Source organism: Bubalus bubalis, chromosome X (assembly GCF_019923935.1).
Source record: "Bubalus bubalis isolate 160015118507 breed Murrah chromosome X, NDDB_SH_1, whole genome shotgun sequence".
Classification (NCBI taxonomy): domain Eukaryota; kingdom Metazoa; phylum Chordata; class Mammalia; order Artiodactyla; family Bovidae; genus Bubalus; species Bubalus bubalis.
In genome coordinates this window covers 77982277-78054365 of record NC_059181.1, presented here as the reverse complement: position 1 = coordinate 78054365, position 72089 = coordinate 77982277, and the positions used below count along the sequence as shown (strand labels likewise).

Sequence of the window (72089 nt, the reverse complement as noted above, 5' to 3'; positions counted from 1 at the left end):
TACTGTGATGCCATCCAAATTACTCCCCCTCATTCATTCCCTTGTCTTCCTGCCTTCAACCTTTCCCAGCATCTGGGTCTTTTCCAATGAGTCAGTTCTTCACATCAGGTAGCCAATACATGGGATCTTTGGAGTCAGCATCAGTACTTCCAATGAATATTCAGGATGGATTTCCTTTAGGATGGACTGGTTTCATCTCCTTGCAGTCCATGGGACTCTCAAGAGTCTTCTCCAACACCACAATTCCAAAGCATCAATTCCTCGGTGCTCAGCTTTCTTTTCCATCCAACGCTCACATCCATACATGACTACTGGAAAAACCATAGCTTTGATGAGATGGAACTTTGTCGACAAAGTAATGACTCTGCTTTTTCATCTGCTTTCCTGCATTGTCATAGATTTTTTTTCCCAAGGAGCAAGTGTCTTTTAATTTCTTGGCTGCAGTCACTGTTGGCACTCCTTTTGAAGCCAAAGAAAATAACGTCTTTCTCTGTTTCCAATGTTTCTCCATCTATTTGTTCCAAAATGATGGGACTGCATGCCACAATCTTTGTTTTTTGAATGTTGAGCTTTAAGCCAGCTTTTTCACTCTCCTATTTCACTTTCATCAAGAGGCTCTTTAGCTCCTCTTCACTTGCTGCCATAAGGGTGGTGGCATCTGCATATCTGCAGTTATTGATATTTCTCCTGGCAATCTTGATTCTACCTTGTGCTTCATTGAGCCTGGCATTTCACACTATGTACTCTGCATATAGGTTAACTGAGCAGGGTGACCAAATACAGCTTGTCGGACTCCTTTCACAATTTGGAACCAGTCTGTTGTTCCATGTCCAGTTCTAACTGTTGCTTCTTGACAAGCATGCAGATTTCTCAGGAAGCAGGTAAGGTGATCGGGTATCCCCATCTCTTTAAGAATGTTCCACAATTTGTTGTGAGTCACACAGTCAAAGGCTTTGATGTATTCAATAAAGTAGATATAAATGTTTTTCTGGAACTCTCTTGCTGTTTCAATGATCTAATAGATGTGGTCAACTTGATCTCTTATTCATTTGCCTTTGCTAAATCCAGATTGAACATCTGGAAGTTCTCAGGTCACATAGTGATGAAGCCTAACTTGAAGAATTTTGAGCATTCCTTTGCTAGCGTGTAAGATGAGTGCCATTGTTTGGTAGTTTGAACATTCTTTGGCATTGCTTTTCCTTTGGATTGCAGTGAAATCTGACCTTTTCAGCCCTGTGGTCACTGCTGAGTTGTCCATATTTGCTGGCATATTGAGTGCAGCACTTTCAAGCAACATCTTTTAGAATTTGAAATAGCTCAACTGGAAGTCATCTTCTTCACTAGCTTTGTTTGTAATGATGCTTCCTAAAGCCCACTTGACTTTGCATTCCGGGATGTCTGGCTCTAGGTGAGTGATCACACGGTTGTGATTACCTGGATCATTAAGATCATTTTTGTATAGTTCTTCTGTGTATCCTCGGACCTATTCTTAATGTCTTCTGCTTATGTTAGGTCCGTACCATTTGTATTCTTTATTGTGCCTGTCTTTGCATGAAAATTTCCCTTGGTATCACTAATTTTCTTGAAGAGAGCTCAAGTCTTTCCCATTCTACTGTTTTCCTCTATTTCTTTGCCTTGACCGCTGAGGAGGCTTTCTTACCTCTCCTTGTTATTCTTTGGAAGTCTGCATTCAGATGGATATATCTTTGCTTTCCTTCTTTGCCTTTCACTTCTATTCTTTGCTCACTTATTTGTAAGGCCTCCTCAGGCAACCATTTTGCCTTTTTGGGTTTCTTTCACTTGGAGATGGTCTTGATCACTGCCTCCTGTGCTATGTGATGGATCTCCATCCATAGTTCTTCAGGCACTCTGTCTATCAGATTTAATCCCTTGAATCTGTCATTTCCTCTGTAAAACCATAAGGGATTTGATGTAGGTCATACCTGAATCATCTCATGGTTTTCCCTACTTTCTTCAGTTCAAGTCTGAATTTGGCAATTCGGAGTTCATGATCTGAGCCACAGTCAGTTCCCAGTCTTCTTTTGGCTGACTCTATAGTGCTTCTTCATTCTCGGCTGCAAGGAACATAATCAATCTGATTTCGGTATTGACCATCTGGTGATGTCCACGTGTTGAGTCGTCTCTGGTGTTGTCAGAAGAGGTTGTTTGCTATGACCAGTTCATTCTCTTGGCAAAACTCTGTCAGCCTGTGCCCTTTTTATTTTGCACTCCAAGGCCAAACTTGCTTGTTATGGCAGGTATCTCTTGACATCCTGCTTTTACATTCCAGTCCCCTAAGATGAAAAGCACATCTTTTTGGTGTTAGTTCTATAAGTTCTTGTAGCACATCAAAGAATCATTCAACTTCAGCTTCTTCGGTGTTAGTCATTGGGGCATAGACTTGGATTACTGTGATACTGAATGGTTTCCCTTGGAAATGAAGACCGATCTTTTTGTCATTTTTGAGATTGCACACATCCCATCAGAGGCAAGTAGCCTAACTGGTCTGTGCTTCCATTTCTGAGCTTTGTGATCTGAGGCAAGTTTCCAGACTTCTCAATGCTTCCACATCTGAGCAGTGAAATCATAGGCACTTTGCCTGACTTCTCTGTGCTTCTACATCTGAGCTGGGTGATCTTAGGCAAGTTTCCTGACTTCTCTGTGCCTCCACTTATGAGCTATGAGCTCATGAGCTCATAAGCTCTGAGCCTCCACTTATGAACTTACCTGAGATAAGTAAGGTAAGTTGCCTGACCTCTCTCTGCTTCCATATCTGAGCTGTATGATCCTATGCAAGTTGCCTAACCTCTCTGTGGTTCCCTGTTTGAGCTGTGTGATCTCATTCAAGTTTCCTGAACTCTATGAGCTTCCACTTCTGAGCTGTTGGATCTCAGGGAAGTTGCCAGAACTCTCTGTGCTTCCACTATACTCCTGTGTTATCTTAGGCAAGTTTCCTAAATTCTTGTGCTCCCATATCTGAGCTGTGTGATCTTAGACGTGTTGCCTAACCTCTGCGTGATTCCACTTCTCAGCTGTTTGATCTCCCATAAGTTGACTAACCTCTCTGTGGTTCCACTTCTGAGGTGTATGATCTTAGGCAAGTTGCCTGATATCTCCTTGCTTCTACTTCTGAACTGTGTGTTCTCATGCCTGTTGCCTTACTTCCCTGTGCTTCCACTTCTCAACTTTCTGATCTACATAAGTTTCTTGACCTCTCTGTGCTTCCCCTTGTGTGCTGTGTCATCTTAGGCATGTTGCCTGACTTCTCTGTGGTTCCATTTCTGAGCTTTGTGATCTTAGGAAAATTTCCTGACATCTCTGTGCTTCCACATCTAACCTATGTGATCATAGGCAAGTTGTCGGACCTCTCTGTGCATCTCTTTCTGAGCTGCCTCATATTAGGCAACTTTCCTGACCTCTCTGTGCTTCCACATTGAGCTGTGTGCTCTTAGGCAAGTTGCATGACTTCTCTGTGCTTACACATTTGAGCTGTGTGATCTTAGGTAAGTTGCCTGACCTCTCTGTTGTTCCACATCTGAGCTGTGTGATCTTAGGCAAGTTATCTGACCTGTGCTTCCACTTAAGAACTGTTTGACCTTAGGCAAGTTGTGTGACCTCTTTGTGCTTCCACTTTTCAGCTGTGTGACCTTAGGCAACTTTTCTGACCTCTCTGTGCTTCCACTTCTGGGTGGTTTCATCTTAGGGAAGTGGCCTGAACTGTCTCATGGCTTCACTGTCCATTCTCCATTCCCAGAGCTTGCTGAAACTCCTGTACTTTGAGCCAGTGATGCTATCCAACCTACTCATCCTCTGTCATCATCTTGGCCTCCTGCAATCAAACTTTCCCAGCATTTGGGTCTTTTCCAGTGAGTCAGTTTTTTGCATCGGGTGGCCAATGTATTGGAGCTTCAGCTCCAGCATCGGTCTTTCCAGTTTATGTTCAGGACTTCTTTCCTTTAGGATGGACTGGTTTCATCTCCTTGAACTCCAAGTGGCTGTCAAGAGTCTTCCCCAAACCCCAATTCAAAAACGTCATTTCTTCTGTGCTCAGCTTTCTGTACTATCCAACCTTACATCCATACATGACTACTGGAAAAACCATACCTATGACTAGATGGACCTTTGTCAGCAAATTAATGTCTCTGCTTATTCATATGCTGTCTAGATAGGTCAGAGCTTTTCTTCCAGGGAGAAGTGTCTTTCAATTTCCTGGCTGCAGTCACCATCTGCAGTCATTTTGGAGCCCAAGAAAATAAATTCTGATACTCTTTTCATTGTTCCTCTATCTATTTGCCATGAAGTGATGGGACCAGATGCCATGATCTTCGTTTTCTCAATGTTGAGTTTTAAGCCAGCTTTTTCACTCTCCTCTTTCACTTTCATCAAGAAGCTCTTTAGTTCCTCTTTGCTCCCTGCCATAAGGGTGCTGTCATCTGCATATCTGAGGTTATTGGTATGTCTCCCAGCCATCTCGATTCCACCTTGTGCTTCATCCAGCCTGGTATTTCACAAGCTGTACTCTGCATATCAGTTAAATTAGCAGGGTGACCATATACAGCCCTGTCGAACTCCTTTCCCAGTTTAGAACCAGTCTGCTGTTCCATGTCCAGTTCTAGCTATTGCTTCTTGACCCACACACAAATTTCTCAGGGGACAGGTAAGGTGATCTGGTATCCCCATCTCTTTAAGAATGTTCCACAGTTTCTTGTGATCCATACAGTCAAAGGCTTTGGTCTAGTCAATGAAGCAGAACTAGATGTTTTTCTGGTACCCTCTTGCTTTTTCTATGATACAATGGATGTGGTCAGTTTGATCTCTGATTTTGATTTGATCTGGGTCATTAAGATCATTTTTGTATAATTCTTCTGTGTATTTTTACCACCTCTTCTTAATACTTTCTGCTTCTTTTAGGTCCATACCATTTTCGTCCTTTATTATGTCCTTATCTTTCATTTATTTTCCTTAGGTTTGAGAGATTAAAGATTTCATGGGAGGAGATTCACACTATATGGAAAAAACAAACAAACAAACAAACTCAAGTAGTAGTGGCTTGCCACTGAGATGCCTTGTGCATTGGTGGCAGGAAGATTTTCAGTGCTCTAATGAGTAAGTCCACAAGTCTATTTCAGGCTCACTTTGTAGTAGGCCAATCCATGGTAACAACTTAAAGTAAGCTGTGTATTTATATGCCTTCATGTGAAAGAGCAAGCTGAATTAATTTTCTTCCATTTCAAATTACGACTAATATTTATATTGATAAAGATAGTGTACTGTAAAGTACAATAATCATTTGCCTCATTCTCAACATTGTTTAGTTTATATTGCTATTTTTGTCTTCAAAGTTTAGTTTCCTTTTTTAATGTTCTATTTTATATTGGAGTACAATTGGTTAACAATGTTGTGATAGCTTATGTCTACAGCAAATTGATTCAGGTATACATATATCTATTCTTTTTCAAATTCTTTCCCCATTTATGTTCTTACAGAGTATTCAGCAGAGTTCCCTGTGCTATAGAGTAGGTCCCTGTTGGTTATGCATTTTAAATACAGCAGTGTGAACATGTTGATCCCAAACATATTTAACTGAAACATGTCTTTCATCATAAGTCACTTTAAATTAGTGTTGGAAGTAAACAGAATATACATTTTACTAATGATTACATATTAATTAGAAAAATATCCATTAGGCACAGCACCAGACATTCAAAAACAAGTTTCTTAGGATTTCTTTTCTCTTGAAAGTCAACAGTTTAGGAAAATATTGAGTAAAATAGTCTCCCCGCCCCACCCCACCCCCGCCCCGCCCAAGAGAACTAGCAAATTCTCTTTACTGACAGGAAAACAAGAATGTTTATTACTGAACTACAGCAAGACTCTAAATGAAACTAGTCGAGACCGATCATTAGATATTCTATAAATCGATGTTCGATCGAGGTGCTTGCTAATTTATCTTCTCTGTTTATAGACTATATGGAAGAGCATTTGGACTTTCATAATTACAAAATACACTGAGAGAAAAAATAATTGTTACCAATAGCAAACAGTTTAGTTACTGTCATTTTTAAAAGGTAATTTCTTCAATAACTATGCCAACATATTTTATGATTGTTCTCCAGTTCTATCCTTATATATGGATTCATTAGAATCTCAATCGAGAAGAGCCACAGGTTATTTAAAACTTGAATAATGAGTATGTAATGTAGTTTTTTCAAAACTATATGAAGAAGATATATAATAAAGTCAAGATTCTGATAAAATACATATTTGCTTGTAATAAAACTTCAGGGTAAATGTACCACTACAACTGCAACTGGTACTAATACAGATTGGGATAACATCTAGTAAGTATATAAGATAATCTAAACAAACTGGAAAAAAAAGGCAGGGGACAGTTCATGTTGAACTTAAACTTTTGTGTGGAGGCACTCAACATTAGTGGACAAAGCAATACTCAGGAAAAGAAAATGTGCTCAGTGACATTCAACTAAAGATAAATATTTTCCAATATACATGATTTCAAGTTATGAGTCCTTAATGAAAAATTACTAGAGGATTAATTAAGCAAAGTAATCACTGATGGTATAAACAGCAGCAGAAGTTTTGCTGAGCAGATCTACTTAAACCTCAGATTAAAGATAAAACTCCTGAAGAATGGATGGTAATAAAACACAATGGAAATGCTGCAATGGAAATAGGGAAAAAAGATAACTTTTAGAGTAGACTGGTGAAATTAAAACAATGAGATACCACTACACACTTATTGGAATAATAAAATACAAAAATCTGACAAATAAATTATTGGCAAAGATGAGAAACAACAGGAACTCTCATTCGTTGTTTGTGGGATTGTGAAATGGTAGAATCACTCTGGAAGCAATTTCTTACAGAGCTAAACATTTTTATACCACATGATCTATCAATTACACTCCTAGACTGTTCAGCAAATGATTTGATAGTTAATGCTGACACAAAAACATGCACATGAATTTTATAACAGCTTAATTCATACTATCTCTCTCTCTTTCACACACAACACACACACACGCACACACACACACACACACACAGAAATTGGAAGCAACCCAAGTGCCCTTTAATAGACAACTGGATAAACAAATCATGGTTCATCAACATAAGAGAATATTATTCAAGAATAAAAATAAATGAGCTATCAAATCACAAAAAGATGTGGATGAAACCTGAATGAATGTTATTAAGTAAAATAAGCTAGTCTGGAAAAGGTTATACACTGCATGCTGCCAATGTTGTACAGCTGCATGCTGTACAACATTATGGAAAAGGTAAAACTGTAGAGCAAATAAAAATTACCAGCGGCTTTTTTGTTTTGCTTCAGAATAGTTTTATTAGTTTGGATAAGGTATGCCAATGATCAACAATCCCTCTCCTACTTTGACACACAAATCCACTCAGTCGGAATCTTCGTGGTCCCAGAGCTCATATACCGTAATGTTATTGGGTACATCTGTAGGAACCTCGACCTTGAGAGGGTTGAGGATACCACCAGTTGCCATGGTGAGTTTCAGATTCCACACTCTGGACACAAATTTCACAAGGTCCATCTCCAGCAAGATTAAGGTATCGAACATATAGTCTTTGTAGGGGAAGACTTTTTCTTTCCCAGAAAGCCCAAAGAACTGACCTGACATGCAAGTGGCATCTGCTCATCACTCTCGCCACTCTCTCCTGCCAACTTCACTGTCAGGTACATCAGCACTATGAAGAAAAGCCAGAAAATGTGATCTCAAGCCAGTCTTGGGCATGCTCTGGTAGATTCTGCCAAATTAGAAAGTTTCCTCTGCAGAGCATCTTCCCCTGGAGTTCTTCGGCTTTCTCTCTCAGAGAAGTAAACATTAAGGTGTAGATACAGGTAACACAACTATGAAGAAGCATAGGAACCATTTGACATACCACGTCGTGAGCTGAGATTAAATGGCCCCTGGTGCTGTGGTCTGCCCTGGCTCCTGGAGACTGAGGACCAGCCAGGGCTGGGCCCTTGGTGATGTCACAGTCGGCCCCGCCCCAGCCAGAACCCATGTGGCCATTGTGATGACTTCAGGGCAGAGGGTAAGGAGGCTTTCAGGGGCAACCAGGAGTAAGGCTTAAAGGGAAATGGGGACATTTCCAGCGGGCAATCAAAAAGGAGATGGGAAGTGACAAAATGCCGTCTCCTTGCTAGTGTATTCTTTCTGAACCTGATGTTCTACTGGAAGGGTGGTGCTGTCTTCTATTTTCATTACTCCAGACTGCTGGAGTAATTTGAACAGCAACACTGCTGTTTCTGGATTTGTTGAATCCAGACACTGGGCTAAGTAGAGCAGACCCTTGGGCATGTGCCCCTGTGCAACAGAGAGCCAAATGGGAAATAAAGATATTAAACAAGAGGCCACAAACTAGGAGCCACTGATGTGTTTTCTGTGGCCAACATAGTTCCTAAAAGCGACTGTGCTCAGTCACTAACTTGTCTGGCTCTATGAGACCCCATGCACTGTAGCCCACCAGGCTCCTCGGTCCCTGGAATTTTCCAGACAAGAATCCATGTGTGGGCTGCCCCTTCCTTCTCTCCAAGCATAGAGGATGTTTAAGGGAAGTGGAACTATCCTGTATAATGTTATGGCAAATACATGGCACTATATATTTGTCAAAACCCATAGAACATTGCAACACAAAGAATGAATCAGTGTATGCATATTTTCAAAAAAGCATTTTGATATCAAGAATGGTATGCAGCATTTGACTAACAATCTAATTATATTACAAATATATGAAGCCACCTTACTAAGATCCCCTGACTTAAGTAACTTTGGAAATGAATGTAGTTTGCAAGACTGAAACAAAAAATAAAAGCAGTGTAATCTACTTGATAGTGTTTTTTCTTGTAGGGTTACAGGTTATCAATCCTGATAGTCTTACACATGCATACTTGCATTTAACAGTTAAATAGATGGCACAATACATATATTTCTTTGTCTTGTTAGCTGAAACGGTCTAAGAAAAATTATACTCTCAAAATCTGAAAGAAACAATGATGTAGAAATAAGCACAGATCTTGGTTCCCAATACTCTTTTCCAATAAAAGGAGCCAGGCTTCTTAGATAACTTACTGCTTGTAGGGCTCAGAGAGGAAATTGAGAAGAGGAGTCTGGCAGATTTCATTGTATCAGAAAAGGAAGTACTAAAAAATAAAATAAGAAAGCCCTAGAGCAATGTAAGTAAGTGTTAGTCTCTCAGTTGTGCCCAACTCTTTGGGACCCCATGGACTACAGCCCACGAGGCTCCTCTGTCCATGAGATTTTCCAAGGAAGGATACTGGAGTGGGTTGCCATTTCCTTCTCCAGGGGATCTTCCCAACCCAGGGATGGAACCAGGGTCTCCTGCACTGAAGGCAGATTCTTTACCAACTGAGCTACAAGGGAAGCTCAAGATATTAGAGTAATGGGGTTATGTTAAAGAAGATAGGAATGAGCTTCCAATGGCCAAAGCTATAACAACTTGAGCAACATAATAAATTAAGTAAGTCTTCTTTTGGTACTATACTCCAAAGTATAAAATGAATATTTAAGGGTCTGTACCAATATAAATAAATGATTGAATACATGTGAGACAATAGACCAATTTCCCATGCAGAAGAACTTCAGATAATTGACATAGGTAATTCGGCTCTCAGGGAGGTGGAGTGTAATTCCCTATTCCTTAAGAGTGAGTTAACATAGTGAGTTCCTTGGAAAAAAGATAATAGTATGGAAAGGGAGAAAAAGAGTAACTTGGGAGTGGAATAACCTAAGAAATACTACTTCAGCCAGGTGGTCAAGATCAGCATCATCAGGGAAAAGGCATGTTGATCATATCACATGATGAAAAGGACACTCCTCCTCTGCTGTCTTCCTCTCCCAAAATCCATGAAGTGAAAATGAAAGTCACTCAGTCGTGTCTGATTCTGTGACCCCATGGACTATACTGTCCAAGGAATTCTCTAGCCCATAATACTGGAGTCGGTAGCCTTTCCCTTCTCTAGGGGATATTCCAACCCAGGGATCGAACCCAGGTCTCCTGCACTGCAGGCAGATTCTTTACCAGCTGAGCCACAAGGAAACAATCCCCACCCCCACCCCCGCCAAGAATCCATAGTCCCAGGCTAATAGAAAAATCATCAGACAAACCAAGTTGAGAACATTTTACAAAATACCTGACTAGTGTTCCTCAAAACTATCAAGGTCATAAAAAATAAGAGAAGTCTGAGAAATTTTCACATCTAAGATAAACCTGAAAGACATGGCCTACTACATGCAATGTTAGGTCTTGGATGCATTCCTGGAACAGAAAGTAAAAACTAAGGAAATCTTAGAAGGAAAACTCTTAGAAATAAAATAGGCACTCTAGTTTATCACAATATGCATCATATTTGGGAACTTTTGATATACGGAAAGCAACTTTGCTTTGTTGTAAATCTAAAGTCATTCTAAGGTTTTTTAATGTTTATTTTTAAAACGTAGAGCAACAGAAGCTAGATTAACATTATTTGCTGATGACATAATTGTATATGTGGAGACTCCAATAGAAAAGTACTCTATACAGTCAGCCTTTCCTATCCATGAGTTTCGCGTCCAAGGATTCAAACAATTGTGGATTAATGTGTGTGTGTGTGTGTGTGTGTGTACTCCAGAAAATTTAAGAAATCAGAATTCAAACTTACCACATGCTGCCAACTATTTACATATATTTTACATTGCATTAAGTATTATAAGTAATCTGGAGATGATTTAAAGTGTATGGGAGGATGTGTGCAGTTTATATGCAAATCCTAAAATGCTATGCTTCTTTTTTAAGGGACTTGAAAATCTGTGGATTTGGGTATCTGATGGTTGGCAGTGGTGTCCTAGAACCAATCTCCCATAGATATTGAGGGACAGCTGTATTTTATGGGAAGTGAGCTAGATGACTAGATAAAACTAATAAAACAGCATTGTATACACTAACAAGCAATTACATTTATAAAGGAAGACACCACTTATAATAGCTAGAAACAGATAAATATTAAGAACATATTTAAGAACAAATATGCAATAGCTATTTGAAGAAAATTCTGAAATCCTACTGAAAAACGCAATGCAATGCATGACAAAATAGAAAGATATCACTTTGGGGAGTATGAAAAGATTTTATACAGATATCAATTGTCCCCAAATTATTCTATAATTACAATAAGATCTCAACAAAAATAATGCAATTGGTGTTGGGAATAAGCTAATTCTAAAAGAGAACCCCATGAACAGTATGAAAAGGCAAAAAGATAGGACACTGACAGATGAATTCCCCAGGTCGGTAGGTGCCTAATATGCTACTGGAGATCAGTGGAGAAATAACTCCAGAAAGAATGAAGAGATGGAGCCAAAGCAAAAACAACATCCAGTTGTGGATGGGACTGGTGATAGAAGCAAGGTTCAATGCTGTAAAGAGCAACATTGCAGAAAGCTGAGTGCTGAAGAATTAATGCTTTTGAACTGTGGTGCTGGAGAAGACTCTTGAGAGTCCCTTGGACGCAAGGAGATCCAACCAATCCATCCTAAAGGAGATCAGTCCTGGGTGTTCATTGGAAAGATTGATGTTGAAGCTGAAGCTCCAATACTTCGGCCACCTGATGCAAAGAGCTGACTCATTTGAAAAGACCCTGATGCTGGGAAGGATTGAGGGCAGGAGGAGAAGGGGACGACAGAGGATGAGATGGTTGGATGGCATCAATGACTCAATGGACATGAGTTCGAGTAAACTCCAGGAGCTGACGATGGACAAGGAGGCCTGGCGTGCTGCAGTCCATGGGGTTGCAAGGATTCGGACACGACTGAGTGACTGAAATGAAATGAACTGAAAGTTGACCCTTGAGCAACAGGAGTATTAACTCTGCAGGTCCACTTATACAAAGATTATTTTTCAATAGTAAATACTACAACACTACACCATCTGCAGCTGTTTTAATCTGCAGAGGTGAATTTGCCGGTGTGGAAGAACCGCATAGATAGAGGGCTGACTGTAAGTTATACACGAAAAACTGCAGAAAAGGGTAGTGCCCTCATCCCGTCATTGTTGAATAGTCAAATGCATTTTCTCCTTTCTCTTTTGATTCTTTCTTTGACCCTTTGATTATTTTGGAGTGTGTTGGTTAACTTCCACATATCTGTCTGTTTCTCAAGATGTTTTGTTTTCTAATTGCATTATATTCAGAGGATGTACTTGATATGGTTTGAATGCTTTAATATTTATTTAAGTTTGTCTTATGTCCTAGCATATAGGGTACCCTGGAGGATGTTCCCTGCACTCTTAAAAAGAATGAATATCCTTTATGGGATAAATTACTCTGTAAATGTGTTTTAGGTTCAGCTGGTTTATATTATCATTCAAGTTCTCTATTTCATAGTTGATTTTCTGCCTCGTCTTTCTACCTCTTATTGAAAGTGGATTAGTAAAGTCTAGCAATTATTGTTGAATTGTCTCTTTCTCTCTTCATTTCTGTCAGTATTTTTTTTCCTCCATGCAATTTTCAGTTGTCTTATCAGGTCCATTGTTATGTCTTCCTAATAGAGTACCCTGTTTATCATTATAAATGTCCTTCTTTAACCCTAGCAACAGTTTTTAATAAAAATCATTTTTGGTTGATAGTACAGTATAGCCAATTCTCTTTTTGGTTGATGTTGCCATGATATATATTTTTCAGTCATTTCACTTAAAATCTCTATCTTGGACTCTAAATTGTGTCTGCCATAGATAGCAAATATTTGGATCTTTGTTATTTATCTGGTCCCAAAATGTTTGCTTTTTGATTAGATTGTTCAGTTCATCTATTTTACCATTATTAATATTATCAAATATATGACTACTGTTTTATTTTTGCTTTTTCTAAAATTCATATTTTTGTCCTATTTATCTTTATTGCCTTCACTTGTAAATGAATGATTTCAGGGTAGCATTTGGTTCACTCTAAAGATATATTTTAAATATTATTTTCTTATTAACTACAGTAAGACATGCCATATCTGTATTAACTTATTAGCTCTACTTCATCTTTATACTCAATGACAGTAAGCATAATCATCAATATCCTGGGTAACAGTGAACTAAACTGGAAAGGAATGGGTGAATTTAGTTCAGATGACCATGATATTGACAACTGTAGGCAAGAATACCATAGAAGAAATGAAATAACCCTCATAATCAAGAAAAGATTCCCAATATGTGCTATTTGGGTGCAATCTCCAAAATGACAGTATGTCTCAGGTCGTTTCAAAGGCATGCCATTCAACATCACAGTCATTCAAGTCCATGCCCCTACATACAGATGCTGAAAATTCCTGAAGATGATAAGTCCTATAAAGACCTAGAAAACCTCCTAGAACTAACACTAAAAACAGATGTTTTCATCATCAGTGGGGATTGGTATGCCAAAGTAGGAAGTCAAGAGATACCTGGAGTAACAGGCAAGTTTTGCCTTGGAGAACATAATGAAGCAGGTCAAAGGCTAAAGGAATTTAGCCAAGACAATGCACGTGTCATAGCAAATACCCTTTCTCAACAACACAAAGGGGGAGTTTACTCATGGGCATCACTATATGGTCCATACAAAAGTCAAATTGATTGCATATTTGTAGCCAAATATGGAGAAGCAATATGCATTCAGAAAAAAAAACAAGACCTGGAGTTGACTGCGGCTCTGTTCATCAGCTTCTCATAGCAAAATTCAGGCTTAAACTAAAGAAAGCTGGGAAAACCACCAGGACAGCCAGGTACCTCTGAAATCCAATCCCCTATGAATATATAGTGAAGGTAACAAATAGTTTCAAGGGATTAGATCTAGTTAACAGTGTGCCTGAAGAACTATGGACAGAGTTCCATAATACTGTGTATGAGGCAGTGAACAAAGTCATCCCAAAGAAAAAGTAAAGCAAGAAGGCAAAGGTGTCATCTCAGGCAGCTTTCAAATAGTTGAAGAAAGAAAAGAAGCAAAAACCAAGGGAGAAAGGGAAAGGTACATCCAACTAAATGCAGAGTTCCAAAGAAGGACACAGAGACACAAGAAGGCCTTCATCATGAACAGTGCATAAAACAAGAGGAAATTAACAGAAAGAACAGAGATCTTTTCATGAAAACTGGAAATATCAAGGGAACATTTAGCCCATAGATGGGCCCATTAAAGGACAGCAATGGTATAGACCTAGTAGACGCTGAAGAGATCAAGAAGAGATAGAAAGAATACATGGAAGAACTGTATGTAAAAGATCCTAACAAACCGGATTTTTATGATGGTGTGGTCAGTCACTCTTGAGAGTCCCTTGGAGACCAAGGAGATCCAACCAGACCATCCTAAAGAAATAAGTCCTGAATATGCATTGGAAGGACTGATGTTGAACCTTCTGAAACTTCAACATTTTGGCCATATGATGCGAAGAGCTGACTCACTGGAAAACACTCTGACCTTGGGAAAGATTGAAGGTGGGAGGAGAAGGGGAGGACAGGGAGGCCTGGCAGCAGTCCATGGGGTCGCAAGGAGTCAGACACGACTGAGTGACTGAACTGAACTGAACTCTGGGGTGTGGGTCATAGAGGATCTTGCTATTATATATGTCAGAGAGTGTTTTGCCTATGTTTTCCTCTTAAGAGTTTTATAGTTTCTGGACTTACATTTAAATCTTTAATCCATGTTGAGAATATTTTTGTGTATGGTATTAGAAAATGTTTCTGTTTCATTCTTTTACACATATTTGACCAGTTTTCCCAGCAACAAGTGTTGAAGAGACTGCCTTCTCTACTGTATATATGTGCCTCCATGTCAAAGATAACGTGTACATAGGTGCATGGATTTATCTCTGCACTTTCTATTTTATTCCATTGATCTACATTTCTGTATTTATGCCAGTACCATACTGTCTTGATGACTAGCTTTGTAGTATGATTTGAAGTCAAGAAGGTTGATTCCTCCAGTTCCATCATTCTTTCTCAAGATACCTTTCAGTATTTGGGTCTTTTGTGTTTCCATACAAACCATGAAATTATTTGTTCTAGTTCTGTTAAAAATACCATTGGTAGTTTGATCAGGGTTGTGTTGAATCCATAGATTGCTTTGGGTAGCAGAGTCATTTTCACTATATTGATTCCTCAAATCCAAGAACATGGTACATTTCTCCATCTGTATGTGTCATCTTTGATTTCTTTAATCAGTTTTTTATAATTTTATTTCTGTATACAAGTCTTTTGTTTGTTTAGGTAACAAACATTTAGGTACTCCTAAATGTTTCATTATTTTCATTGCAATAGTGAATGGGATTCTTTCCTTAATTTATCTTTCTGATTTTTCATTGTTGGCACATAAGAAAGCAAGGGATTTCTGTGTATTAATTTTATATTACAGGTGGATTCTTAACCACAAGACCACCAGGGAAGTCCTGTCCTGGTTGTGTTTGGGTGTGCAGCTCTCTGAGTTCTGACACACAGAGAGAATCCAGTGACCACCAGCATGGACCCTGGCCATGTCCGTCACCCTGAAAATGCCCAGATACTCCCCCTTTCTGGTTTCCCCTTCCACACCCAAATCCCCTGCAAAAGGATTTGCCCTCTTTCACTACACTTTTTCCTTTGCAGCCTTAAAATTCTTTATGTATTCTGAATATAAGATCTTTCTCAGATCTGTGATTCATAAACTTCTTTCCCGTAATAGCCAATAGCTTCTCTTTTCATTACAGGAGACATGAGTGGTGAATTTTACTTTTACTGCCCACACTCAGAGCCCAGTGCTGTGTACACCGAAAGTGCCCATGAGATTCTTCACAAGTGAAAATGAATTTTCCTCTCTGTCATTCTCTGCTCTCAGCTGGTTCCCAGAGCTCTATTTCTGCAGAAATCCAAGAGGCTTCTGCAGACAGAGGCGCTTGAGAACAGGTGAATTTATTGGAGTCTGAACTTGTGATTTCATCAGAGAGCTTTAGAGCTCAACCTGTCTTGTAAGACTTGCCTCCCAGCTCCGAGGGAGAAGATCAGTCAGGCCAGGCTTTTCTTCTTGAAACTCAGAGGCCTGAATTTAGTCACTGTGGGTATATTTAGCAGGGGAAACATGGAATTTCAAGGCTGTTCATCCTTTACCAGATATCAGATCACATTCTATATATTTCTTTCTGTCACTTTATTTAATCCTCCTTCACAGATCCATCATTTTGGAAGACTTTGACCCTAACTGATGAGGTGAGAAAGCAGAGGACAGGGAAGTAAGGGGGATTGCTCACAGTCATAAGTTGTCAGAGGAAAAGTGACCCAAAACTCTTAGCATCATCCATTCAGAGCCCACACTCTTTATTTCTTCGGTAAGGTTGCCATGTGTGCATGCATGTGAACTCACTTCAGTCATGTCCAACTCTTTGTGACCACAAAAATGTAGCCTGCCATGCTCCTCTGTCTATGGGATAATCCAGGCAAGAATACTGCAGTGGGTGGCCATGCCCTGCTCCAAGGGACCTTCCTGACCCAGGAATTGAAACCACACCACCTGCAAATCCTGCATTGCAGGAGGATTCTTTACCACTAAGCCACTGGGGAAAGAGCCCTGTGGGTACTGCTGAGTTTTCCAAATTTGCTGACATGATGAGTGCAGCATTTTAACAGCATCATCTTTTAGGGCTTGAAATAGCTCAGCTTGAATTCCATCACCTCCACTAACTTTGTAGTGACGCTTTCTAAGGCCCACTTGACTTCATACTCCAGGATGTCTGGCTCTAGGTAAGTGATCACACCATCGTGTTCATCTAGGTCATGATGGTCTTTTTTGTGTAACTCTTCTGTGTATTTTTGCCACTTCTTAATATCCTTTGCTTCTCTTGCTGCTGCTGCTGCTGCTAAGTCGCTTCAGTCGTGTCCGACTCTGTGCAACACCATAGATGGCAGCCCACCAGGCTCCCCTGTCCCTGGGATTCTCCAGGCAAGAACACGGGAGTGGGTTGCCATTTCCTTCTCCAATGCGCGAAAGTGAAAATCGAAAGTGAAGTCGCTCAGTCCTCTCTGACTCTTAGCGACCCCATGGACTGCAGCCTACCAGGCTCCTCCATCCACGGGATTTTCCAGGCAAGAGTACTGGAGTAGGGTGCCATTAGGTTCATACAATTTCTGTCCTTTATTGTGCTGATCTTTGCATTAAGCGTTCCCTTGGTATCTGTAGTTTTCTTGAAGAGATCTTTAGTCTTTCCCATTATTTTGTTTCCTCTGTTTCTTTGCACTGATACCTGAGGAAGGCTCTCTTATCTCTCCTTGCTATTCTGTGGAGCTCTGAATTCAAATGGGTATATCTTTCCTTTTCTCCTTTGCCTTTAGCTTCTCTTTTATGTTGAGATAGTTTCCTTATATGCCCACTTTCTGGAGAGTTTTTATAAATAGGTGTTGAATTTTTTTCAAAAGCTTTTCTGTGTCTATTAAGATGATCATATGGTTTTTACTCTTTAATTAGTTAATACGGTATAACTTATTGATTTATTTTAGTATGTTGAAGCATCCTTGCATCCCTGGGATAAACCCCACCTGATCATTATGTATGATCCTTTTAACATGCTGCTGGATTTTGTTTGCAAGCATATTGTTGAGGATTTTTGGGTCCATGTTCATCAGTGAGATCCATCTGTAATTTTCTTTTGTGTATGGTATCTTTGTCTGGTTTTGGTATTAGTGTGATGCCTCCTGGAGAGTTTCTCCCTCTGCAGTTTTTTGGAAAATTTTGCAAGTGATAGCTCTTCTCTAGATGATAAATTCATCTTTGAAGCCATTTGGTCCTGAAATGTTGTTTGTTGGGAGCTTTTAATTTATGGTTCCGGCTCAGATGGTAAAGAATCTGCCTGAAATGGAAGAGACCTGTGTTCAGTCCCTGAATTGGGACAATCACATGGAGAAGGAAATGATTACCCACTGCATTATTCTTGCCTGGAGAATTCCAAGGACAGTGGAGCCTGGCAGCTATGGTCCATGGGGTCACAAACAGTAGGACACGCCTGTGTGACTAACACTTTCACTTTCATTACTTGTGAAATTGGTCTGTTTATATGTTCAAATTCTTCTTGGTTCAATCTTAGGAAGTTTTACCTTTCTAGGAATATGTACATTTCTTCCAGGTTGTCCATTTTATGGGCATACAGTTGCTTGTAGTATTCTTTTATGATCCCTTGTATTTCTGCAGTGTTGGTTGCAATTTCCCCTTTTTCGTTTCTAATTTTATTAATTTGCGTCCTCTTCCTTTTTTTCCCTTGCATGGTCTTGATAAGATTTATCCAACTTTTTTATCTTCTTAAACAACCAACTTTTACTTTTATTGATCTTTGCTATTGTTTATTTCATTTCTGTTTCACTTATTTCTGATCTGATCCTTATTATTTCTTTCTTTCTACTGGCATTGGGTTTTCTTTGTTCTCCTTTCTCTAGTTGCGTTAGGTGTAAGGTTAGATTGTTTATTTGATATTTTTCTTGTTTCTTGAGGTGAGATTAAATTGCTCTAAGTTTTCCTCTTAGGCTAATTATGTTCCTTTTTCCATAATTTTGCTTTTTTTACTTCTAATTTTAATGATGTTGATAGTAGGCTTTCCTCATTTCAAGCTCTCAAAGAAGAAAGAATCCTTTTAGCTCAGATACTTAAAATGAGTTTATTGATATTTAATAAATGTATAAATTGACAAGTTTTGCTGTGGATAATAGCAAAGTTGCTAAATTCAAATTCAGATATGGCATGTAAGTAGTAAGTGGATTTTGTTCTAGCAGGAAAAATAACACGTCTTTGTTTTTTATTTGTTCTTTCATTTTTAGAATTAAAATGCTCTTCTTTAAGAGTGATTGAAAATGGTTATTTTCATCCTGTAAAACAAACCTATGAAGAAGGAGATGTAGTTCAGTTTTTCTGTCATTAAAATTATTATCTATGTGGCTCTGACTTAATTCAGTGCTATAACTTTGGTTGGTACCCAGAATCTCCTGTCTGTGAAGGTAACTTTTAAATTTTAATTCACAAATAAAATATTATGTCTGAATCAGCTTTAATTTCTATAAAAAAATGTCTCTGATGATATGTAAGCATTCTTCTAATTCCTATTTTTTTAAATAAATATTGTCTTTTAAATTACTGCTATTTTCAGCAATCTTTAATATATTTACTCTGAGTACATAATTAATATGCTTAATTTTTATGTTAGTCTGTAGAGTGGATATAGCTTTTCAATATATATATATTGTTAAAATCTGTAATAAATTGTAAATCTTTTATTGTAAAAACAAACAAACAAACAAACAAAAAACAAACAAACAAACTGCTTTTCTGCCTCCCATAGGCTTGAGGTTAATGTGTTTTTGTTGTCATTTCTTTCTATGTATTTTTAATTTTTCTCTTTAATTTCTCTAGTGATCTGTTGGTTTTTTAGCAGTGCACTGTTTATCCTCCATGTTCTTGTGTCTTTTTACAGTTTTTTTTTTCCCCTGTAACTAATTTCAAATCTCCTAATGTTGTGATTGGAAAGGATGCCTGATAAAATTTCAATTTTCTTAAATTTTCTAAGGCATGATTTGTGACCAAACATATGGTCTGTCCTAGAGGATGCTCCATGTGCACTTGAGAAGAAAGTGTACTCTTCTTCTTTCAGATGAAATGTCTCTTAATCAATTCAGTCCATCTGGTCTATTGTGTCACTTAAAGGTAGAGTTTCCTTATTAATTTTCTGTGTGGATGATCTCCCCTTTGGTGCAAATGGAGTGTTAAAGTCCTCCAGTGTTATTTTGTTAGTAGCAACTTCCCCTTTCATGGTTGATAGCATTTGGCTTATGCATTCAGGTCCTTCTGTACTGGGTGCATAAATATTTGTAACTGTTTTATATCTTTCTTGGATTGATTCCTTGATCATAATATAGTGTCCTTCTTTCTCTCTTGTTGCTGTTCTTCAGCCGCTCAGTCCCGTCCGACACTTTGTGGCCCCATGGACTGCAACATGCCAGGCTTCCCTGTCCTTCACTATCTCCCAGAGCTTGCTCGAGCTCCTGTCCATTGAATCAATGATGCATTCCAACTATCTCATCTTCTGTCATCCCCTCCTCCTCCTGCCTTCAATCTTTCCCAGCATCAGGCTCTTTTCCAATGAGTCATCTCTCTGCATCAGGAGGCCCAAGTATTGGAGCTTCAGCTTCAGCAACAGTCCTTCCAATGAACATTCAGGGTAGATTTCCTTTAGGATTGACAGGTTTGATCTCCTTGCAGTCCAAGGGACTCTCAAGAGTCTTCACCAACACCGCAGTTTGGAAGCATCAATTCTTCGGTGCTAAGCCTTCTTTATGGCCCAACTCTCACATCCATACTTGACTACTGGAGAAACCATCACTTTCATTACACAGACGAGCTTTTGCATGACTGTAAAATTTTAGATTTATCCATCGAAGCTGAATGAGATCCTTGCTGGGTAGAGCAGTCTTGCTTGTAGGGTTTTCCCTTTCATCACTGTAAATATATCCTGCCACTCCTTTCTGCCCTGCACAATTTCTGCTCAAAAATCAGCTGATAGCTTTATGGAATTCCCTTGTATGTTATTTTTGCTTTTCCCTTGCTGCTTTCAATATTCGTTTTTTTTGTGTGTGTTTGATTTTTCCTCATTTGATTAATATGGATCTTAGTATGTTTCTCCTAGGGTTTACCCTTTATGGGACTCTGCACTTCTTGAACTTAGGTGGCTATTTCCTTTCCCATGTTGGGGAAGTTTTTGACTATAATCTCTGTGAACATTTTGTCAATCTCTTTCTTTTTGTCTTCTTCTTCTAGGGCTCCTGTAATTTGATTGTTAGTGGGGTTATTTTTGTCCCAGAATTCTATAAGACTGTATTTAATTCTTTTCAGTCTTTTTTTTTTTTAATTCTATTCAGCAGTGATTTCCACCATTCTCTCTTGCAACTCACTTATTCATTCTCCTGCCTCAGTTAGTTCGGGATTGTTTTATTCTGGTGTATTCCTTCATTTCAGTTATTCTGTTTTCATCTCTGTTTGTTTGTTCTTTAGTTCTTCTAGATCTCTGTTAAGCATTTCTTGTATTTTCTCAATCCATGCCTCCATTCTATTTCCAATATTTTGAATCATCTTTACTATCCTTACTCTAAAGTGTTTTTCCTGTAGGTTGCCTATTTCCTCATTTATTTGGTCTCATAGTTATTTTAACATGATCCTTTGCCTGTAACATATTTTTTCTCATGTCATTTGTTTTGATCCATGGGACTATGTTCCTGTCTTACAGGTTGTTTGGCCTGAGGCGTCCAGAATTGGAGTTTGCAGGCTGTTTCATAGAGTCAGATCTAAGTGCTGAGATAGGGCCCTTCAGGAGACCTCACTCCAATTAATATTCTTTGGGGCCTGATTTTATCTGTTAGTCCCGTAGTTTGCACTCTGTGCTACCACCACAGAAGCTCAGGCCTGATCTCTGGCCCATGAATCAAGATCCTGCAAGCTGCATGGCACAGCAAAAAATAAAGAAAAACAAGAAAGAGGAGCAGGACAATAAGAAAAAATTAAAATAAATTTATAAAACTAACAGATATACTAGAAAAAAATAAGTTTATAAATGAAATAATCACTGGAGGTAGAATAAAACCATAGTAGCAAAAGAGCAAAAAAAAAAAAAAGCCTTTGTGCTGTGGGGGAGGGGCTTAGGTGGATGGAACTTAGCCAGGGCAGGATCAGGCATGGGTGGAGCCTTCAGGCCCCACAGTGCCTCCAGTGTCAGAGTGCAGAAGACCAGGCCCTGGGTCTCAGCAGTCTCCCAGAGGTGGAGTGGGGATGGGGTGAGGGGAAAACCAAATGCATTCCCCTGAACTCTGGAGGGTCCTTTCCATCCCAAACTGATACTGTGGAAGTAAGAGTGTCTCTCCAGGTCTGGGAAACATTTATTCCTCTAGCTGCCCCTCAGGGAAACCGACTGCAGCCAGACTCCACTTCTCCTCACTCTTGCTACCCCCACCCCCAACATCCTACCTCATTTCTCAGGGATTCCTCTGTTCCACCTGGGTGTCAAAGCTCCCCACCAGCCTCCAGTAAGTGCCCTAGCTGTCTCACTTTTTTGATAACATCATTTGAAGGCTAAAAGGTTTCATTTTGATGATTCCAAATTGCCTATGGTTGTTTCTTTTGTTTCTTGTGCTTTTGGTCATATAAGGGAAATCATTGCCTAATCGAAGATTAACATTTACATCTATATTTCCTTCTGAGTGTTTTATAGTTTTAGCTCTTATATTTAGGTTTTGGATCAGTTTTTCATTAATTGTTATATATAGTGTGACATATAGGTCTAAATTCATTCTTTTGCATGTGAACATCCAGTTATCCCAAGACCATTTCTTGAAACATTATTCTTTGCCATTGAATGGCCTCTGCACCCCTCACAATAATCAACTGACCACAGCGATATGGGTTTGTTTCTTGACTCTATTTTATTCCATTATCTGTCTGTGTACTATCCTTATGTCAGTACCATAATGTCTTAATCATTGTAGTTTTGAAATGGGAAGTGTTAGTACTTGTTCTTTTTCAAAACTGTTTTGGCTATTCCTGAATGCTTTTATTTCTTACAATTCTAGGATCAGTTTGTTGACTTCTGGGGGAAATAGCAGCTCAAATTTTGATAGGGGTATATTAAGCGAGTACTGCCATCTTAACAGTAATAGTAAGACTTCCAATCCATAAATGTGAGATTCCTTTTTATCTTATCTTACCTTTATTTATCTAGACCGTCTTTACTTTCATTCAACAATATTTTGTAGTTTTTAGTGTAGAAGTCTTGAATGTGTGTCGAAATATATGTGATTTTGGTATATGACTTTGAGAGGGTAACAGGCATGAAGGTTAGGGGCTCTCAAACGGAGGAAATAGGCTACAAGTGTCAGAAATTTTATAAATCTCTCTTAAGCGGCAGGAGGAAACAAATTGCAAGTGTCAGATTTTTTTTTTCTTTTCTACACAAAATTAATGGGATGTTTCCTTTAAAATTCTTTGTTGCCATGATGACACATGGTTCCGCTTGATCTTAGCTTTGCTCACACCTTGAGCTAACCAGTACATTTTTCTCATGGAAATGTTTTTCTTTTTTCTTTTTTCTTTTTTTTTTTGTTTTTCTTAAGCTATGTTAATGAACTATATATTTACCTTAGACTCTGTCTTTCAAGTAGTTTCCACCTAGGTCTCAAAACCAACTTGACAAGCAAATATGTTTTACTCATGCAAATGTTCTCTTAAGCTATGTTAATGAGACTATGTATTTGCTTGGAAACCTGGCTTTCTTCAAGATTCATGTCAATCATTTTATGGTCTCGGGTGACTCACCTTCTGCCAATGTTATCTCAAAATGCATGTTGTGTGTGAGGGGCCTGCTGCCACTCTCTGAGTGTTGAGACATTTCCTTTCTCTAATCAGCAGCCTGGTAGTCGGTATATAACTTCCTGCTAAAGTCTAGCAGGTGGGCACTCTTTATGCCCCCTTTCTGTGTCTATTTCAGAAGATTTCTCTATCTCTTTTATACTTTAATAAAATTTTATTATACAAAAGCTCTGAGTGATCAAGCCTCGTCACTGACCCTGGATTGAATTTCTCTCATCCAGCATCCAAGAATCCCGGCATCTTTCAAGACTCAGCAACAACCTTTCAATCTAAGCCCTGTAACCTTGTTGAGCCCCTGTATTAGATCTAATAGTTTTCGAGGAAGGGGGTTCTTTAGGATTTTCTATACATAAGATTATCTCATCTGCAAATAGAAAAGTTTCACTTTCTTTCCAATGTAGATTCATTTTATTTATTTCCCTTGCCTAATTATCCTGTCCAGAATCTCCAGAACAATGTGGAATAGAAGTGGTAAGAGATGATATCCTTGTATTGTTCTTGATTTTAGGGTGCAAGCATTTCTGCCTTTCATCAAGCACAGAGTTAGCTGTGGGTTTTTCATAGGTGTTTTATATCAAGGTGACAATGTTTCCTTCTTCTTCTAGTTTGAGTCTTTTTATCATGAAGGGATGCTGAATTTTACAAAATGCTTTTTATGCAGATACCGAGATGATAATATGGTTTTTGTCCTTTATTCTATTGGTGTGGTATAATAATTGATTCTTATTATTAAATCAATGTTGCATTCCTGGGATAAATCCCACTTGCTCATGCTGTATAATTTGGTTTGCTAGTATTTTATTACAATTTTTTGTGTCTATGTTAATAAAAGTATTGGTTTGTGGTTTTCTTGTGCTATCTTTGTTTGATTTGGTATCAGGGTAACAACAGCCTCATAAAGTTAGGTAAAAGAATCAACTTCTTTAATAGATATGAAGTTATTCATATTTTTTTTTTGAGTGACCTTTACTAGTCAGCATTTTTCAAGGAATATTCTCATTTTATCTAAGTATCAATTGTTTTGGAAAATGTTTGTCTTCTGCCCTTTTCAAAATAGCTTTATTGAAGTATAATTGATATAGAGCAAATTGTATATATTTCATGTGTACAATTTGATGAGTTTGGACATATGCAAACAATGATATCATCACCACAATCAAAGCAATAGACATACCCAACGCCTCTTAAACTTTCCTTCTGTCCCTTTATTTTTATTTTTATTTTTTTAGGTTTTATGTGTGTGTGTGTGGGGGGGGGGGGGGCACTTCCCAGGTGGCGCTAGTGGTAAAGAACCCATCTGCCAATGCAGGAGACAAGAGATGTGGGTTCAATCTCTGGGTTGGAAAGATACCCTGGAGGAGGGCATGATAGCCCATTCCAGTATGCCTGCTTGGAGAATCCCTGGACGAAGGAGCTTGACAAGCTATGGTTCAAACAGCCTCAAAGAGCTGGACATGACTGACTGAAGCAACATAGCATGCACAAATGTGTGCATGTATAGTAATAATTCAATAATAGATATACTCTCAACAAATTTTGGGGCTTCTCAGGTGTTTCTTTGGTAAAGAATCCATCTGCCAGCTCAGGAGATGCGGGTTTGATCCCTAGATCAGGAAGATCTCCTGGAGGAGGAAATGGCCACCCATGTAAACTCTATAGAGCCTGGAAAATTTCCAGAAAGTATCCTTGCCTGGAAAAATCCAATGGACAGAGGGGCCTGGCAAGCCACAATGTATAGGGTCACAAAGAGTCCAATACGATTAACCATGCAACACATTTTGAATAATATTTTAAAAATCTCCCTTCATTGTGCATATAATATCTGAAGGCTCTGTATTGATGTGCACTATGGCATTACTGAAATTGGTAATATGTGTCACTACTTTCTTTCTCTCTCTTTTTTTTTAAATCAATCTGGCTGAAAGTTTATTATTTTGTTAAACTATTCAAAGTATCAACAATTGGTTTCATTACTGGTTTTGGATTAAATTTTATTGTATTTTTCTAGCTTCTTCAGTAAGAAGATTATTGATCTTTGAATGATCGTTGGCCTTTTCCCTTTTCTAATACAAAGATTTAATGCTATAAATTTCCCTCTATGACAATTTAGTGTCACCTCATAAATTTTGATCTTTTACTATTTTCTATTTCTCCTTTGATTCTTCATTAATTTGAAGTGCCTTTTAATTTATAAATAGATTGTGATTTTCCAGCTATCTTTCCACAGCTGATTTCATTTTTTTTTTTGGCTTTGTATTTTATTTGTTTTAAATATAAATTTATTTATTTTAATTGGAGGCTAGTTACTTTACAATATTGTATTGGCTTTGCCATACCTCAACATGAATCAGCCATGGGTGTACACGTGTTCCCCATCCTGAACCCCCATCCCATCTCCCTTCCCATACCATCCCTCTGGGTCATCTATTCTCTTGTGGACACAGAATACACTTTTTATGATTTCAGTCATTTAGAACTCATGAAGTTTTAAAAATTGCATATCTTAGGAACTTCCATATTCACTCTAGAAGAATATGTATTTAGTTGCTGGTATTTTCTAAATGGTCTTTCCAGGTGGTGAAATGGTAAAGAATCTGCATGCCAATGCAGGAGTGGCAAGAGAAGCAGGTTCAATCTCTGCGTCTTGAAGATCCCCTGGAGTAAGAAATGGCAACCCATGCCAGTACTCTTCCCTGGAAAGTTCCATGGACTGAGGAGCCTGGCAGGGGTCTGTGGGGTCTCAAAGAGTTGGACACAACTGAGTGACTTAGCACATTCTATAAACATCAGTTAGGTCAAGCTGGTTAATAGTATTATTCAAGTCTTTTATGTATTTTCTCATTTTTTTGCTCCCTTATTGTATTAATGAAAAGTCTCCAGCTACAACTGTGGATTTGTCTGTTTCTCCTTTCCAATCTATCAGCTTTTGGCTTCTATATTTTTTAAATTGCATCCATATTCATGATTGTTATGTCTTCTCAATAAACTGAATTCTCTATCATTATGCACTGTTCTTCTTTATCTTCAGTAAAAGTCGTCATTCTGAAGTATACTTTAATGGGATTAATTTAGCCTCTCCAGCATTCATTTGATTTGGGATTTGGAGGTATAAGTATTTCCATCCATTTAATTTTAAATTATTAACTTAAGGTGAAATTGTTTTTGACCATACATAATGTAATCTGACAAACTAGATCTTTATTTATTTATCTGAAATCATGCATCTTTGCTGTTTCATGCAAAACAGCATGTGCATGTGTGGGCTTCTCTTGTTGCAGCACAAGGGCTTAGTTGCCTCATGACATATGGGATCTTTGCTCCCAGACCAGGGATCAAACCTGCATCACCTGCATTGGAAAGAAGATCCATAACCACTGGACCACCAGAGAAGTTCCCCAAAGTAGGTCTTTTAATTGACATGTGAAGGCAACTTACAATTAGTGTGTAAACAGTTCAGTTTTAAATCTACCATCTGGATATGCTTTTCTTTATATCACATATGTTTTTTAGTGACCAGTTGTCCATTTTTTCTCTTCATTTAGATGGCTGTTTTCTTTAATTAGTCCAATTCTATTGCTTCCATTGGCTTTCTAGCTATACATCTTATTAAAAATCTTTCTAGGGAATTCCCTGGCAGTCCAAGGATTAGCACTTGGTGCTTTCACTGCCATGGCCCAGGTCCAGTCCCTGGTCAGGGAACTAAGATCCCACGAGCTGAGTAAACAGCCAAAAATCTCTTTCTAGAGGTGGCTCTAGAATTTACAATATGCATTTTATACTTCTTACAATATGCCTTCAATTAATACTATTCCAAGTTCATATTTAAGAACCTGAAAACTGTGTGTTTCCCCTTCCTTCTTGCTATCCTTTGTGCTATTTTATTCTTACATTTTATTTTTGCATATGTAACAAACACAGCAGTACACTTAATATTTTTGCTTTAGACAATTATCATATGAGATTAAATATTTTTAAAATATATCTTTATAAAAAGTTTTACTATTTACAGTATTAATCAATTCTTTGTACAGACCCAAATTTTCTTCTGATATCATTCTCCTTCTTCTTTAAGAACTCTATTAAAAGACTTTGTATGGCAGATCTGTTAGCAATGAATATTCTTAGATTTTAGATTGATAATCATTGGTTTAAATATTTTCATTTCATCTTCACTTTTCAAACAGTATTTGCACTGATTAGACAATTCTTGGTGGTATAAATTCTGATGAGAATTCTGCCTTTTTTTTTTTTACTTTCTTAATTTTATTCTTGTGTATGAAACGTGTCTTTTTGTTTCTCTTTCTGCCACTGCTGATGTCACATCAGAATCACTGCTGATGTTTGAGTCAATCTTTTCAGTAGTTGAGCTGGCCTTCAGTTGTTTTCTGACTATAGACATTTTCAATGCAATACAATTTTTTACTATATGCTAGACATGGAGAATTTTACTTTGTTGGGTTCTGGATTTTATAATAATAGTAATAGCAATAATAATAATTCCTTTCAGTAGTTTTGAGACCATTCCTGTAATGCATTTCAGATGCTTAGAAAGAGATTTATCCTTTTCAGGCTTGCTTTCAATCATTGTTAGATTGGACAAGAGTAGTCACTAATCTAGGGCTAATCTGCCCCACTACTGAGGTAATATCTTGCTGAGTACTATACAAGATACCTGCATATTATGAATGTTTTATACCCTCTGGCCGGTAAGTAGAAGAACTATCTTCATCCCTCTCTGAGCTCTGGGATTGCTCCACCCACTCCTTTTCAGTGATTCTTTTCTTGGGCTTAGGTATATTCTGAACACATATGAGCTGATCAGAATGGAAGAGAGGACTCCAAGGGAACCCTGTGCAAATATCAATAGCTCTCACTCCTGCTCTCTCTCTCTGCAGTCCTCCCTGCTTGGTGCAGCTCGCCTTTCTCTTGTCCTGTGTTCCAGGGATTCTAGCTGTTTTGGCCTCCCTGAATGCTATACTCTGTTTCCTCAGATCTGGGAGAGTGCTGGCCTCTGGCTGAGTTCCTTCTTCCTGCACTAATGCTTGGAAAGCTTCTTCAGCAAGTAAGCCAGGTAAAATTGTAGTTCTCACCTCATTTTTCCCCTCCTCTCAGGCATCAGCATCCTGCATGTTGTACTATGTATGAAAACCATAACAAAATTTTAGTTACTTAAAGTGGGAGGATAAATCCAAGCCTGATAATTCCTCATGGGCAGAACCAATTCCCAAGTCAGTCTTGTTGTTGTTGTTGTTGTTGTTTTTAATTTATTTACTTATTTTTTTTAATTTTATTTTATTTTTAAACTTTACATAACTGTATTAGTTTTGCCAAATATCAAAATGAATTGGAGGATAATTTTCTTGTTGTTTTTTTTTTTTAACAGTTTATCTTTAATTGATCTCTTTACAATTTTCATGTCTGTATATATTTTGTAAAAGACATAATTTATTAGCACAATAGTAAACCTGTAACATTAATAAATAGAGAGTCTGTGCACTGCAAGCAAAGATCTGCAACTCAACTTGGGGTGCACAGACTCTCTAGTTGTGCCACAGGCTCAATGGTTGCAGCAAACCTGCATGCCCTGCACTGCAAGGTGAATTCTTAACCATAGGACGACCAGGGAAGTCCCCTCATTTCCATCTTAGTTAGTTATTGAATTCTGGGTTCAGAGGATCAATTATCTTTCCCTATGATGTGTGTGTATGTGTCTGTGTGTGTGTGTGTATGTGTGGGTCCTGCAATGAAAAGGTTGAGGGAAACTCCCAAGGAGTTTACATCAGTGCAAAGATGTAACAATTTTGATGCAGTCCTGAAAATTACTGCTATTTATGATGCAGAGGAGGTTGTCACAAGAGTCTGGAGTCTGCACCAACCGCATCTTCTCTATTGTACCTACACCAGAAGCAGATCAGCAGGGAACATTTACCATGGTCATGTGCTGCTCTTCCCTACCCTAACATGAGCTGGGTTCCCTTATGCACACTAACTGCCTGGCCCTGGGCCATGTAAGTTTGAGCACCCTGTTCCTAGACATTTTCCAGAGGCCCTCACATACAAATGCTCTGTGGTACAGGTATATGTTTTCATCATATGACCTTGCTTTATATATTAATAGTTGCTGAAATACTATCTGAGTACAGGTTTGGTGAAAGATTCCATTAGTATATCAGTACATGGACTACATAGGTCATCTCACTCCATGTTCTCTGCCTCCAGGGCCTACCACTACCATTGGGATTAGTTATTATTGCCTCCTTGTTTGTTTCAAACACGTTTCTCTGTATTTTAACCACACACACACACACACACACACACACACATACACACATGGCTTCCCTGGTATCTCAGCTGGTAAAGAATCTGCCTGCAATGCAGGAGACCCAAGTTCAATTCCTGGGCCGGGAAGAACCCCTGGAGAAGGGATAGTCTACCCACTCTAGTATTCTTGAGTTTCCCTGGTGGCTCAGATGGTAAAGAATTCACCTGCAATGCAGGAGACCTGAGTTTGATCCCAGGGTTGGGAAGATCCCCTAGAGGAAGGCATGGTAACCCACTCCATTAATCTTGCCTGAAGAATCTCCATGGATAAAGGAGCCTGGAGGGTTACAGTCCATGGGGTCGCAAAGAAACAGACAGGATTGAGCGACTAAGCACAGCACACACACACACACACACACACACACATACACACACGCACACACACACACAGAGCAGGCCCCACTATGAGCATCTCTCATTTGCTTTCCCTCCCCACAACTACTAACAGCATGTCCTGAAGCAGTTCCATCTGATCAGTGCACACTGGTCCCCTCATTGTGTTCCATGGCCAGTGTGTGCTGCATGCTATACCATGAACTCCTCACCGTTCATTTACCATCCAAAGATCACTGACAATTAATGGACATAAAGAGGTTTTATACAATTATTTGCTACCACCTTCCTTCTACACACAGGTGTACGAATGTGGGTGTGTTGATTATACATTTTTAAAGTGGAGCTGCTGGATCAAGACTCAGTCAGTCACCAATCACCCAATGAACACCTACTATGTGCCAGGCACTAGGGTGAATGACAAAACTGAACAAAGAATGTCCTTCCTTCAAGGACAGGACAAGGATTTTGCCAAGAGTTTTCACTTTGATAGATGCTGCCACAGTGCTGTCCATCTGTGGTGCAGGAGAAGTCAGGATTGCTTACTACCTCCTCACATCATTCTCAGGACAAACAGAGGGGAATCCTCATTCTCAGATGCCCAAGAGGCCGCCCCAGCCCCATTTTGCCCACACCCATACCCTGCAGATTTGAATACACTAGCAGCAGTGATTGGTTGTGCAGTTTGGGAGGCAAGGAATCCTAGACCACTCTGGGAAGCCCATGTGAAAAATACAGGTTCAGGCTCTCGTGGGGTACAGGGACAGAGACCCCAGATCAGACCAAGGTTCACACAGTCAGGCACTGAGGCTGAGGAGCAAGAGCTTGCAGTGGGGACCTGGGGCCTGAGCATTGAAGGACCAGTGGAACTCAGTCTCTAGGAGTATTAGCTGCTGAGTCAACAGGCTGGAGACCCTTCTCTGATCAGTGACTGCTTTAGTGAGGTCACTCTAGCAGTCAGCTGGAGTCCGTGGGTGGGCATTTCAGTTTCAGGTAATCATCCTTCTGAATTGCAGTCTCCTAAGCACTTCTAAGGTGCCATCTCACTTCTTCCTTACTAGGCCCCTTGAAGAAAACCCTGTCATATCTGTGGGACCTTGAGTCTAGCTCTTTCTCTTAGAGACCCTCTCCCTTTCCCACCAGCTCTGAGGGAAGTGCCCTGGACTCCTGGTCTGGGTCTGGATGTTCTCTGGATCCTGGAGAGATTTTCAATTCCTCCCTCACCAGGACTTTATGACAGACCCCTGTGTGTGGGCAGGAGAGAGGTGTCCTGAAGAAAGCAGAGAGTAGACAGGGTCCTCAGGGGATCCTCTGAGGCAGTGGGGGGTGCTGGGTGAGAGGCCACAATTGGAGTGAGGGTGTAAATGAGGCCCTGGGAGTAGGGCTGGGGGAGGGGCAAAAGAAGCCCCTGAGGTGGGAGGGGAGGCCTCTTGGAAGATGAGGGGAGGGGTGGGAATTTGGGGAAAGACAGGAGTAGTGGCAGCTCTCACCAAAAGAGGGACTCTGTAAAATGACAGATGATTAGAGGGATATAAGGCAGTTGTCATAGGCACAGTGAGGGGAAAACCTCTCCTATCTACAGAATTCAGTAGCCCACTTTGGGTGCTGACATAGAGACGACCAGGTCCCTGGGGCTTCTTCTGTGGATCTAGGATTCACTCTGAACCTCCTGTGGGGCAGAATACAAAGTTACCATGACCAGAGTTGACCGGGGATGGGGGGAGGTTTCGGGCCTAAGTCAGGACCCAGACATAGGAAATCAGTTTCAGAACCCCTCGGCTCTAAGGCACACCACACCACTGGAATGAACCTACCTTCCTCAGAATGACATGCTGGTGAATGCAGACTGCAGGGATTGCAAGACTGGCAGCCTCACTCCCTTGGGGATGACTTAACAGAGCCTCACTGCCACTGCCCATGCAGAAGTTCAGAGGGAAAGATTTGGGGTTCTGTGTCCCAGGGTGCAGCCTGTAGGCCCTGTGGGGAGGGGTGTGAGGCCTCCGAGCTAAAGGTGAGCTGTTAGCTTGACTAGTGTCTACTTAAAGAAAAACATACAGTAGAAGTGTTGCAAGTTTAATTTGGATTCAGGGTATTCTGGGGACTAGAGACCAGGACACAGCTACTCTGTTAGCTCTGAGGAAACTGCTGTGAGGAGGTAGCAGAGATGTCAATATGATTTTGGCTAGGAAATACATGCAGTCAATCATGCATATTGGTAAAGGTTACTGTGAAACACAGAGATCAGATATCACAAGTTAATGCTCTTCATGCTTTTCTGTGTTTTGGAAGATGCAAAAATCTGGGGTCACTGAAACTTTTCCTGAGGTATCCAAGAAGAGGTGGCAAGAATACACAGAAGAACTGTCCAAAAAAGATCTTCACGACCAAGATAATCACGATGGTATGATCACTCACCTAGAGCCAGACATCCTGGAATGTGAAGTCAAGTGGGCCTTAGAAAGCATCACTACGAACAAAGCAAGTGGAGGTGATGGAATTCCAGTTGAGCTCTTTCAAATGCTGAAAGATGATGCTGTGAAAGTGCTGCACCCAATATGCCAGCAAATTTGGAAAACTCAGCAGTGGCCACAGGACTGGAAAAGGTCAGTTTTCATTCCAATCCCAAAGAAAGGCAATGTCAACGAATGCTCAAACTACTGCACAATTGCACTCATCTCACATGCTAGTATAGTAATGCTCAAAATTATCCAGGCCATCCTTCAGCAGTATGTGAACCATGAACTTCCAGATGTTCAAGCTGGTTTTAGAAAAGGCAGAGGAGAAAGAGATCAAATTGCCAACATCTGCTGGATCATGTAAAAAGCAAGAGAGTTCCAGAACAACATCTATTTCTGCTTTATTGACTATGCCAAAGCCTTTGTGTGGATCTCAATAAACTGTGGAAAATTCTGAAAGAGATGGGAATACCAGACCACTTGACCTGCCTCTTGAGAAACCTATATGCAGGTCAGGAAGCAACAGTTAGCACTGGACATGGAACAACAGACTGGTTCCAAATAGGAAAAGGAGTACGTCAAAAGTGTATACTGTAACCCTGCTTATTTAACTTATATGCAGAATACATTATAAGAAACGCTGGACTGGAAGAAGCACAAGCTGGAATCAAGACTGCTGGAAGAAATATCAATAACCTTGCTGGAAGAAATATCAGTAACCTCAGATATGCAGATGACACCACCATTATGGCAGAAAGTGAAGAGGAACTAAAAAGCCTCTTGATGAAAGTGAAAGAGGAGAGTTAAAAAGTTGGCTTAAAGCTCAACATTCAGAAAACAAACATCATGCCATCTGGTCCCATCACTTCATGGGAAACAGATGGGGAAATAGTGGAAACAGTGTCAGACTTTATTTTTTTGGGCTCCCAAATCACTGCAGATGGTGACTGCAGCCATGGAATTAAAAGATGCTTACCCCTTGGAAGGACTTCCCTGGTGGCTCAGACAGTAAAGCATCTGTCTACAATGTGGGAGACCCAGGTTCAATCCCCAGGTTGGGAAGATCCCTTGGAGAAGGAAATGGCAATCCACTCCAGGACTATTGCCTGGAAACTCCCATGGATAAAGGAGCCTGGTAGGCTACAGTCCATGGGTTCGCAAAGAGTTGGACATGACTGAGTGACTTCACTTTCTTTCTTTACTCCTTGGAAGGAAAGTTATGACCAACCTAGATAGCATATTCAAAAGCAGAGACATTACTTTGCCAACAAAGGTTCGTCTAGTCAAGGCTATGGTTTTTCCAGTGGTCATGTATGGATGTGAGAGCTGGATTGTGAAGAAGGCTGAGTGCCGAAGAATTGATGCTTTTGAACTGTGGTGTTGGAGAAGACTCTTGAGAGTCCCTTGGACTGCAAGGAGATCCAACCAGTCCATTCTGAAGGAGATCAGCCCTGGGATTTCTTTGGAAGGAATGATGCTAAAGCTGAAACTCCAGTACTTTGGCCACCTCATGCGAAGAATTGACTCATTGGAAAAGACTCTGATGTTGGTAGGGATTGGGGGCAGGAGCAGAATGGGATGACAGAGGGTGAGATGGCTGGATGGCATCACTGACTCGATGGACGTGAGTCTGAGTGAATTCCAGGAGTTGGTGATGGACAGGAAGGCCTGGCATGTTGCCATTCATGGGATTGCAAAGAGTCGGACATGACTGAGCGACTGAACTGAACTGAAAGAATGGCCAGCATGTCCAAAGCATAGTATGCCTCATCCTGTTTTTCACTCTGAATTCCTTCAGAATGCAGTGTCATTCAGCAACCAGAGATTACAACTTCACCCCATAGAACTGGCTGTGAGCATTGCTGTTTGTCTTAGGGATCCTAATTCATCTGAGGCCACAGTGGGAATTTCTGAGCTGGTTAGGGTCTGTGTCCTCAGGTGTGACGTATTTGAGCTGTTTGAGGTTGGTGTTCAGGATGAGCAGGCTCTGAACCATTTGTGGATCTCTGTCCCAGGCATGGAGTCTATGAAGTATCTGGGTGGGGGGATGGGTGGTCTTTGTCCAGTGGGTTGGGCCTCTGAGCTGTTCTTGTATCTGGAAATGAGAGTGTTCTTGAGAGGAAGGCTGAATGGACCCCACTCTCATGGGTCTTAGAAGTAGACCTGTAATTTCACCTTTGCTATGATTTCTACCATGCCTCCCTAGAGATAAAAGCTTGGGGCCCCATCCTCAATGAGAGTAAGTGATGTGCAGTTCAGAGGAGCCCATAGTAATAATCCTGATAAAAACAAAACTTGCTGACATGACTATAAACCTTGATAGGGGCCCTGTGACCAAAACTGTGTTCACACATTCACTCACTCAGTCTGCCCAAACCACAACAAGGAGGGCACCATTTGCAGATGGGATCCCAACCCAAAGCCCAGTGGAGATGGAAGGTCTCAACACATGAGGAGGGGAGAAACTGGATGTAAGCTTGGGTCCCTTGGAGGAGTCAGGAAGACTCAGCACAACCCTGGCCAGGTAGTGGGTAAAGGGGGCGTTTGCACCAGGCCACAAGGACCCTGCGACTGATGCACTGTCAGGATATGTCTCTTTGTCTCCCCATCATACATTCAGCTCGTTAGCCAATATATAGAATGTAAAGTTCTCATTCCCTTGCAGGTGGTGCTGAAAGTCACAGAGGTGAGCCTCCAAGCAGGTGGGGAGCAACCTCACATTCATCAACTTGCATGAGGCTCCACCACAAATGCAAAGATCTCTGCCTCTCTTTCCCTCATTAAAGCATTCACTGGCACTGGGGTCAGCAGGAGGCCAGTCTGGACAGTGCAGGTTGTGAGGGACCTTGTGTACAGCATAAGCCTCCCCATGACAGGAACATGTCCTTGTCTTGATGGGCAAAGGCCCCCTGATATGTGACAAGGGGGCATGACTTAGGCCCAGGCCATGGGCAACTGAATGATTTCCTAGAGGTAGTCCCTGGGGAGGGGCCTCTTTACTCCTATAGAGACAGGTACATCATTCAGTTGCAGAGCTGGGGGCCCATAGGTGGGTGCACAAACAAGTGGGGACTCTTTGCTTCCAGAAATAGTCTCTTTGCTCCTGTCTAATGTTCTAGCTTTGTCTTTCTCCCTGACAACTCAGTGCATGTTACATCATCCGTCTTTGCCTTTGCAAGACTGAATGTGACCTCACTCACTCACACCATGAGGGCCCTTGTTTTGTCTCTCCTGAGGGTATCATCAATTGACATGGATGTTCACTGGGAGCAGTAGGGGGGATTCCCCTTGAGAGTGGGGGACTCGAAGAAAGGCACATTCATCTTCAGAGGGCCTGTGGTTTTCCTGTGGTACACCAGGCGTTCCTCAACAATCATTGCGTGATCTGGGCCTCTGAAGGAAGCATGGGGGCTTGTCTTGTAAGAACCCTCCTGTGGCTCAAGTCGAAGTCCTCCCCATGGCAGTAGGCCCTGTGGGACCTGCCCCTCATTACCTCTCTCATTCAATCTCCTGGCTCTCCCTCCATCATGCTATGACAGTCACATAGTCATCCTAACTGTTTGCACACACTTGACACTGAGTTCCACTCCCCAATTTTTCCACCGGCCATTATCTCAAATGGGGTATTTTTCCCCCATATAGGCATCTCCTCTAGGCTTTTGCTCAAATCTTGTCACAATCTTACAAAGAACTTTCCTGACCACACTTTCTAGACATGATCCCCTCTATTTCACTATCCTGATTTAATTTTAATCACGGCAGTTACAAACACCTGAAAAATTACTTAGAGTTTGGGGCTGTATGATCCCCACAGAATGTACATTCCATGAGGGCAAGGTTGATTTTCTCTTTCCTAACTCTCATAGTTGTGCTTGACACATACTGTGGAGAGAATGAATGAATGACAGAATGAATAAATTTAAACTCGTTGAGAGAGGCACAGATACACATGTTGAGGATTCTGCTAGGGAACATATTCAGGGATGACAAGATGACAAGGCTGTGGTCTTTCTCATCTACATGGTGTCCTTGAGGCCCCTTGGAGATGATCCCTTTCCTAACACAATGGAAAGTCCTGTTGTCCTTTCACATATCACTCGCGGTCAGCGACAGAGGCTGTCCCCACACCAGGCCTTCAGATCCCATTCTCAGAAACTTTATCTCTCCTGCCAGTTGGGGGACTGTGGCTGGCTTTCCCCATGAGACCTATTCTGTATTAAACAGGAAAGCACAAACAAGCATCAATGCCACTGCCCAGCACAGAGAAAATTCTTTGAATCCTTCCTGTTACAATAGTGGCCACCACAGAGGAGCAATTTTCAGTTTATGAAGACTTTTTTCTGAGTCCAAGAGTGTGGCAGTATGTGGGGTTTTCATCCTGACTTTGCATATCATCCTGGAATGTTATGGGCATCTACGTCTATTGATCCCCAATCTCACCACCAAGGGGCGCTCGAGATGAAACAGTTCTGTCCTGGAATGTACCACTGAAGTGTAGCGGTGGGACCACCTACTCTGGAAGGTACCATTGGAAGAGTGCATGTGACAACACAGAGGGTGCCCTGACACCGCATCGGACATCGACCACAGTTCCCAGTTGAGGCACTCATGGCGCCACTGGTTCCAACCGCATTCTTTCCACTCAGTCTTTCCGCCGCATTTGAATTCTAGTGGACACCGATATTAAGCTGCAACTTTCTTTGTCCCTTTTCCAACTCCACACCTTCTTTTCTACATGGTCACGTCCGAGGTGCGGATGGCCACTTAGCGAGAGATTGCCGAAATTAGCTCTTCCGGAGCTCGAGTACACGCGGAAGTCCAGCTACTTCCGCGCTCCTTCGTCTCCTGCTCAGTTCCCATTGGCTGCCTGTCTTAGACAGGCACTGAGGTCGCGGAGTTGAAACTCTGGGCTAGAGGCGTGTTTATACCACTGCACCTGCGTTCGCTTGCGCAGCTTTTCAGAGTGTGCGATTTTTCTTCGAATTTTACCGCTTTTCCCGAAGGGGTTGAATCGCTGCCTTGGTTAGTGGCGAGGTTTGGCACAGTCAGTGGCTATGCAGGCTTAAGGTGTTTCAGTGTTACTTAGCTCTCACGCATTCTGGATCATATGGCAACTCGGGGTAAGTCGCACAGATGCATGCAATTAATGACCAGGGAGAGGTCTCTGGGCTTGTTTCGTGTCTCTCCCTGGAGAGTAACCTGTGTCAGGGAGCTTGGGGTTGTGCATGGCTACGTATGACATCACAGATGCTGTTTTGGGTACATTTGATCTTTGTGAGCCATTGGCCAGGATCGTGGGTGATGGGATATTTGATCTGAGTGGATTTTGCAAGCCATGGTCCAAAGCCTCTAGGATGTGTGTGCCTGTATGCAGGGATGTGCATTTTTGAAGCTTTGGGGCCTTGAGATGTCTGTGTAGGCGTCTGCTCCCCCAGAATGTGAGATCTCTGAGCTTTTGATTCTGGGTCCCAAGTTGTGATGTCTCTGAGCTGCTTTGAGGAGGGGTTTGTCTTAAGGTGTGAACTATCAGCTGCTTGGGGTCTGTGCACAAGGTGCAGGTTTTCCATTTGGGGACTTTATCTTCAGGTTGTATGATGTTTTTGAGTTATTCGAAGTTCTGTCTTTCTGCTTAGGGGTTTCAGTACTAGATTAGTAAGTGTCCAGAGTGGTTCAGAAGTCATTCTCCGTGATGTGAAGTATCTGTGCAATTCTCATTTGTTTCTGTCTTGAAGACCTTGTTCTGTTTGTAGGCTCTTTGTCGCAGTTTGTTTGGTCTCTGTCGTGTTTGAGGGTCTGAGACTCAAGTTGTGAGCTCTCTGTGCAGATACTCAGTGACCTATTTTTGGTGTCACTGGGTATCTACCTTAGCTGTTTGGAGTCGTTGTGCTAGAAGTAAAGCCTCTTGCATTCTTGGCTGTGAGGTCTCTGTCCAGGAACTGAGGATTTGGAAGCTGGCAGATATGATTCCGAAGCCTGGAAGCTGACATGCTGACTGTGTGTTGAGTGTGTCACTTGTCTCCTGGAATCTCAGTATGTATAATAATTAATACAGTGGGGCCAGTGTCCGTCTTGGAGGGTACCTGTGCATGTTAGCAATGTGTAAAGGGCCTGGCTTCTGACTGTCCTTCAGCAAATTTTTTCTGAGCATCTGCCATATACCAGAGCCCTAATTTGAGGAGTTTGTGACAGGACAAAACGGACCAGGTCTCTCATTTCATAGACGTGGTAGTCAGTAAGTAAATCAAGGGTGGCAGGCACTATGAAGAAAGATAATGCTAGATCAAGGGAAAGGGTGTGTGCAGGTATGATGTTATTATTTTATACAAGATAAAGAGGGAAAGTCTGAAAGACAGCAATTAGGCAGAGATGTGGAGGAAGTGAGGGAGCAGGCCGTGGGCTTACCTAATGGAAGAGCATTCCAGGCAGAAGGAACAATAAACGCAATAGTCCTGGCAGGGCAATCTATTTGATGTGCTTCTAAATTTCAAGGAGTTCTGTGATGCTCTGGGTTTGACATGGTTCAATGCATTTGGCACTCATTGAAAAGGGTCTGGTGCTGCTGTCTCTGTTTCTCCCACAATTTGTGGTCATCTGCATTTCACAGATGAAGGACTCAAGGATCCAACGTGTGCCCTGCACCTTCTTTCCTAGCTATACCTGAAATTAGGAGTGAAACCTTCTGGTCCATGATGAGAGACAGAGAGCTTGAGTATACCAGCTGCAGGGATGATAGCATCCATGCTAAATGTCAGTCAACCAGTGGATATCAGTTATAATGTGGGAATCGTGCCTCATAATTTTGCTACTCTTGATGGAGGGCAGGACTTACGAAGGAGAAAGCACCTGGGGAAAGGAGGGAGGCAGGCATGGGAAGGTGGAGGACAATGAGAAAATGAAAACCAATGGCTTCAGCAGGTTGCTTGGATTTGGCCCATTTTACCTTGAGTAACTGATTGTATTGGAATATAATCACCTTTTCTCTGTCCCTACCCATTTTTTCCCTCCCTTTCTCTTTTGTGCCAGGGATACCACCTGGGCATAGCGCTTTCTGCAAATTTTTCAACTACAAGCACGGTTTTTAAATAGATTATCTATCTCTATTTGGTTGAACTTGGTTAGTTCCTTTCACCGAACTTGCCAGATGTCGTTATGTAGAATCATTCACAGAATCCTTTTAATTTCTGTGGGATCTGAAGTCTATTTTACTTCCAATGCTGGTAAGTGTTGTCTTTAGTTATCTTGCTATTTTTGGTCTAAATGAGTACATTTATGAATTTGTATTGATCTTTTGAAAGAGCCAGCTTTGGGTTTTGTTGATCATCTCTATTTTATCTCATATCTGTTCTGATCACTATTTCCCTTATTTTGCTGACAGTCTTGCTACTAAGGGGTTTAATAAAGTCCGAGAGTTACCCAAGCATAATGAAAAGTGACAGATTCTAGGGCACTATTGTAGCTGTACTAAGTGAGATTCCCTGAGTACAGAACATGAAATCTTCAATTTTTTTTAAAGAATTCCTCAGTTCTGATTGACAAGGACAGCTTGTCTAGGCACTACCAGAGCAGAGGAATGGTCTTATTTTGCCTTCTGCCAGGCTCTGCCTTCACTGGGAACATGTGTAGGTGACAGGGGTTTGCTGCCTACTCTGATGGACAAACCCAAGACCTCCAGTTAGGAGACTCACTGACATGCTGTCTGCTGAGGAGGCTCTCAGACAATTGGTTCTACAAAACATCCTGATTCCAGTCTTGCCAAGCCTCTGTCTGAAAGATTTCTGAAGATTTCTATTTAATGTGCATTTCCATGATGTAAGATCAATTTGTGGTATGTGGTAGCTGTTATTCTACATATTTTGCCATAGCCGTTGGATCTTACCCTTGACTGAATAAATACAGAACACACTGAGTTTTCCACAATTACCTCCAGACCAGTGGCTCCCTTACCACTGGGCAACACTGAACAAGTTACGTAGTGTCTCTGTGCCTCATTCCTCCATTAGCCACATAGAAGCACTAGCTTGGAGTAAATTTAACTACTTCATGGGGCAGTGTAGAACACTGACCATGTTAAGACATGGGAAATTGTCAGAACAGTATGCGCCATATGATACATTCCCAGTCCATTCTAGCTGTTGTCATTACTGTAGTTAATATTATTGCTGTTCCACATTTCCCTGGATAGGGTTTCAGGGACACAGTGCCAAGACCACCTTTGACTCACTGCATGGACCTTGCAGTATCACTTCAGCCTTTCAGGGCCTCAAGAACGAAGTGTATGAAGCATGGGGGAAGAATTTTTTTTAGCATAAAGAGTATTCGCCTCTTCTTGTGAGGATATTGTGAAGCCTAAATGCAACACTGATGCTAAAGCTGAAATTCCAATACTTTGGCCACCTCATGCGAAGAGTTGACACATTGGAAAAGACTCTGATGCTGGGAGGGATTGCTGGCAGGAGGAGAAGGGGACGACAGAGGATGAGATGGCTGGATGGTATTACTGACTCGATGGACATGAGTTTGAGTGAACTCCGGGAGTTGGTGATGGACAGGGAGGCCTGGCGTGATGTGATTCATGGGGTCACAAAGAGTCGGACATGACTGAATGACTGAACTGAACTGAACTGAAATGCAACACTGAGGATTCAGCATGTGTTTGTATGGAAAAATTTAGTGCATATTCTCTATGAAGTTACAAGTCTAATGACCCCTTCATATGATCTGTATAGTGACAGGAAATAAGTAGTCACTGGACAGTTATCAAACATGAGTATATAAAGTTTAAAAAATCTTATAGAGGGGAATTTAAAGGCCGAGAAACCTCATCACATAGCTTTTTTTTTTTTTTTTTTTTGGTGTTCTTTTTTTCAAGTCTAATTCTCCTGTATCAAATCTGAAAATCTGATTCTGATTCTGATATGAAAATGTTAATAGTCAAACTTTCATCAGTAATGCTTTATTTCTTGTGTAGTTTTCACATTGCTAATTTTAGTGTGTTTTTTATTTCTTCTGTCAATATTTATAATTTTTAATCCAAGGGTGATGGTATGGATATTTTCTGAGACAAATCATGAGTAGATTGTCAGCCATGTTTTTGGATGGAGAGTCTGAGGATGGGGCACACGTGCTAGAGAGCATAGTTGGGGTGGGAGAGGAAAAGGGTGGGGGCAGGGATGGAGTGTGTGAGTATTAGCAGAAATGGAAGTGAAAAGAGGCAAGAAGATAAGCTCACCCTTCTGAACCATGGTTAGCTCTCCATATGTGCACATATAATAAAGTCTTTGAGTACTCATCACAACACTATGAGGTAAGCATTCGTAATTGTATCATCCCTTTTGGCAGCTGGGGATGCAGAAACACGTAGTGGTTAACAGGTGAATGAATTTGCCCAAAGTCACCTCCCTGGCAAGAGCTGAGTCAAATTGGTGCTCAGGCCAGAGAGGAACAGAGACATGTATATCACCCCCAATCTGGAATACGTTGCAGTGTCTAGTGTACTCTCGATCAAAAGGCAGATCAACATGTCCATCTGCAGGAAACTTTACTGTGTATGGATTGAACACAGTGTCTCCTAAGTACATGAAAGACCATGGGATGTCATGTCAGCATGCACACATCACAGAGAACAGTTCCTGGTCCAAATAACAGATACAGTATCCTGAAGACATTAACTTCCCTATCTCATACATTTTTTAAAAAAAGAGAATGGAACCTGGACGGCAATAGACTGCATATTAAGTTTTTTTTCCCCCTCTCAAGTGTGACATTCTAAATAATTCTAGATAATTTTTCATTGATTGATTATTATTTACAGTATTGGTTTGATTTCTGTCACACATCAACCTATAAGTGTAGGTGTACATATGTCTCCTCCCTCTTGAATCCCTCCCACTTCCCACTCACTCCCACCCCTCTATTAACCCTTTGTTATTACAGAGCCCCCATTTGAGTTCCATGAGTCATACAGCAAATTCCCATTAGCTATCTATTTACATATTTTAATGGTATGCATCCATGCTACTCTCTCCATTTATCTTACCCACTCCCTCTTCTCCCCACCACTGTGCATAAGTCTGTTCTCTATGTCTCCTTTGCTGCTCTGCAAACAGGTTTATCAGTAAGATCCTTCTAGATTCCATATATATGCATTAGTATATGGTATTTGTTTTTCTCGTTCTAACTTACTTCACTCTGTATAATAGGCTCTGGATTCATCCACCCCCTTAGAACTGATTGAAATGCATTCCTTTTTTTTTCTATGCCTGAGTACCATTCCATTGTATCTATGCACCACAGCTTCTTTATCCATTCCTCTGTCGATGGACATCTAGCTTGCTTCCATGTTTTGCCTACTGTAAATAGTGCTGCAATGAACACTGGGGTATGAGTGTCTTTTTTGGCTTTGGTTTTTGAAGGGTATATGCCTAATAGTGGGATTGCTGGGTCATATCATGGTTTTATTCCTAGTTTTTTTCTTTTTTTTTTTTCTTAAGGAATCACCATACTGTCTTCCCTAGTGGCTGTATCAATTTACATTCCCACCAGCAATGTAGGAGGGTTCCCTTTTCTCCACACCCTCTCCAGCACTTGTTGCTTGTGGATTGTTTCATGATGCCCATTCTGTCTGGTGTGAGGTGATATCACATTGTAGTTTTGATTTGCATTTCTCTAATAATGAGCTTCCCTGGTGCCTCAGCTGGTAGAGAGTCTTCCTGCAGTGTGGGAGACCTGGGTTCAATCCCTGGATCAGGAAGATCCCCTGGAGAAGGAAATGGCAACCCACTCCAGTGTGCTTGCCTGGAAAATTCCATGGACAGAGGAACCTGACAGGCTACAGTCCATGAGTTTGCAAAGAGTTGGAAACTACTGAATGACTAACAATCTAATAATGAGTGATGGCAAGCATCTCTTCATGTGTTTATTTGCCATCTGTATGTCTTCTTTGGAGAAATATCTGTTTAGGATTTTTGCCCACTTTTTGACTGGATTGTTTGTTTCTCTGGTATTGACTTGAATGTGCTATTTATATGTTTTGGAAATTAATATTTGTCAGTTGTTTAATTTGCTATTGTTTTCTCCCATTCTGAGGGTGGTCTTTTCACCTTGTTTATAGTTTCCTTTGCTATGCAATAACTTTTAAATTTAAATAGCACCCACTTATTTATTTTTGTTTTTATTTCCTTTATTCTAGGAGGTTTGTCGTAGAGGATCTTACCATGATTTATGTCATACACTGTTCTGCCTATGTTTTCTCCCAAGAGTTTTATAGTTATTGGTCTTACATTTAGGTCTTTAGTCCATTTTGAGTTTATCTTTGTGTATGGTGTTAGGAAGTGTTCTAATTTCATTCTTTTTCACTTAGTTGTCTACTTCTTCCAGCACAATTTATTGAAAATGCTGTCTTGTTCCCATTGTATATTCTTGCCTCCTGAGTCAAAGATAAGGTGCCCATATGTGTGTGGGTTTTTCTCTGGGCTTTCTATCTTGTTCCACTGGACTATACATCTGTTTTTGTGCTTGTAACATACTGTCTTGATGACTGTAACATTGTAGTATAACCTGAAATCAGGTAAGTTGATTCTTCCAGCTCCAGTCTTCTTCCTCAAAATTAATTTGGCTATTTAGGGTCTTTTGTGTTTCCATACGAATTTTGACATGTTTTGTTCTAGTTCTGTGAAAAACGCCATTAGTAATTTGATAGGGATCACATTGTTTCTGTAGATTGCATTTGGTAGTATAGTCATTTTCACAATATTGATTCTTCCTACCCAGGAACCTGGAATATCTCTCCATCTGTTTATGTCATCTTTGACTTCTTTCATCAAAATATAATTTTCTGTATACAGTTCTTTTGTCTCCTTATGTAAGTTTATTCTTAGATGTTTTATTATTTTTGTTCAGTGGTGAATGGAACTGATTCCTTAATTTCTCTTTCTGATTTTTCATTGTTAGTGTGTAGGAATGCAAATGATTTCTGTGTACTGACTTTTTTATCCTGAGAATTTGCTAAATTCACTGATTAGCTGTAGTAATTTTCTGATAGTATCATGGTTTTCTATGCACAGCATCATGTCATCTGCAAACAGTGAATGCTATACTTCTTTTCCCATCTGGATTCCTTTTGTTTCTTTTTCTTCTCTGATTGTTGTAGCTAGGACTTCCAAAACTATGCTGAATAATAATGGTGAAAGTGGACACCCTTGTCTTGTTCCTGACGTTAGAGGGCCTGCTTTCAGTTTTTCACCATTGAGAATAATATTTGCTGTGGCCTTAATATATGTGGCCTTTACTATGTTGAGGTAGGTTCCTTCTGTGCCCATTTCTTGAAGAGTTTTAATCAAGGCCAATGCCCCTACAGACTGAAGGGTCCACAGGTGATGATTTTAGAGCCCCACACCACTTGATTTATGCTGGGTGACTCTGCAAACCCACCAAACCCTCTTACAGATACAAACACACACAACAGCACAGCAGAAATTGTTAGCCTGTCTTTGTCTCCTGAGGTAATTGCAGATTTGTGGTCTCACTACCCAGAGTTGTCACTGGCCGTCCTTTGCTCATTCTTGTCCTGGACAGGGGCACTGCAGAGATGCATGGACTAGTCTGCCCTAGTCTGTGGATGTCTCCTGCCTCCTCTACTCGTTGTTAGACATCTCATGTTCTTTTGACTTCATCTCCCCTGTCAGCAGGGGGATGGGCCCATGCACACACATGCAAACACATGTGACACAAGCACACACCTGTGCAGATGCATGTGAAAGGCACAGGGACACAAACAGGGAACAAAAGGGTCCCAGAGGACCACAGCAAAACCAAGGGATGAACGTGTCTGATGGTGTGGCAGGGCCTGGGGATGTCAGTGTAGCAGCTGGGCAAGTGGGAGTACCCAGAGCCCTTGCAGATGCCTGTTCCAGTGTCCTTGCTCTACCCGAGGCTAACCCTGTTACTTGAGACCTTTCCTTTCCCGGCATGTGGCATGACTGGCTCCTTAACCTAAAGCAGATGATGAACCACCGCCAGATGCCCGTCATGATCAGCGAACAAGATAAAGACTTGCTTAGCTTCATGATGGCTTTGAAGGGCAGGGAGGGAGCCTGAGGACAGGTAGGTGGGGGAACTGGGCAGGTAAGTGGGGTTGGGGATCCTATGATCCAGGTGCGTGCATTCGGTGAGAGCCTTTGGCAAGGAAAAACGGAAGATGTTGATGCCTGCCTGGCAGGCAGGCTGAGGCCCTAGAAGCTTGCACCTTCACCTTTTCCATCCTCCTGCTTCTGGCAGGTGCAGGAACTAGGCTGTCCCCAGTCCCGCTGCAAGCTGGTATTTTCCTTTCGGGACAAACATACTTTAGGAACAGAGAGATCATTAAGGAGTATCACTGTGGCAGTGCTGGTATGACCTGGCTCCCTGGGTTGTGTGGGTGGGTGGAAGAGGGAGGTGGATGCTCCTGCTACCTGAATCTTACCTGTCTCCCCTGTCCTCCTTCAGGATATAGGGCATGTACTTCCTCTCAAGTCCACTGGTTCTGTGATGATGGATGGGGAACTCCCAGTCTCAGGCAGGACATCAGCAGCCTGAACTTCCTTAACTGGTTGTTGGACCACAACTGTCCAGGATGGAACAGGATTGCTGAGGTGGGGTCTCTCTTGGCCTCCCCAGAATGGGCAATTGATGTTGGGGTTCTTGGCTGCCCATGGCAGGGCTCGGGGCCTGATCAGCCCCATGCTGACCTCCCTTGTGCAGCCAGCAGATCATTGTCAAGGGCCTGTGGGTCAATCCCCTGCAGTATTTCTCTCAGGAGGAAGGTCCTGCCATGAGAGGTAAGTGATGAAACACAGAAATTGTGAGAGGATAAGGAGGTAAGGCCTGAAGGCAGATCCATGTAGAGGCCAGGACCCTCTCCTTTCCCTAGTGGGGAAGTTCAAGCTCATGGAGCTTGGATGCAGAGCCTGGATTCAGGTCATGCAGGTAGCCGGTGACAGGCTGAAACTGGAGGCTCGGGGACTTCATTTGTCTGAGTCTCATTCAGAGCAGCTCTGCTTACAGCATGCGAGACCCAGGTGATTCTCACGGAGGCAGTGTGAATTAAGCACGTTTGTCAGCATCATCCTTCCCTGGGTCCTGCTGCTTATGGAGACCCTGGGTCTTCCTTGCTGTGAGCCCTAGTATTCAGGATGCCAGGGCCCTGAGACCTGCCAGCATCTGGGGCTGTAGGGGATGTCATAGGCAGCAGGTGGAACACCAGGTGATGAGGCTGCCTTCTTCAGCAGGGAGGCAGTAGAGGAAGGAGCATCCCTGGAGGAGGGAGAGGTGTTGGGGATGGGCAAGTGTTCCAGCTGCTGGTGGAAGACATCACTGAGGAGGTGGAAGTGGTGGCACAGGAGGAGCAGGAGAAGCTGTCCTCAGGAGTGGGAGGAGAAGCTGGAGGAGCAGGGCCAGGAACATCCAAAGACAGGAGCCTCGAGTGACCAGCCCCCACTGGAGGTGCTGGAGGCATTGGCAGCCCTGTAGGTTTAGCTGAACTCCGTCAATGAGAAAGACCCCAGAGCCTATCTTTGGCTTCAGAGGAAGGACCATCAGAGGAGAAATCGTCCCTTGAATCAGAGAAGTGCCATCATCCAGGGCATCCCTGGCTTCTGGGCCAAAGCTGTATCCTTACTGCCGCTTCATATGGGTCAAATGCTCAGGAGGTGAAGAAAGAACAGGAGCAGGAGGAGAGGTGGGGGTGAGGACACCAGCCAGCTTAGGAGGGGGCAAGGGAATTGGGGGTGGGGGGAGTTGTGATCTCCACAGGCACAGTGGCAGCAGAGCCTGGGAATCTCTCTACCTGTATGTGTCTGAGCAAATGACTACGGGAGGCTAATTTTGACTCACATCTGCATAAAAGCCACACACTTTGGCAGGGAATGTCTGTCATCAGTGACCAGAGACAGTGTGCCAGATGACTCCAGTACATCCGTGCCACCCCTTGTGAAGACAGGGAGCAGGTAAGAGACCCAGGGCTCTCTTGTTCAGCCAGGAGGCAGTGGAGGAAGGAGCGGCCGTGGGTGAAGGAGAGGTGTAGGGAATCGGTGTGTTCCAGATGCTGGTGGAAGACATCATTGAGGAGGTGAAAGTGGTTTCAGAGGAGGAGCAGGAGTAGCTGCCCTCCCAGGAGCTGGAGGAGAAGCTGGAGGAGCAGGGCCAGGACATCCAAGGACAGGAGCCTCAAGTGACCAGCCCCCACTGGACGCGCTGGAGGCGTTGGCAGCCCTGCAGGTGGAGCCGAGCTTCACAAATGAGAAAGACCCCAAAGCCACGTCCAACACGGCCTCTCAGCACCACTGCACAGGCGGAGGTGGAAAAGACTTCAGAGGCTTTGGGCACAGGTGGTGGGAACAGTCTCGGAGCTGCTTTTTAAGTCATGCAGGCCAGGACACTCAGTTGAGTGAAGTCTAGAGGTAGTTTCCCATAAAAGACAGAGTTTCTAGGGAACACACAGGCTTGGGTGGAGTTGAGCCCAAGGATGCTGGGACCTGACTCAGAAACTCTGTATGCCTCTCTCCTGTCTCTGCCTCCTAATCTACTTAACACCCAGTGTGCAGACTGACGACACCTGTCCTGTGCATCTTCACACTCAGGCCGTTCATTCAGTTACAGATATTTGTTTAGCACCTGCCTCTGGCCAGGTCGTGTTCCAGGTATGGGACAGCTGTGAGGAGACAGACAATAACCCCATTCCTTGTGGAGCAGAAATTCTTCCAGAGGCCAAATGCACCCCTCTTGTGGCCATCACCTCTGGCCTCACCATCCTCAGCTCACTGGCCGGCCCTGCTGGAGCTCCAGCCCATGGATGCAGTTCCGTCTGAGCATCACCTGTACCCCAGGAAGGCACCTCTCTGGACTCACCGCCCATCAACCTCTGCCACCTCATGCCCCGTGTCCTTCTCAGCATGTACCACCATCTGAAATGCCCTCCCCGACACCTGCATCACCTTAGTGTATCTGGCTATGGTACGTCCTCAGTGAAGGAAGGTCCCAGCTGCCTTCCCACCCTTTCTGTTGAGTTCCTGCCACATATTCCTGTCATGTCAGCCTGGAGAGACTCTCCAGACATGTGCGGAGCACGGGCTCGGTGGGGCCCGAGTGGGTGGACCCACATGGGTTGCTCCAGTCCTCAGGATAGGCAGGGACCTCCCAGCACCGGCTTGGACCCTACAGGCAGACAGACCAGCTTCCTTCTCCCAGGGACCAAAACGGGGAGAGTCCCTCATCACTGCTCAGGGTTGTGGCTGCCAAGGAAGGACTCTTAGTTCCATGGTCCTAAGCATCCTGTGACTTGTTACACGTTTTACCTATGTGATCTCAACTCCTCAGGCAGAACACTTTGGGCTACATGCTTGGGAGAATCAACTGGAGTGGTTTCAGTTCAGTTCGTCTCTCAGTCATGTCCAACTCTTTGCGACCCCATGGACTGCAGCATGCCAGGCCTCCCTGTCCATCACCAACTTCCTGAGTTTACTCAAACTCATGTCCATTGAGTCGGTGATGCCATCCAACCATCTCATTCTCTGTTGTCCCCTTCTCCTCCTGACTTCTATCTGTTCCAGCATCAGGATCTTTTCCAATCAGTCAGTTTTTTGCCTTAGGTGGCTAAAATATTGGAGATTCAGCTTCAGCATCAGTCCTTCCAATGAATATTCAGGACTGATCTCCTTTAGGATGGGCTTGTTGGATCTCCTTGCAGTACAAGGGACACTCAAGAGTCGTCTCCAAGACCACAGTTCAAAAGCATCAATTCGTGGGCACTCAGCTGTCTTTATAGTCCAACTCTCACATCCATACATGACCACTGGAAAAACCATAGCCTTGACTAGATGGACCTTTCTTGGCAAAGTAATGGCTCTACTTTTTAATATGCCGTCTAGGTTGGTCATAACTTTTCTTCCAAAGAGCAAGTGCCTTTTCATTTTATGGCTGCAATCACCATCTGCAGCGATTTTGGACCCCCCAAAATAAAGTCTGTCACTGGTTCCACTGTTTCCCCCATCTAATTGCCATGAAGTGATGGGAACTTAGTTTTCTGAAGGTTGTGTTTTAAGGCAACTTTTTCACTCTCCTTTTTCACTTTCATCAAGAGGCTCTGTAGTTCTTCTTCACTTTCTGCCATAAGGGTGGTGTCATCTGCATATATGAGGTTATTTATATTTCTCCCAGCAATCTTGATTCCAGAGTGTGCTTCATCCAGCTTGGCATTTTCCATGATGTACTCTGCATATAAGTTAAATAAGCAGGGTGACAATATACAGCCTTGATGTACTCCTTTCCCAATTTGGAACTAGTCTTTTGTTCATGTCCGGTTCTAACTGTTGCTTCCTGACCTGCATACAGGTTTCTCAGGAGCCAGGTAAGGTGGTCTGGTATACGAATCTCAAAGAAGTTTTCAGTTTTTTGTGATCCACACAGCCAAAGGCTTTCATGTAGTAAACAAAGCAGATGTTTTTCTGGAACTCTCTTGCTTTTTTGACGATCCACCTGATGTTGGCAATTTGATCTCTAGTTCCTCTACCTTTTCTAAACCCAGCTTAAACAGCTGGAAGTTCTTAGGTCACATACTGTTGAAACCTGGCTTCGAGAAGTTTGAGTATTACTTTGCTAGCATGTGTGATGAGTTCAATTGTTTGATAGTTTGAGCATTCTTTGGCATTACCCTTTGAGATTGGAATCAAAAGTGACATTTTCCAATCCTTTGGCCATTTGCCAAACAGGTGTGTGTGTGTGTTTCTCTTTGTCCTCATCTCCAAAAAACATATAAGCCCCACCAAACCTCATGGCATTTACATCTCAAACACACACTTTATGGTTACCTCCAAAGCAGCTGTGATCAATGCACAAACTTTGCTAGAGGTATCCTTCCCCACCTCTGAGGGGTCTGATCCTTCAGGCTCAAATTGACCAGGCTCACTATCCAATCATTAGAACATGCAGGTTAGGGAGAAGAGAAAGCACCCCACACCCAGAGCAACACAACCCATCAGGCTACGTCATGCAGCCTGTAAACACAGAAGCCCCTTACTTTTATCTGTTTCATAAATCTGTTCTGTGTGAACATCACTGTGGTATTTAATACAATTATGGGTTTCATCTGGTGTGCTCAGCCTTGTCTGTCCCCTCATTTCTGCAGAGCCCTGACCCTACACAGTCAGTGTGCAGGGTGTTGCACCTTGGGGATCAAGGGCCAGAGCAGGGGGGTGGGGGTAACGGTGCCACAAGGGGTCACCCCGGGCTGACACTCCCAACCTGGGGTTCATCATGCCTGAGGCACCTCCACGAGGTCTGTTCAGGCTTCCAGCAAATCCTGACCAGGAAGGAAAACAAACTGCACTGGTTGAGGGACCTAGGTGGTGGTGGGGCTCCTTCTAAGCTGTTAGCGGCCCCGCCCAGGTCTTTTCCTACTACCCCTATCCTGCCCCAAGCCCCTTCCCGGATCCTGCCTCTCTTCCCCGTCCATCCTGATCTCCTCCCAGTCCGCGTTGCACCCCTTCCCTTGTCCTGCATCCCCTCCCCTTACCGATGCTCTCTACTGTCCTGATCTCCTCTGGCCCCGTGCCCCTTCCTGGGTCCTGTGCCCCCTCCCTGTCCATGCCCATTACATTGTCCTGTGCCCCTCCCTGTCCATCGGCCCAGCACTCCACCCCCACATCCCTGAGCCCTGACCCTCCTACCTCACCCCGATTCCCAGCCCTAGGCTGCAGGGCCACTCCACTTTCACCTCTCCCAGTCCTGATGCCCTCCACTGTCCAAAGGAACCTCTGTGGCCCCGCAGGTCTGCACACAGCAATCGCTTTGCTGACCCCCTGACCACCACCCAGAACCCCACTGGGACCCCCTGGGTGGGCACCTTCTGTTCTTCCTGCAGATTGGCAGGACACGTGGCTCCTGGCACTTGCTAAGGCAGGGTAGTATGGTTACAACAACCCACTTTATTTAAGTTTGTAAATAAGTACACTTACTCATAGAGAAAATCTGTTCATGTCAGACATAAAGTGATTACTGCTTGTGGGTGGACATGGAGCTTCTCTCCCTTCTCTGGGATTACCTAAGGACAGTGAAGCAGTGTAGCCTTGGTTCCAGGACACTTCCCTGCTGCACAGCCATCTAGGACCTGCTCACCCAGGTCCCAGTCAGGCCCCTGAGCACACAGACCCAGGACACCAGGCGGGAACCCCTCTACAGCACCGCCCCTCTCCCCAGTTGCACAGACCTGGATAACCACTGCCCTGGGCTCCTGCTGCCAGGCCAGATGAAGGTGCTCACTTGAAAGCTGTCCTTTGACACTGAGGGCTACTGGTAGAAGAGGGGCCAGGAGAGCTTTCTACCCATATGTGGGCATGAGGGCCAGACGGATGGAGCCCTGAGATGCACTGTGACCCACAGGCCGTTCCTGTCCCTGCCCCCAATCCCAATGGGCTCCTGCTCTGAGCCTGCACCTTGACCACACCACACCAGTGCCACCCCACCCCTAGTTCAGGCTGACTCAGCTCCTGCAGACAGAGGCTCAGCCGAGCCCCTCCAGCTCCCTGTCCCCTTCACCCAACCTGTTCAGGGTGTCCTAACCCTTGGGAACCTTCAGACCAGGGGCCCCTCAAACCAAGTGCTTCCCCTGGGGAGGCCCCAGACCCACCTACAGTGCCCCAGCTGGTCCTGAGGCTCATGTCCCCCAACTCCAGCCCTGGGATGTTGGGCCCAGGGCAGCACTGGGCCAGGCTGTGTGCACTCCCAGCGCCCCATCTGCATGCAATCATTTTCACCATCACAAACGAGACTCACAAGTTCCATGGACTACTGCTGCTGATCCCGTGGACTTACACCACATACCGAGGAAGCTAGTGGCTGACAGGCAGCCAGCCTGTGAGCCTGGACATGGCACCACAGCAGACAGAGCCGCACTCAGGCCTCAGGATGGGCATGTTCCTCATGGGCACCAGGGTCACAATTTCCCTGGGACATTCTGGCCCCATGTCACAGGGGGAGTGGTCACTCAGGCATCAGTGAGTTTGCTCCTGGCCCCTGCAAGGTGGCTATGGTCACAAGGCAAGCTTGGCAGGTGCTGCCCCAGGGAGATAGGGGGGAATGCATGAGCAAAGGAATGGGCTAGGGGAACCACTGGGGGTCCTGGGGGCACTTCTCCACACAAGGACACACAGTTCACATGAAAAAATAAAGTCTTCCACTGTTTCTCAATCTATTTGCCATGAAGTGATGGGACTGGATGTCATGATCTTAGTTTTCTGAACGTTGAGTTTTAAGCCAACTTTTCCACTCTCCTCTTTCATTTTCATCAAGAGGCTCTGTAGTTCTTCTTCACTTTCTGCCATAAGGGTGGTGTCATATGCATATCTGAGGTTATTGATATTTCTTCCAGCAATCTTGATTCCAGCTTGTGCTTCATCTAGGCCAATGTTTCTCATGATGTACTCTGCATATAAGTTAAATAAACAGGGTGATGATATACAGCCTTGACATACTCCTTTTCCTATTTGGAACCAGTCTCTTGTTCCATGTCCAATTCTAACTGTTTCTTTTTGAACCTGCATACAAATTTCTGAAGAGGCAGGTCAGGTAGTCGGGTATTCCCATTTCTTTCAGAATTTCCCACAGTTTATTGTGATCCACGCAGTCAAAGGCTTTAGCATAGTCAATAAAGCAGAAATATATGTTTTTCTGAAGTTGTTGCTTTCTTGATGATCCAGGAGATGTTGGAAATTTGATCTCTGTTTCCTCTGCCTTTTCTAAAATCAGCTTGAATATCTGGAAGTTCACAGTTCACGTAATATTGAAGCCTGGCCTGGAAAATTTTGAGCATTGCTTTGCTAGTGTGTGCAATGAGTGCAATTGGGTAATAGCTTTAGCATTCTTTGACATTACCTTTCTTTGGGATTGGAATGATAACTGACCTTTTCCAGTCCTGTGGCCACTGCTGCATTTTCCAAATTTGCTCGCATATTGAATGCAGCACTTTCACAGCATCATCATTTAGGATTTGAAATAGCTCACCTGGAATTCCATCACCCCCACTAGCTTTGTTCATAGTGATGCTTCCTAAGGTCAAATTTGCTTAAGATTCCAGGATGTCTGGCTCTAGGTGAGTGATCACACCATCGTGATTATCTGGGTCATGAAGATCTTTTTTGTACAGTTTTTCTGTGTATCCTTGCCACCTATTCTTAATATCTTCTGCTTCTCTTAGGTCCATAATATTTATGTCCTTTATTGAGCTCATTTTTGCATGAAATGTTCCCTTCGTATCTCTGATTTTCTTGAAGAGCTCTGTAGCCTTTCCCATTCTGTTGTTTTCCTCTATTTCTTTGCACTGATCACTGAGGAAGGCTTTCATCTCTTCTTGCTATTCTTTGGAACTCTGCTTTCAGATAAGTATATATTTCCTTTTCTCCTTTGCTTTTCACTTCTCTTCTTTTCACAGCTATCTATAAGGCCTCCTCAGACAACCATTTTGCCTTTCTGCATTTCTTCATGTTGGGGATGGTCTTAATCATTGCCTCCTTTACAATGTCACGAACCTCCGTCCATAGTTCATCAGGCACTCTATCTGTCAGATTTAGTCCATGAAATCTATTTCTCACTTCCACTGTATAATCGTAAGGCATTTGATTTAGGTCATACCTGAATGATCTAGTGGTTTTCCCTACTTTCTTCAATTGAAGTCTGAATTTGGCAATAACGAGTTCATGATCTGAACCACAGTCAGCTCCTGGTCTTGTTTTGCTGACTGTATAGAGCTTCTCCATCTTTGGCTGCAAGAATATAATCGATTTTATTTCAGTGTTGATTATCTGGTGATGCCCATTTGTAGAGTCTTCTCTTGTTGTTGAAAGAGGGTGTTTGCTATGACCAATGTGTTCTCTTGGCAAAAGTCTGTTGGCATTTGCCCTGCTTGATTCTGTACTCCAATGCCACATTTGCCTGTTACTCCAGATGTTTCTTGACTTCCTACTTTTGAATCTGTCTTATATAATGAAAAGGATATCTTTTTTCGGTGTCGGTTCTAAAACTTCTTGTAGGTCTTCACAGAACCATTCAACTTCAGCTTCTTCAGTATTACTGGTCGGGGCATAGACTTTGATTACCATGATGTTGAATGGTTTGCCTTGGAAACCAACAGAGACCATTCCGTCATTTTTGAGATTACATCCAGGTACTGCATTTTGGACTCTTGTTGACTATAATGGCTACTCCATTTCTTCGAGGGGACTCTTGCCCACAGTAGTAGATATAATAGTCATCTGAGTTAAATTCACCCATTCCAGTCCATTTTAGTTTGCTGATTGCTAAAATGTTGATGTTCATTCTTGCCATCTCCTGTTTGACCACTTCCAATTTGCCTTGATTCATCTACCTAACATTCCAGGTTCCTATGCAATATTGCTCTTTACAGTATTTGACCATGCTTCCATCACCAATCACATCCACAACTGGGTGTTGTTTTTGCTTTGGCTCTGCTTCTTCATTCTTTCTGGAGTTATTTCTCCACTGATCTCCAGTAGTATATTGGGCACCTACCGACCTAGGGAGTTCATCTTTCAGTGTCCTATCTTTTTGAGTTTCATACTGTGCATGGGGTTCTGAGGACAAGAATACTGAAGTGGTTTGCCATTCCCTTCTCCAGTGGCCCATGTTTTGTCAGAACTCTCCACCTCGACCCATCCCTTTTGTGCAGCCCTACACAGCAAGGCTGATAGTTTCATTGAGTTAGACAAGCTGTGTCCAATGTGATTAGACCGCTCCTTACCTTGAACATGGGGTATCTCCTCACAACTGCTGCTCCTCACCTTGGGCATTTGGTATCTCCTCAAGGCCCTCACTCCTGACCTTGGACATGGGGTATCTCCTCTCAGCTGCTCGCCACTCCAGCGCCACAAAGCCACCATTCACTGCTGATGTTGTGTGCTGGAAATAAAACTGAAAGTTCTGGGATAAACGTCCTGATTATAGAACACATTTAATCCAGCTTTCTAAAAAACATCAGTGACAACAATACTTCACATTTGTTTCACATGTTAGTTTATATCATGTTTTTGTTTGTAGTTTTTTTAGTGCTGCTTTCTAATAACCCATTTCACTTGTTTGTCAATAAATCTTCTGGGCTCCTTCTTCAGCAACTCTGGTCTGGCCTCTGGCCCTGGGACCAACGTAGGTCCCTGAGCTCCTTGGAGCCAGATTAACCCCAGCCTCTTTCTCCCACTTTCCAGAGTTGTAGCGAGTCGTTAAGAGCACTCCATCCCTCCCACACACATGCAAGCAGATAGCTTTGTCTAGAGCTCAGCAAGTACCACAGTCTAGACCCCAGGGCTCCTGGCAAATGTGGGGCAGGACAGACAGAGGGCAGGCAGATGAGTGCTGGGCAGTGTCCACAGCCAGGCCTGGGAGCCATGGTTCCTGCCCATACCTCACATAAACATTAAGTTTTCTGACCTTTGTCCCCTCTTGGCAGGCCTATCCATCCCTGTGTCCTCAGAGGTCTCTGCCCATGTGCTCTTTCTCCAAACCGGGATTTTTTTTTTTTTTTTTTGCCTGGGAAATCCCATAGACAGAGGGGCCTGGTGGGCCACAGTCCATAGTTTTGCAGATAATCTGACATGACTTAGCCAGTAAACAACAACAACAAGTACATGAGAAAGCGAAGGAAGGTTAAAAAAAAAAAAAAAAAAAAAAAAGAACACACTGTCATTAGAAGGTAATTGAGGACCTGCCATCACCCTAAGAAACTTTCAGGTGAACACACAGTTGGAAACTGTACTGTGTTCCTACATCCTACCATACACATTCCTGCTATAATCTGACAGCAAAGACTTGTCAAATGACCATAATTGTCATGATAACCAGTCTCTGCTATTCATCAGTATACTCTTCATTTTCAACACATATTTGTTTAATATTTAATCAGTGCCAACAGGCATTCTCTAAGAGCTTCCCTGGGGGTTCAGACAGTAAAGAATCTGCCTGCAGTGCAAGGGACCTGGCTTTGATCCTTTGGTGGGGATGATCCCCTGGGAAAGGAAATGGTTGATGGCTAACAACTCCAGGACTTTCGATCACTAGAGAACTCCTGGCACTATAGAACATTAATACATGAGTGCCCTCCCAAAAGCCTCCATCTCAACCATAAGACTAAGCCAAGTGCCAAACACCCCTCACCTATCCTTCAGCCAAATAGGGCACAACCTTGAACATCGGCAGACAGCCTGCTCAAAGCCATACTGAACCCAGAGATGCCTCAAACCACACTACTGGACCCAGCCACTACCCTTCAGAAACACAAGATCTAGCTTCACCTACCAGAACACAAGCACAAATCCCCCCAACCAGGAAACCTTCACAAGGCATTGGTCCAAACCCACTCAGGAGAGGTAGACTCCATAGTTAGCAGGAACTACAGCCTTTCAACCAAGAAAGTGATCACAAACACAGTAAATTAAACAAAATGAAATGACAGAGAAACATCCAGCAGATGAAGGAACATGGTTAAAACCCAAAAGGACTGAACAACAAAAATAAACAAATGAGACCTAGATAACTTAAAAGCTTTTGCACAACAAAGGAATCTATAAACAAGGTGAAAAGACAGCCCTCAGTATAGGAGAAAAAATAGCAAATGAAACAACTGACAAAGAACTGATCTCCAAAATATACAAGCAGCTCATGCAGCTCAATACCAGAAAAATAATCAACCCAATAAACAAGTGGACAGAAGGCGTAAATAGACACTTCTCCAAAGAAGACATACAGATGGCTAAAAAACACATGAAAATATGTTCAACAATGCTCATTATTAGAGAAATGCAAATCAAAACTACAGTGATGTACCATCCAACAAGGGTCAGAATGGCCATCATTCAAAAGTCAACAAACAGTAAATGCTAGACAGGATGTGAAGAAAGAGGAATTCTCTTGCATTCTTGGTGGGAACAGAGGCCAATACAGCCACTATGGAGAACGGTATGGAGATTCCATAAAAAACTAGGAATAAAACTACCATATGACACAACAATCCTACTACTGTGCATATACCCAGAGGAAACAATAACTTAAAAAGACATATGTACCTCATTGCTCACTGCTGTACTATTTACAATAGTTAGGACATGGAAGCAACCTAGATGTCCATCAACAGATGAATGGATAAAGAAGCTGTGGTACACATATACAGTGGAATACTACTCAGCCATGAAAAGGAACACATTTGAGTCACTGCTAATGAGGTAGATGAACCTAGAGCCTATTACACAAAGTGAAGTAAATCATAAAGAGAAAGACAAATACTGTATATTAATGTATAGAAAGGGAATCTAAGAAGATGGCATTGATGAACCTATTTGCAGGGCAGCAATGGAGATGAAGAAATAGAGACCAGACTTATGGACATGATGCCAGAAGGAGAGGGTGGGATGAATTGACAGATTATCATGGAAACATATACATTAACATATGTAAAGCAGATAGCCAGTTGGAATTTGCTGTATGACACAAGGACCCCAATCTGTGACACCTAGAGGGGTGGGATGGGGAGGTTTTTAAGAGGGAGGGGACATATGTATACCTATGCCTGATTCATGGTGATGTGCAGCAGAAACCATTAAAATATCATAAAATAATTATCGTGCAAGTAAAAATGAAATAAGCAGGACATGGAACAACAGACTGGTTCCAAATAGGAAAAGGAGTGTGTCAAGGCTGTATTTCGTCACCCTGCTTATTTAACTTATATGCAGAGTACATCATGAGAAATGCTGGGCTGAAGGAAGCTCAAGTTGGAATCAAGATTTCCAGGATAAATATCAATAACCTCAGATATGCAGATGACACCACCATTATGGCAGAAAGTGAAGAGGAACTAAAAAGCCTCTTGATGAAAGTGAAAGAGGAGAGTGAAAAAGTTGGCTTAAAGCTCAATATTCAGAAAACTAAGGTCATGGCATCTGGTCCCATTGCTTCATGGGAAATAGATTGGGAAACAGTGGAAACAGTGTCAGACTTTATTTTTTTGGGCTCCAAAATCACTGCAGATGGTGATTGAAGCCATGAAATTAAAAGACGCTTACTCCTTGAAAGGAAAGTTATGACCAACCTAGATAGCATATTCAAAAGCAGAGACATTACTTTGCCAACCAAGGTCCGTCTAGTCAAGGCTACTGGGGACCAGCCCTGGCAGGATCCAGGGATACCCTCTGGATGAACGGCATTGGCGTCAGAGAGAAAGTTAAAACTAAAGGGGAGAGAAAGAGGCTTGATCTTCCTTGGTTTACACAGAAAGCCAATAAAGCTCCTGACACGGAAGTTGCTCTGTTCACGGAGGCTGCAGGCGCCCTCTCAGTGGGGTGAAAATGCAGGGTGCCCTCTCCCTTGTGAAGACGCAGGGTGCCTTCCTGATTGGGTCTTAGAAGCCCAGGCAAAAAAGTGAACTCAGAGGGCCTCTGCTCCTGGAGTCAGCCTGAAAGAAAAAGAGAGAGAAAGAGAGAAAAAGAAAGAATTACATGGGGAGACCAAGCTTTTGTGAGCAAGTCCTGTAACTTTATTTTTAAAAAGAGCTTTTATACCCTTAGTTGTACATAGAGGATAATAGAGGGTGCAGAGTCATGCAGGGTCATCAGTCCTTGACCCTTATCGAGACCAGGCTTTATTTCTGCAAATTTATCATATACAAAGGCTTTAGGTGATTTACATCACCTTCTGGCCAGGAGGCCTGTTAACATTTTTTCTCTGGTAAAGTTTAGTCAAGCAGAAAACTTATTTTCTCTAAGAGTAATTTTTCTAAAGTTTGGCGCCACCCTCCGAAAGCACTAGATAAAGTTGCATTCCTATAGGGCAAAGGTGCAGTGGGGGATAACAAGGGAAGAATTTATTAACTCAAGGGTCTAAGGTTGTTAACATCAAGGCTACTACTTATTTTTTCTATATACCAACTATATCAACTAATATACTCCCAAGGACACAATGGGTAGGGCATATGGAAACTTGGCAGCAAGCATTGGCTCAACAAGGAAATTATTCACCAGTTCTATTCTAATAATTTTTAACTCCTCAAAAGACTATATTGTTAGAATGTTCCAAGCCTCCCGTGCCTCTCGTGGTTGGGAGGCTATAAACAATCACATGCATAGTTGTAAGAGTCTGGATAAACCTGTCAGGCAAGTTAGAAAACCATCTAAAGGGTTTGAATGGAAACACTCCTATTATGCCCAGGAGACTTATTAACTAGTGCTCTAAGTTGATTTCCTTCAGAGAAAGGTGGTCGGGGATAGCCCCTGTTAATGTCAGAAGAGTTGGTGAAAGGCATGCTATAATAAACAGTAGACAGACAGACTTTGGTTTCGGGGTAGATGCTCGAGCAGATCCAGGGAATCCCTCGAGGTCTTCTCCACATGACCTTTGTCATGGGTGGGATCTCCCGTGGTGGCTCCTGGCACAAGGCTATGGTTTTTCCAGTAGTCATGCATGGATGCAAGAGTTGGACTGTGAAGAAAGCTGAGCACAGAAGAATTGATGCTTTTGAACTGTGGTGTTGGAGAAGACTCTTGAGTCCCTTGGACTGCAAGGAGATCCAACCACTCCATTCTAAAGGAGATGAGTCCTGGGTGTTCTTTGGAAGGAATGATGCTAAAGCTGAAACTCCAGTACTTTGGCCACCTCATGCGAAGAGTTGACTCATTGGAAAAGACTCTGATGCTAGGAGGGATTGGGTGCAGGAGGAAAAGGGGATGACAGAGGATGAGATGGCTGGATGACATCACCAACTCGATGGACTTGAGTTTGAGTGAACTCCGGGAGTTGGTGATGGACTGGGAGGCCTAGCGTGCTGCAATTCATGGGATTGCAAAGAGTCAGACACGACTGAACTGAACTGAACTGAAAGAAAGAAAAAAGGACAGATATAGAGTACCTTCCACTTAGTGATTTCTCGATCTATTCCAAGCTACACCACATCAACCACTATGAGGACAAGAAATCTCAAGAGAACATCTCATAATGGCTTTGCAAATACACATTAGAGTAAATGAACGACCCAATACACACAGTGAAAAGGCTTAAACAGTGGCACTAAATGCAGTGCCAGCAGTGAATTCCACAGGTTTTCCCAAGGGGCACGCCAGTCAACCCATTAAGCCTCCCTGAACGAGGAACAAAGGATGGGGACATGAGTTATGGAGATTCTTGGGGTTAATTCAAATCACTGCAAAAGTAGTTTTGATGCTCTCAGTTTACAAAAATGAGAGTCAGAGATACCCGCTGCTAATTAATAGTCACTTCACATGCACAGAAACCTGGTCTCTCATTTACAGAGGGCAAGGGGTCAAGCAGAGAAATCAAACACACCTCCAGGTATATACCACCTTCCTGCCTGACCGTCAACCAGCTCTCCCACCCCAACTCCATCCATGCCAGGTCAGCACACAGACCACCCCAGTTCCATCCATGCCAGGTTAGCACACAGACCACCCCAGCTTAATCCATGCCACGTCAGCACACAGACCACCCCAACTCCATCCATGCCAGATAAGTACACAGACCACCCCACTTCCATCCATGCTAGGTCAGCACTAAACCACCCCAGCTCCATCCACAACAGATACGCACACAGACCACCCCACCTCCATCCATGCCAGGTCAGTACACAGAGCACCCCACCTCCATCCATGCCAGGTCAGCACTAAACCATCCCAGCTCCATCCATGCCAAGTCACCACACAGATCACCCCACCTCCATCCATGCCAGGTCAGCACACATACTACCCTGCCAGGGTCCAGCCCCAGCAGGATCCAGGGGTACCCTCAGGATGACGGCATCGGCAATAAGGAAAGTTAAAAAAAAAAAAAAAAAAAGGAAGAGAAAGAGGCTTGATCTTCCTTGGTTTACATAGAAAGCCAATAAAGCTCTTGTGTTCCAAGGAGTCATCTTGAAAGAAGAACAGAGAGAGAAAAAGAGAGAAAAGGAAAAAAATAATGACACAGGGAGATCAAGCTTTGGTGAGCGAGGCCCATAACTTTATTTTCAAAAGGAACTTTTATACCTTGACTTGTACATAGAGGGAAATGAAAGATGCAAAGTCATATAGGGTCAGCCCAAACATTACATCTGTTTTGTCTTTATCAAAATCAGGATTTTTTCTGCATACCTTTCCCATAAACAATGTTGTGTACATTATCTTCTGGCCTTGGAGGCCTGTGGACATTTTATGACCCTTTTTGATAAAGGCTGCTCAACCAGAAAACTTATTTTCTCTTGAAGTGTTTTTTCTTTATATTTCTAATCTATGTCAGCCTCAGAAAGTGCTAAACAGAGTTACATTCTCATGGAGCAAAGGTGCAGTGAGTTACAACAAAGAAAGAACCAATTAGCTCAAAGTTCTGATGTGGTAATTCCAAGGCTACTACTTGTTTTTCTTACATTCCAACTATGTTAACCAATGCACTCCCAGGTGCACAATGGATAAGGGATATGGGCACTTGGCAGCAAGCATTGGCCCAATAATGAAGCCCTTTACCAGTACTATCTATTCTAATAATTTTTCATCCCTTAAAGGACTCTATGCTCATTGGGACTTTTAGAATGTGTTGGCTTCCCGTGCCTTTCAAGGTTGGGGAGTTGTGAACAATCATGTGTGTTAATTGCAAGAGTATGGATAAACCTGTCAGGCAAGCTAGAATGCCAACAGAGGGGTTAAAATAGAAATATTCTTTGCATGCCCAGGAGACTTATTAACTAAAGCCCTAAGTTGACTTTTTCCAGAGAAAGGTGGTGAGGGATAGCCCCCTGTTAATGTCAGAAGAGTTGGTGAAAAGCACAAAATAGTAAGACAGATTATGGATTTGGGGTAGATGCTCGAGCAGATCCAGGGGGTCCCTTGAGGCGTGATCCACCTTTGCCTGTCAGGTTCTATCCGCATGACCTTTGTCATGGGTGGGATCTCCCATGGTGGCTCCTGGCACTACCCCAGCTCCATCCATGCCAGTCAGTACACAGACCACACCACCTCCATGCTTGCCAGGTCAGCACACAGACAACCCGACCTCCATCCATGCCAGGTCAGTGCACAGACCACTCCAGCTCCATCCATGCCAGATCAGCACACAGACCACCCAACCTCCATCCATCCATGCCAGGTCAGCACACAGACATCCCCATCTCCAACCATGCCAGGTCAGCACTAAACCACCCCAACTCCATCCATGTCAGGTCAGCACACAGATCATCACACATCCATCCATGCCCATCAGTACACAGACCACCCCACCTGCATCCATGCCAGGTCAGCACACACACTGTTCCTGATGCCTTCCCTGCTTGTCCCCTACAGAGCCCGTGTTCTGAATTTGTTTTCTGTTAGTGACATTCCTTTTGTCCACATTTCCTCACAACCTATCTGCATTGCCCCATCCATCTTCCTCTCTCCTCTGCATCTTAGCACTTGCTCTCAGGAAGTTCTCCACCTTTTCCATCACTGAGTACAACCCCCTTTCACATCTTCACATCTTTTCTCATCCTCCATGATCACACCATCATGGTTATGTGGGTCATGAAGATCTTTTTCGTATAGTTCTTCTGTGTATTTTTGCCACCTCTTTTTAATATTTTCTGCTTCTGTTAGGCCCATAACATTTCTGTCCTTTTTTCTGCCCATCTTTGTATGAAATGTTCCCTTGGTATCTCTAATTTTCCTGAAGACATCTCTGGTCTTTCACATTCTATTATTTTCATCTATTGCTTTGCATTGATTATTGAGAAATACTTTCTTATCTCTCCATGCTATTCTTTTGAACTCTGATTTCAAATGGTTATATATTTCCTTTTCTTCTTTGCCTTTAGCTTCTCTTCTTTTCTCTTCTTTGCCTTTAGCTTCTTTTCTTTTCTTAGCTTCTCTTCTTTTCTCTTCTTGTAAGGCTTCCTCAGACAGCCATTTTGCTTTTTTTCACTTCCCATTCTTGGGGATATGCTTGATCCCGGACTCCTGTACAATGTCACAAAGCTCTGTCCATAGTTATTCAGGCACTCTGTCTATAAGATCTAATCCCTTCATTTTATTTGTCACTTCCACTGGATAATCATAATGGATTTGATGTAGGTCATACCTGAATGGTCTAGTGGGTTTTCATACTTTCTTCAATTTAAGTCTCAATTTTGCAATACAGACTTCATGATCTGAGCCACAGTCAGCTCCCGGTCTTGTTTTGCTGACTGTATAGGGCTTCTCCATCTTTGGCTGCAAAGAATATAATCAATCTGATTTTGCCATTGACCACCTGGTGATGTCCATGTGTAGAGTCTTCTCTTGTGTTGTTGGAAGAGGGTGTTTGCTATGACCAGTGTGTTCTCTTGGAAAAACTCTATTAGCCTTTGTCCTGCTTCATTGTGTACTCCAAGGGCAAATTTGCCCGTTACTCCAGGTATTTTTTGACTTCCTGCTTTTGCATTCCAGTCCCCTATAAAGAAAAGGACATCTTTTTCTGGGTGTTCATCCTAGAAGGTCTTGTAGGTCTTCATAGGACCCATCAACTTCAGCTTCTTGAGCATTAAAGATTTATCAGTTTGATTAGTTTTCTGTGATTGTGTTTTTTATTCTGTCTGCCCTCTGACTGACAACGATAAAAGGATTATGGAAGTTTCCTGAATGGAGAGACTGACTGTGGGGGAAACTGGGTCTTGTTCTGATGGGTGGGGCCATGCTCAGTAAATCTTTAATCCAAAGGGAAAGAATCGTGGAGTAGAAGGAAGTGTGTTCACCTTCTCCTGTGAGAACTCCAAAATACAACTCACTGCTGAACATCAACCAAAAGGAGAATGTTGGATCCCACCAAAAAAAGATACCCCATGTCCAAGGCAAAGGAGAAGGTCCATGCAACAAGATGGTAGGAGGGGCAAAATCATGTTTAGAAGCAAACCCCATACCCGCTAGAGACAGTGAGCTTGCAGGGTTCAAACAAAACCTTGTGCACACCAGGAGGCCCCATAGAGACTGACCAGACCTGCCTTTGAGTGTCTGAGCATCTCCTGTGGAGGCACGGGTCAGCAGTGTCTGCCACAGGGGCAGGGGCTCCGGGTGTAGCAGTCCTGGGTGTGGCATAAGCCCTCTTGGAGGAGTTTGCCATTAGCCCCATCATAGAGACACTGAGCAGATGACCCTCAAACTGCAGAGCAATTATACCAAAGAAACTATCACACTATTAAGAAAGTTCTCAGACCCACAACAGATTTCCCAACCTGGGGATCTGGCAAAGGGACTGAGAACCACAAGGGAATTAGACTTTGGAGGCCAGTGGGATTTGATTATAGAACTTCCGCAGGACTAGGGAAACAGACTCTTGGAGAGCACAAACAAAACCTTGTGTGCACCAGGACCCAGGAGAAAGGAGAAGTAACCCCACAAGAGACTGACTCAGACTTGCCCATCAGTGCCCAGGGGTTTCCGGTGGAGGCGTGGGTCAGTGGTGGCCTGCTTCAGGGTCAGGGGCGCTGGGCGCGGCAGTGCATGGATGGGACCTTTTGAAGGAGATCGCCATTGTCTTCATTACCTCCACCATAGTTTCAGTTCAGTTCAGTTCAGTCACTCAGTTGTGTCCGACTCTTTGCAACCCCATGAATCGCAGCATGCCATGCCTCCCTGTCAATCACCAACTCCTGGCGGCGTTCACTCAGACTCACGTCCATCGAGTCAGTGATGCTATCCAGCCATTTCATCCTCTGTTGTCCCCTTCTGTTCCTGCCCCCGATCCCTCCTAGCATCAGAGTCTTTCCCAATGAGTCAACCCTTCACATGAGGTAGCCAAAGTACTGGAGTTTCAGCTTTAGCATCATTCCTTCCAAAGAAATACCAGGGCTGATCTCCTTCAGAATGGAGTGGTTGGATCTCCTTGTAGTCCAAGGGACTCTCAAGAGTCTTCTCTAACACCACAGTTCAAAAGCATCAATTCTTTAGTGCTCAGCCTTCTTCACAGTCCAACTCTCACATCCATACACGACTACTGGAAAAACCATAGCATTGACTAGACGGACCTTTGTTGGCAAAGCAATGTCTCGGCTTTTCAATATGCTATCTAGGTTGGACATAACTTTTCATCCAAAGAGTAAGCATCTTTTAATTTCATGGTTGCAGTCACATCTGCAGTGATTTTGGAGTCCAAAAAAAATAGAGTCTGACACTGTTTCCACTGTTTCCCCATCTATTTCCCATGAAGTGATGGGACCAGATGCCATGATCTTCGTTTTCTGAATGTTGAGCTTTAAGCCAACTTTTTCACTCTCCACTTTCATCAAGAAGCTTTTTAGTTCCTCTTCACTTTCTGCCATAAGGGTGGTGTCATCTGCATATCTGAGATTATTGATATTTCTCCTGGCAATCTTGATTCCAGCTTGTGTTTCTTCCAGTCCAGCATTTCTCATGTTGTACTCTGCATATAAGTTAAATAAGCAGGGTGACAATATACAGCCTTGACATATTCCTTTTCCTATTTGGAACCAGTCTGTTGTTCCATGTCCAGTTCTAACTGTTGCTTCCTGACCTGCATACAGATTTCTCAAGAGGCAGGTAGGTATTCCCATCTCTTTCAGAATTTTCCACAGTTTATTGTGATCCACACAGTCAAAGGCTTTCGCATAGTCAATAAAGCAGAAATAGATGTTTTATGGAACTCTCTTGCTTTTTCCAAATGCAAAAAATCAAACTGGCTGTCTGCGGGGGGGGGGGGGGGGGCTTAAAAATAGCTGTGAAAAGAAGAGAAGCGAAATGCAAAGGAGGATAGGAAAGATATAAGCATCTGAATGCAGAGTTCCAAAGAATAGCAAGAAGAGATAAGAAAGCCTTCCTCATCAATCAGTGCAAAGGAATAGAGGAAAACAACAGAATGGGAAAGACTAGAGATCTCTTCAAGAAAATTAGAGATACCAAGGGAACATTTCATACAAAGATGGGCTCGATAAAGGACAGAAATGGTATGGACCTAACAGAAGCAGAAGATATCAAGAATAGGTGGCAAGAATACACAGAAGAACTGTACAAAAAAGATCTTCACAACCCTGATAATCACGATGGTGCGATCACTGACCTAGAGCCAGACATCCTGGAATGTGAAGTCAAGTGGGCCTTAGAAAGCATCAATACGAACAAAGCTAGTGGAGGTGATGGAATTCCAGTTGAGCTCTTTCAAATCTTGAAAGATGATGCTGTTAAAGTGCTGCACTCAATATGCCAGCAAATTTGGAAAACTCAGCAGGGGCCACAGGACTGGAAAAGGTCATAACTAGGTAGACCGTCACAAAGCCAATTTTAACAGGTATTTTTAACTCATATTTAAAAAAAAACACATGAAAATATGTCAAAATTGATAAATATTAGGGAAGGGTGTTCGGTATCACCCCACACCAATCAGAATGGTGATTGTCAAGCACTCTACAAAGGTTAAATCTGCCAGATGCCATAAAGAAAAGAGAACCCTCCACCTCCGTTGCTGTAAATGAAAATAGGTGAAAGCCACTATGGATGACAGCATGGACATGTATCAGTAATGAAAATGAAAATGAAATTAGAATATCCCTCAAACGATACACAAATATAAATTTCAAAGAAGATAAAGACCTAAATGTCAGACAGATACTAGGCAATTTTATTGACAATATAGGGGGGACATGATGTAACATTAATTCCACCAAGTGTTCCCAGAATAATGAAAAATGAAAACTAAGAAAACAAGACTGAATTAACCTTAAAAGCGTTTCCACAGCAAAGCAACCCTAAATGAAAGAGAAAGACAGTTCTTAGAATGAGAAACAATATTTGCAAACAAAGACGTCCACGAGGAATAAAGAAGATGGGGTACATAGACGATCAACCGTCACTCAGCCATAACAAGCAGGAAAGAATGCCATGGGCGGCCTCAGGGAATACAGTAGAGATGATCATAGAAAGTGAGGTGAGGGAGACAGGGAGGGATATTAGCATAAGATATGACTTGTAGCTGGAATCTAAAAATGGATACAGATGAACTTCTTTACCAAAGAGAAACAGTCTCACAGACTCCGAAAAGAATCAATGGTCCCCAGAAAGAAAAAAACAAACAAAAAAACAAACAAATCTGTGGGACATGGAGTGATGAATTCATTCAGTCTAAGCTAATATTATTTAAAACAAACAAACAAAAAAGAATCCACCAGTAACCACTGTGTAAACAGGAATCCTATTCAACACTGTAACATCCTATATCAGAAAAGAACCTGGAAGAGAAGATATACACATCTACGTACAATTGAATCAAGTCGCTGTCGATCCAAAAGAAAAATAAAAAGCACCCACAACCTTGTCATTCAACTACGTACACCAATTCAAATTAGGGAATAAAAGTATAAAAAAGGAGTCAGAAAGGCTGACTCTACTGCCCTCAGGACATGGTGACCCAGATCATGTCACATCCCTGGAGCCTGAGCTCGTCTTGGTCCCATGACTGGAGGGCCTCTGTGCAGATGGAGCTGGGAGCAAGTGCCAGGAATGTGACCCCATAATGGACCTGGGGTGTATCCTTCCCTCTGCAGGAGGACCCAATCTCCAGATGCTGGCGGAACTTCCAGTAGAGAAACCAAGCCTACATCACCCAAGAATTGGTGGAGCCTCAAGCCTGGAACATGTTTGCAAGGTCCCCTGGCCACTGTATGTCCCCTAGGCTGGTGTTCCTACCTCCAGCCTCCATCCTTAGGGTCACCCCACCTACAGATGACAGAACCCTATGCAGAGTGGTGTCCACAAAGTGGGATGTGTCCTGGGGACCCTGAGTAAGGGGAAAGAAGAAATGAGACTTAAGCCTTGGCATATTCCACTCTAGATAACAATCCATGAACAGAGTTTTCCATGAGACTTAATGCCTGAGGACCAGAGTGGGGCAGGAAGCAATGCTGTTTCCTTAGAACCGTCTTCCAGAAAAACAACTTTAAAACTAGTGTTGCTGGGCTGTTCATATTCACAAGGCCTGTGGGACTGTAAATGTCCCCTCCCTTCCAGTCATGTCCCAGGGTAGATCATCAGATAGGAATTCAAAACTGGGCCATTTTTCAAGAAAACAGTGTCAACAGGTAAACTGTTGTCACTCTGTACAGTATTGAAAAACACCTGGAAAGTTTGTCCAGTCACTATGTATTCAGTTCAGTTGCTCAGTTGTGTCCTACTCTTTGCACTCCCATGGACTGCAGCACACCACTATGTATTAAATCCATGCAAATCAAAACTCCCATGAAAAATCCCCTCCCACAGGTCAGAGTGGCCACTGTCTAAAAATCAAAAGAGAATACGGGTTGCAGAGGATGGAGGCAAAAGGGAATTGTCCTACACTCTCAGTGGGGGTGTAAATGGGTGCAGGAACTATCAAAACCAGCAAGGAGGTTCTTTCTCAACTAAACATCCAGAAATCACATGGCCTGACAATCCCATCTCTGGCTCAGACCCAGAGAAAATCAGAATTCACAGTGACCCATGCACCCTTGTTTTCAGGGCAGCTCGATTGACAATGGCCAAGAACTAGAATTGTTACTGGCCAAAATCTTGGCTTTCTCTACCCAGTGAAGCCAAATTAAAAAATATGGAGACAGAGTTTGAAGGTGATACGAAGGTGGCTTTTATTCTCAAGCCAGCAGAGAGGGGAACACAATAGGGTCATGCCTCAAGGACTGTGCACCCCCATCCCCCGCCCTTGAAGAGTCTAGGGGCTTATGTAAGGCAAGGGCTCACAGTCAGGTGTCTGTGAAGAAGAGCAAAGGGGATACGATCTAGATTTCTTTCTCGTGTATTTTTTCAAAGACAGTCATAGATTGAAGTCAATAACCCAGTAACTGACTCTGACAGTTGGGGTGGCTCACAGCCTTCTTTCTGATATGTAAGTACAAGGAGAAGGGTGTTGTAAGGGTAAACACCAGATAGAGGATGTATTTAGCATAGAATCCAAGGAAAAAATGTTACTCGTAGCTCCTGCAGAGTTATGGGGCAGAAAAGCAAACTCAGTCACAGACATTCAGAGTTATGAGCAGTTAAAGTAAAAAAAAAAACTAGGAATGTTCAGGCCTGCTCACTATTTTCTTTATCTCCTTTGTTCTCAACAAAGGGACAGAGTAAAAAAACTCACTCCTCTTTTTCCTTTGCATGTATTCTCAGTCCCTTCAGTTATGTCCAACACTTTGTGACCCCATGGACTGTAGCCCGCCAGGATCCTCTGTCCATGGGATTCTCCAAGCAAGAATACTGGAGTAGGTTTCAATGCCCTTCTCTAGGGGATCTTCCCCACTCAGGGACTGAACCCACGTCTGCTGCATTAGCAGGTGGATTCTCTACTGGCTGAGCCACCAGGGAAGCCCTCCCTGCATTACAAATTCAACGAAGTTATTAATCAACAGGAAAATGAAGTCAGAGTGGTGCACCTCTGCACTGGAATGCTACCCAACCCTGAATCAAAAGGGAATAATGCCAGTGACAACAGCGTGGATGGATTGAGTGAATACCATACTAAGTAAAGGAAGGCAGATAGAGGAAGACAAATATCAGAAGGTATCACTGGCAGGTATCTTCTTGAAATTAATGCAAATATAGACTATTACACAGTAGAAACAGACTCACGAACTTAGAAAACCAACTTATGATTATTCAAAAAATAAGTTAGGGATGTGGGATAAATGAAGAGTTTTCAAGGAATAAACAGACGTTAATATGCATCAAATGGATAATCAGGAAAAAAACTGTTGAATAGCAAAGGGCAGCCTACTGGAGACACTGTAATCCTCTCTGTGGGGAAATGAACCCAAAAAAGAATTGATAAATGTCTGTGTATCACTGAATCCAGCTCCTGTACACCTGAAACAAACACAGTGTAGGAAATCAACCCTACTTCAAAATAAAACAACAATGAATGCACTGAAAAAGAAATTTACAGCAGGATCCTCTATGACCCACCTCCCAGAGTCATGGAAATAAAAGCAAAAATAAACAAATCGGACCTATAAACTTAAAAGCCTTTTCACAACGAAGGAAAGTATAAGCAAGGTGAAAAGACAGCCTTCAGAATGGGAGAAAATAATAGCAAACGAAGCAACTGACAGAGAATTAATCTCAAAAATACACAAGCAGCTCAAGTCCAGAAAAATAAATGACCCAATCAAAAAATGGGCCAAAGATCCAAACAGATATTTCTCCAAAGAAGACATACAGATGGCTAACAAACACATGAAAAGATGCTCAACATCACTCAATATCAGAGAAATGCAAATCAAAACCACTATGAGGTACCATCTCATGCCAGTCAGGATGGCTGCTATCAAAAAGTCTACAAACAATAAATGCTGGAGAGGATGCAGAGAAAAGGCAATCCTTTTACACTGTTGGTGGGAATGCAAACAAGTACAGCCACTATGGAGATCAGGGTGGAGATTCTTTTAAAAACTGGAAAATAGAGCTGCCATATGACCCAGCAATCCCACTGCTGGGCATAAACACTGAAGACACCAGAATTGAAAGAGACATGTGTACCCCAATGTTCATCGTAGCACTCTTCACAATAGCCAGGACATGGAAGCAACCTAGATGGCCACTGGCAGACAAATGGATAAGAAAGCTCTGGTACATATACACAATGATATATTACTCAGCTATTAAAGAGTGCATTTGAATCAGTTCTAATAAGGTGGATGAAACTGGAGCCTATTATACAGAGTGAAGTAAGTCAGAGAGAAAAAAAAACCAATACAAAATATTAACACATATATATGAAATTTAGAAAGATGGCAAGGATTAAGGATAACCCTGTATATGAGACAGCAAAAGAGACACAGATGTAAAGAACAGACTTTTGGACTCTGTGGGAGGAGGCACGGGTGGGATGATTTGAGAGAATAGCATTGAAATATGTATATTACTATATGTGAAATAGATCTCCAGTCCAGGTTTGATGCCTGAGACAGGGTGCTCAGGGTTGGTGTACTGGGATGACCCTGAGTGATGGGATGTGGAGGGACGTGGGAGAGGGGTTCAGGATGGGGAACACATATGCACCCATGGTTGATTCATGTCAATGTATGGCAAAAGCCACTACAATATTGTAAAGTAATCAGCCTCCAATTAAAATAAATTATTAAAAAAAAAAGAAAAGAAATTTAGAAGTGGAGTGTGAAGCAAAAGCAATGTTGTCTCCTTGTGGCCATTTTTTTTGTAACAGCAACTCTAAAAGCTGTGATCAGTTCAGTTCAGTTCAGGAGCTCAGTCGTGTCTGACTCTTCACGACCCCATGGACTGCAGCACTCCAGGCCTCCCTGTCTATCACCAACTCCTGGAGTTTACTCAAACTCATGTCCATTGAGTCGGTGATGCAATCCAACCATCTCATCCTCTGTCACTCCCCCTTGTCCTCCTGACCTCAATCTTTCCCAGCATCATATATGTATGTGTGTGTGTGTGTGTGTGCAAAGGAGGGGCTAGAGGGCCAGGACCACCTGGGGGAAGGGAGGCACCCACCTGGCATATCCACGTGGAAGTTGAGTCCCTCTGGGT

General features: G+C 42.6%; 1 protein-coding gene across 2 annotated transcripts; it reads left to right on the top strand.

Moving 5' to 3' along the window:
- Positions 1-37351: 37351 nt before the first annotated feature.
- Positions 37352-47700, top strand: LOC102410588. 2 transcript variants are annotated; one of them, XM_044936789.1, is made up of 7 exons: positions 37354-37652; positions 39556-39749; positions 45808-45918; positions 46015-46160; positions 46270-46346; positions 47430-47513; positions 47609-47700. In XM_044936789.1, exons 2-7 carry the CDS (start codon positions 39674-39676, stop codon positions 47637-47639), a joined length of 525 nt encoding a protein of 174 aa, XP_044792724.1. In that variant the 5' UTR covers positions 37354-37652; positions 39556-39673; the 3' UTR covers positions 47640-47700. The 2 variants fall into 2 exon arrangements, with proteins under 2 accessions (XP_044792723.1, XP_044792724.1); XM_044936788.1 differs by having other exon boundaries at positions 37352-37652; positions 45808-46160.
- Positions 47701-72089: the final 24389 nt, after the last annotated feature.

What these genes read in the sequence shown, in the direction of transcription:
- LOC102410588 (XM_044936788.1), top strand. Translation starts at nt 39,674, where the DNA reads ATGTCGTTATGTAGAATCATTCACAGAATCCTTTTAATTTCTGTGGGA. An exon ending in CTATTTTACTTCCAATGCTG is followed by an intron (nt 39,750 to 45,807) that starts GTAAGTGTTGTC and finishes TGCTTCTGGCAG; the next exon opens with GTGCAGGAACTAGGCTGTCC. An exon ending in GGAAGGTCCTGCCATGAGAG is followed by an intron (nt 46,347 to 47,429) that starts GTAAGTGATGAA and finishes ACACTTTGGCAG; the next exon opens with GGAATGTCTGTCATCAGTGA.